The sequence below is a fragment of the Cupressus sempervirens genome, chromosome 2 (genome assembly GCF_028749045.1).
Source record: "Cupressus sempervirens isolate cs-2001-9-10 chromosome 2, ASM2874904v1, whole genome shotgun sequence".
NCBI classification, from domain to species: Eukaryota; Viridiplantae; Streptophyta; class Pinopsida; order Cupressales; family Cupressaceae; genus Cupressus; species Cupressus sempervirens.
The window spans coordinates 568,094,898-568,166,760 of NC_143119.1; the positions used below are offsets into that span (position 1 = coordinate 568,094,898).

The 71,863-nt window shown below is 47.5% G+C and overlaps 2 non-coding genes and 1 pseudogene across 2 annotated transcripts; all 3 read left to right on the plus strand.

Annotated features, from left to right (window-relative positions):
- The first annotated feature begins 19,202 nt into the window (after positions 1-19,202).
- Positions 19,203-20,887, plus strand: LOC149574612 (18S ribosomal RNA; annotated as a pseudogene).
- Positions 20,888-21,597: 710 nt separating this feature from the next.
- LOC149574613 (5.8S ribosomal RNA) lies at positions 21,598-21,751 on the plus strand. Its single transcript, XR_016361142.1, has one exon. It is a non-coding gene; the product is annotated as a 5.8S ribosomal RNA (ribosomal RNA).
- Positions 21,752-21,991: 240 nt separating this feature from the next.
- On the plus strand, positions 21,992-25,392 carry LOC149574614 (25S ribosomal RNA). Its single transcript, XR_016361020.1, has one exon. It is a non-coding gene; the product is annotated as a 25S ribosomal RNA (ribosomal RNA).
- Positions 25,393-71,863: the final 46,471 nt, after the last annotated feature.

The window sequence follows — 71,863 nt, forward strand, 5'->3', positions numbered from 1 at the left end:
AGTCGAGCCACCAAGTACTCTCACCAAGTTGACTCTTTGAGTCTGTTCATCAAGTCACCCCACCAAGTGCTCTCACCAAGTCAAATCTTTAGGTCTGTTCATAGAGTCACCCCACAAAGTCAACCCTTCAAGTGCATTCATAAAGTCACCCCACCAAGTCGACTCTTTAAGTTCGTTCATCAAGTCACGTGACTAGGTCAGCCCACCGAGTACTCTCACCAAGTCGACTCTTTAAGTTTGTTCATCAAGTCACCCGGCCAGGTTGGCCCACCAAGTCACCAAGAACTCTCACCAAGTCGACTCTCTAAGTTTGTTCATCAAGTCATCCCGCCAGGTCGGCCCACCAAGTCGAATCTTTAAGTTCGTTCATCAAGTCACCCCACCAAGTACTCTAACTTGGTCGATTCTTCAAGTGTGTTCATCAAGTCACCCGATGAAGTACTCTCACCAAGTCGACTCATTAACTATGTTCAACAAGTCACCCCACCAAGTACTCTCACTAGGTCAACTCTTTAGGTCCATTCATAAAGTCACCCCACGAAGTCGACTCTTCAAGTGCATTCATCAAGTCACCCCACCAAGTACTCTCACCAATTCAACTCTTTAAGTTTGTTCATCAAGTCACCACACCAAGTACTCTCACCAATTCAACCCTTTAGGATCGTTCATCAAGTCACCTCGCCAAGTCGACCCTTGAAGTTCGTTCATCAATTCACCCCACCAATTACTCGCACCAAGTCAACTCTTAAGTTTGTTCACAAAGTCACCCAACCAGGTCGGCCCACCAAGTTGACTCTCTAAGTCTTTTCATCAGGTCACCCCACCGAGTACTCTCACCAAGTCAACTCTTTAGGTCCGTTCAACAAGTCACCCCGCAAAGTTGACCCTTTAAGTTCGTTCATCAAGTCACCCCACCAAGTCAACTCTTTAAGTCCTTTCATCAAGTCACCCCACCAAGTCGACTCTTTAAGTCCATTCATCAAGTCACCAGAACAAGTACTCTCACCAAGTTGACTCTATAAGTCCGTTCATCAAGTCACCCCACCAGGTCGGCCCACCAAGTCAACTCTTTAAGTCTGTTCATCAGTTTACCCAGCCAAGTACTCTCACCAAGTCAACTCTTTAGGTTCGTTCATCAAGTCACCCCGCCAAGTCAACCCTTTAAGTCCGTTCATCAATTTACCCCACCAAGTACTCTCACCAAATCGACTCTTTAAGTCCTTTCATCAAGTCACCCCACCAAGTCGACTCTTCAAGTCCGTTCATCAAGTCACCAGAACAAGTACTCTAACCAAGTCGACCCTTTAAGTCCGTTCATCAAGTCGCCCCACCAAGTATTCTCACCAAGTTGACTCTTTAAGTCCTTTCATCAAGTCACCCCACCAAGTCGACTCTTTAAGTCCTTTCATCAAGTCACCCCACCAAGTCGACTCTTTAAGTCCATTCATCAAGTCACCTAAACTAGTACAAGTACTCTCACCAAGTTGACTCTTTATGTCCGTTCATCAAGTCACCCCTCCAGTTTGGCCAACCAATTACTCCCACCAAGTCGATTCTTTAAGTCCCTTCATCAGTTCACCCTGCCAAGTACTCTCACCAAGTGGACTCTTTAAGTCTGCTCATCAAGTTGAGCCACCAAGTACTCTCAGCAAGTCAACTCTTTTAGTCCGTTCACCAAGTCACCCCACCAAGTACTCTAACCAAGTCGATTCTTCAAGTGCGCTCATCAAGTTGAGCCACCAAGTACTCTCACCAAGTTGACTGTTTGAGTCTATTCATCAAGTCACCCCACCAAGTGCTCTCACCAAGTCAACTCTTTAGGTCCGTTCATAGAGGCACCCCACAAAGTTGACCCTTCAAGTGCGTTCATCAAGTCACCCCACCAAGTCAGCTCTTTAAGTTCATTCATCAAGTCACCCTGCCAGGTCAGCCCACCAAGTGGACTCTTTAAGTTAGTTCATGAAGTCACTCTGCCAAGTTGGCCCACCAAGTCAAAACTTTAAGTTCGTTCATCAAGTCACCCTGCCAGGTCAGCCCACCAAGTACTCTCACCAAGTTGACTCTTTAAGTTTGCTCACCAAGTCACCCCACTAGGTCAACCCACTGAGTACTCTCACCAAGTCGACTCTTTAGGTTTGTTCATCAAGTCACCCCACCAAGTACTCTCACCAAGTTGACTCTTTAAGTTCGTTCATCAAGTCGCTCCACCAGGTCGGCCCGCCAAGTACTCTCACCAAGTCGACCCTTTAAGTTCAGTCATCAAGTCACCTCGCCAGGTTGGCCCACCAAGTACTCTCACAAAGTTGACTCTTTAGGTTCGTTCATCTATTCAAACCGCCAGCTCGGCCCACCAAGTTCTCTCACCAAGTCGACTCTTTCAGTTCGATCATCAAGTCACCCCACCAATTCGACCCACCAAGTACTCTCACAAAGTTGACTCTCTAAGTTCGTTCATCAAGTCACCCAGCCAAGTCGGTCCACCAAGTTGACTCTTTAAGTTTGTTCATCAAGTCAAGTGACTAGGTCAGCCCATTGAGTCCTCTCACCAAGTCGACTCTTTAAGTTTGTTCATCAAGTCACCCCGCCAGGTCAGCCCACCAAGTACTCTCACCAAGTCGACTCTTTAAGTTTGTTCATCAAGTCACCCTACCAAGTCAGCCCACCAAGTTGACTCTTTAAGTTCGTTCATCAAGTCACCCTGCCAGTACGGCCCACCAAGTCGACTCTTTAGGTTCGTTCATCAAGTCACCCTGCCAGGTCAGCCCACCAAGTTGACTCTTTAGGTTCGTTCATCAAGTCACCCCACCAAGTACTGTCACCAAGTTGACTCTTTAAGTTCGCTCATCAAATCACCCCGCTATGTCTACCCACAAAGTACTCTCACCAAGTCGACTCTTTAGGTTCATTCATCAAGTCACCCCGCTAGGGTGGCCCACCAAGTGGACTCTTTAAGTTCATTCATCAAGTCACCCAGCCAGTTCAGCAAGTCACCCCGCCAAGTCGGCCCACCAAGTTGACTCTTTAAGTTCGTTCATCAAGTCGCCTCGCCAAGTACTCTAACCAAGTCAATTCTTCAAGTGCGTTCATCAAGTCACCCGACCAAGTACTCTCACCAAGTCGACTCTTTAAGTCCTTTCATCAAGTCACCCCACCAAGTCGACTCTTTAAGTCCGTTCATCAAGTCACCAAAACAAGTACAAGTACTCTCACCAAGTCGACTCTTTATGTCTGTTCATCAAGTCACCCCACCAGTTTGGCCAACCAAGTACTCCCACCAAGTCGATTCTTTAAGTCTGTTCATCAGTTCACCTCGCCAAGTACTCTCACCAAGCGGACTCTTTAAGTCTACTCATCAAGTCGAACCACCAAGTACTCTCAGCAAGTCGACTCTTTGAGTCCGTTCATCAAGTCACCCCACCAAGTACTCTAACCAAGTCGATTCTTCAAGTGCGCTCATCAAGTCACCCCACCAAGTACTCTCACCAAGTTGACTCTTTGAGTCTGTTCATCAAGTCACCCCACCAAGTGCTCTCACCAAGTCAACTCTTTAGGTCTGTTCATAGAGTCACCCCACCAAGTCGACCCTTCAAGTGTGTTCATCAAGTCACCCCAACAAGTCGACTTTTTAAGTTAATTCATCAAGTCACCCCACCAGGTTAGCCCACAAATTACTCTCACCAAGTCGACTCTTTAAGTTCGTTCATTAAGTCACCCTGATAGGTTGTCCCACCAAGTGGACTCTTTAAGTTCGTTCATCAAGTCACTCTGCCAAGTCAGCCCACAAGGTTGACTCTTTAAGTTCGTTCATCAAGTCACCTCGCCAGGTCAGCCCACCAAGTACTCTCACCAAGTTGACTCTTCAAGTTTGCTCATCAAGTCACCTCGCCAGGTCGGTCCACCAAGTTCTCTCACCAGGCCGGCCCACCAAGTACTCTCACCGGGTCGACTCTTTAGGTTTGTTAATCAAGTCACCCCACCAAGTACTCTCACAAAGTTGACTCTTTAGGTTCATTCATCAATTCACCCCGCCAGCTCGGCCCACCAAGTTCTCTCACCAAGTCGACTCTTTAAGTTTGTTCATCAATTCACCCGCCAGTTAGACCCACCAAGTACGCTCGCAAAGTCGACTCTCTAAGTTTTCTCATCGAGTCACCTTGCTAGGTCAGCCCACCAAGTACTCTCACCAAGTCACCCCGCCAGGTCGGCCCACTAGGTCGACTCTTTAAGTTCGTTCATCAAGTCACCCGGCCAAGTCGGCCCGCCAAGTACTCTCACCAAGTCGACTCTCTAGGTTCATTCATCAAGTCACCCTGCCAGGTCAGCCCACCAAGTGGACTCTTTAAGTTCGTTCATAAAGTCACCCAGCCAGGTTGGCCCACCAAGTCACCAAGTACTCTCACTAAGTTGACTCTCTAAGTTTGTTCATCAATTCACCCTGCCAAGTTGGCCCACCAAGTTGACTCTTTAAGTTCGTTCATCAAGTCACCCCACCAAGTACTCTATTCAAGTCGATTCTTCAAGTGCGTTCATCAAGTCACCCGACCAAGTACTCTCACCAAGTCAACTCTTTAACTCTATTCATCAAGTCACCCCACCAAGTACTCTCACCCGGTCAACTCTTTAGGTCCATTCATCAAATCAGCCCACCAACTCGACCCTTCAAGTGTGTTGATCAAGTCTCCCCGCCAAGTCGACCCTTTAAGTCCGTTCATCAAGTTGCCCCACCAAGTACTCTCACCAAGTCGAATCTTTAAGTCCTTTCATCAAGTCACCCCACCAGGTCGACTCTTCAAGTCCGTTCATCAAGTCACCCGAACAAGTACTCTAACCAAGTCGACTCTTTAAGTCCGTTCATCAAGTCACCCCACGAGGTTGACTGTTTAAGTCCGTTCATCAAGTCACCAAAACAAGTACAAGTACTCTCACCAAGTCGACTCTTTATGTCTGTTCATCAAGTCACCCCACCAGTTTGGCCAAACAAGTACTCCCACCAAGTCGATTCTTTAAGTTCGTTCATCAGTTCACCCCGCCAAGTACTCTCACCAAGTGGACTCTTTAAGTCTGCTCATCAAGTCGAGCCACCAAGTACTCTCACCAAGTCGACTCTTTAAGTTAGTTCATCAAGTCACCTTGCCAGGTTGGCCCACCAAGTACTCTCACCAAGTTGACTCTTTAAGTTCGTAAAATGGGTACCCGAACCATTCTACTTGAGTCATAATTCTCAAATAGGGTAGCTTCCGATATAAAATGGTCATTGAGCCATTCTAGTCTGTCTCCAAAAATTGATCAATTTAGCCCCCTGACTGATGCAATCAAATCGCCTAACCAATGCCAATCTTTGTCTCCATTGACAACCTCATGAAAAATGGGGTCTTGGATGGCTATTCGATCACATTTTTCATTGAATTGGGTTTTAAGGTACTTGTGCACTGAATGTACATTTCTGATGTAGAGTAAGGCTTGCACTAATAGCTTATATATGGGAGGTAGTGTGCTTGAAAAATGGTGGGCGAGCCAGCCTAGCCAAGACGATCTAGGCGAGCCATACTGGCCGACCCGATCTGGCCAAGCCATTCTGGCTGAGCCATGCTGGCCGAGCCGATCTGGGTGAGCCATGTTAGCCGACCCGATCTGGCCGAGCTCCAAAAATGGTGTCGTGGATGGCTGTTTGGTCACATTTTTCATTGAATTGGGTTTTAAGGTAATTGTGCACTGAATGTACATTTCTGATGCAGAGTAAGGCTTGGACTAATAGCTTATATAGGGGAGGTAGTGTGCTTGAAAAATGGTGGGCGAGCCAGCCTGGCCGAGCCGATCTAGGCAAGCCATGCTGGCCGACCCGATCTGGCCGAGCCGGTTCTGGCCGAGCCATGCTGGCCGAGCCGATCTAGGTGAGCCATTCTGGCCGACCCGATCTGGGCGAGCTGTTCTGGCCGAGCCGATCTGGGCGAGCCATGCTAGCTGACCCGATCTGGCCAAGCTCCAAAAACGGTGTCATGGATGGCTATTTGGTCACATTTTTCATTGAATTGGATTTTTAAGGGAGTTTTCCATGCTATCACAGATTTCTAATGCAAAGCGAGCCTCACACTAATAGCTTATATAGGAGAGGTTGTTGCCGCGAGCCTCTCCCATGCCCCTTCCATTGATTCAACATTGGTGTCTAGGCAGATCGGATTGTTGGGTTTTCAAACGGTGTATCCTGACGTTGAATCAATGAAAGGGGCATGAAGCGATCTCGGTGCTTTTCCTTGGCTCTCCCTTAGATCATGTTTTTTGATGACTCAATTTTGGAAAAGGTGAGGCAGCAGTTGCCAATCCATGGCATGTCTTTTTGGTGATTTTAAAACCTGATCTAAACGTGAACCCTTTTCTAGCACTCCGGCATTGCTTGGTATAATGGCAATTTGCTATGGGTGCTCGGTGCTCTAGCAATTTTTCATGGTGTACTTATCATGGCTACACGAGAGCTTTAATATTGAAAGCTCTCGGCGAAAAATGGTGGCCGAGCCATGCTGGCCGACCCGATCTGGCTTAGCCATTTTCGTCGACCCAATCTGGCTCTTCTTTCTCACTCCATCGGCACAAATTCGGGAGTCGTTCAAAATTGGTTGTCATTCCAATGTGTCATTGTGGTGATCTGGAGAGTGATGCTAAGGGCAAGAGCTTGCGTCTAGCATTTGGGGATGTTTGTGCAAGCAAGCAGTGGAGCTTCTCTTATTGGAACCTCTCCGTGGCCTTTGAATATAGACCCAGTGCTGACGATATCGATGGATACGAGCCTTGGATTCTAAATTTGTTCAGCTAACATTGGTTTTTGTGAGAGAAGGGTACGAAAGAACTTCCCGATTGCTACGCAGGAGCTCCCTAAGATCGCCTCTGTGCCAACTCGATTGGCAAAACATTGGGAATGGTTCAACAACGGTTTTCGTTCCAATGCGTCATCGGGATGTCTTAGAACGCGGCCTTTCAAGGGCAAGCTCGTGTCTAGCACTTGGATTGTGCGTCGTCACAAGTGAATGGGGAGATCTCTCTGTTAACAGTGGCATGGCAATTGCAAGAGAAAATTGACTTAGTAGTCAGAGCATTGGCGTCAGGCCATTGTGACGGCCTTGCAATTTCTCTATAATTGCAACCTATGTTTGCGTAGTAGGAGAGTTTGCATGTAAGATTGGCCTTTGTTCTTGATAGTTCCAAGTACTCTCACCAAGTCACCAAGTCACCATGCTAGCCGAGCCGATCTGGATGAGCCAATCTAGGCGAGCCATTCTGGCCAAACCAATCTGGGTGAGCCATGCTGGCTGAGCCGATCTGGGCGAGCCATGCTGGCCGAGCCGTTCTGGGCAAGCTCCAAAAATGTTGTCGTGGATGGTTGTTTGGTCACATTTTTCATTGAATTGGATTTCTAAGGGAGTTGTCCATGCTATCGAAGATTTCTAATGCAGAGTGAGCCTCGCACTAATAGCTTATATAGGAGAGGTTGTTGTCGTGAGCCTCTCCCATGCCCCTTTCATTGATTCAACATTGGTGTCTAGGCGGATCGAATTGTTGGGTTTTCAAACTGTGTATGCTGATGTTGAATCAATGAAAGGGGTATGAAGCGATCTCGGTGCTTTTCCTTGGCTCTCCTTTAGATCATGTTTTCTGATGACTCAATTTTGGAAATGGTGAGGCAGTGGTTGCCGATCCATGGCGTGTCTTTTTGGTGATTTTAAAACTTGATCTAAACATGAACCCTTGTCTAGCACTCCGGCATTGCTTGGTATAATGGCAATTTGCTATGTGAGTTGTTTGAATATAGACCCAGTGCTGACGATATCAACCCATTAGAATCAGTGCTGGTGTTCGAGAAAGACACGTTATTCAGATTTGGAATATTGGCTATTCCGATTTTCCTATGTGAGGGCTCTCTCCCTAGAGTCATTCTCTTTGCAACAAATTCTTTGGCAAAAAAAATTTTGGAATGGTTCGTCAGCAGTTTTCATTCCAATGTTGCCATTGTGGTCGTTGCTTGGGTAGCAATCTGAAGGGTGCACTGTCGTCTAGCAGTTGGGTTGTGCATCACGGGTGAAAAGGGAGCCTTTGTAATCGGAAGCTCCCCATGACCATTCGATGAGAAGAGCCATTGCTTGTGTGAGCAAGGATGAATGCAGCCTCACATTCCAAATGAAATCAATGACATCAGATCTATATAAGAGCAGAATGAAGCAACAGCGCGTTTGCTATGCGCGGCTCCCCAAAGTTTCTCATCTTTCTCACACCATCGGCACAAATTTGAGGGTTCTTCGACAGCGGTTTTGGTTCTAATGTGTCATTGCGGTGATCTGGAGAGCGATGCTAAGGGTGGGAGCTTGTGTCTAGCATTTGGGATGTTTGTACGAGTGAGCAGGGGAGCTTCTCTTATCAAAACCTCTTCGTGGTCTTTGAATATATAGACCCAGTCCCGACGATATCGGGATACGAGCCTTGGATTCTAAATTTGTTCACAGCTAACATTGGTTTTTTTGAGAGAAGGGTACGAAAGCACATCCTGATTGCTATGCGAGAGCTCCCTAAGGTCGCCTCTATGCCAACTTGATTGGCACAACATTGGGAATGGTTTGACAGCGATTGTCGTTCCAATGTGTCATCGGGGGATCTCTTGGAAAGTGGCCTTTCTTTCAAGGGCGAGCTCACGTCTAGCACTTGGATTGTGTGTCGCATCACAAGTGAATGGGGAGATCTCTTTGTGAACGGCGGCATGGTGATTGCAAGAGAAAATTGACTTAGTCAGAGCATTGGCCTCGGGCCACTATGATGGCCTTGCAATTTCTCTTTAATTGTAAACTATGTTTGCGCAGTAGCAGAGTTTGCAAGTAAGATGGGCCTTGTTCTTGAGAGTTCCAGGAGATGACCTCTGGAACTTTTGGATTGGGCCCCTTCAAGGTGAAATTCATCTAGTTGATTGGATGAGCTCGATGACCATTTTAGTCCCTTGGCTCCATGAATTCACATCTCCTAACCGCTGACAATCTTTGGCTCCTTAGACGACCTCATAAAAAATTGGGTCGTGGATGGCTGTTTGGTCAAAATTTTCAACGATTTGGATTTTTAAGGCGGATGTCGGTGTGTTTGCTAATTTCTAATGTAGAGCGAGCCTCGCACTAATAGCTTATATAGGAGAGGTTGTTTCCGTGAGCCTCTCCTGTGCCTCTCTCATTGATTCAATGCCGGTGTCAACGTGGATGGAAATGTCAGATTTTTAAACGGTGGACGCTAACATTGAATCAATTGGAGGGGCATGAAGCCCACCCTCAAGGTGCTATTCCTTGACTCTCCTTTAGATCATGTTTTCTTGTCACTCAGCTGGTGCAATTTAGGAAAAAGGTTTGGCAGTGGTTGCTAGCCCTCACCGCGTCTACTTGGTGATTTTAAAACTTGATCTAAAATGGGAGACCTCGTCTAGCACCTCCGTCCAATGTTGCTCGGGTATTGCATGAATTTTTTCTATCGGCGTGAATCCCCCAATGAATGCCTATGCTTGGACCCTCTCTTAGATCACCTTCTTCGATCACTCGACCGACACAATTACGGGAGAGACTTGGTAGTGGTTGCCATTCTACAGCGCGTCTGTTCTGTGATTTTGAAGTTGATCTTAATGGCGAGCCCTTGTCTCTAGCCATGAGGTGGGTGCTTGGCACTCTAGCAAATATATTTTGCATGCCTATCACGGCTACAATGGGATGCTTTGATAAAAAAAGCTATCAGAGACCCTCCCCAATAGAATCGGTGTTGGTGTTCGAGAAAGACATGTTTTTTGGATTTGGAATATTGGCACTAGCATCGTTTCTATTGGAGGGGCCGTGAAGCCATCCCGATTTTGCTATGCGAGTGCTCTCTCCCCAGAGTGGTTCTCTTCACAACAGCTTCTTTGGCGCAAAATTTTTGGAATGGTTCGGCAACGTTTGTCGTTCCAATGGTGTTGTTGTGGTGGTTGCCTCGGAAGCAATTTGAAGCGCGAGCCGTTGTCTAGCAGTTGGGCTACACATCACGAGTGACAAGGGAGCCTTTGTAATTAGAAGCTCCCCATGGCCATTCGATGAGAAGAGCCATTTCTTATGTGAGCAAGGATGAATGCAGCCTCAGATTCCAAATGAAATCAATGACATCGGATCTATATATAAGAGCAGAATGAAGCAGTACAACCTGTTTGCTATGCGCGGCTCCCCAAAGTTGATCATCTTTCTCACTCCATCGGCACAAATTCGGGAGTTGTTTGACAGCAGTTGTCATTCCAATGTGTCATTGAGGTGATCTGGAGAGCGATGCTAAGGGCGAGAGCTTGTGTCTAGAATTTGGGATGTTTGTGCGGGTGAGCAGGGGAGCTTCTCTTATCAGAACCTCTTTGTGGCCTTTGAATATATAGACCCAGTGCCGACGATATCGATGGATACGAGCCTTGGATTCTAAATTTGTTCACAGCTAACATTGGTTTTTGTGTGAGATGGGTACGAAAGCACATCTTTATTGCTACGCGGGAGCTCCCTAATGTCGCCTCTGAGCCAACTTGATTGGCACAACATTGGGAATGGTTCAACAACGGTTGTCATTCCAATGTGTCATCGGGGGATGTCTTGGAAAGTGGTCTTTCTTTCAAGGGTGAGCTCACGTCTAGCACTTGGATTGTGCATCACGTCACAAGTGAATGGGGAGATCTCTCTATGAATGGTGGCATGGTGATTGCAAGAGAAAATTGACTCTCCTTTAGATCATGTTTTCTTGTCACTCAGCTGGCGCAATTTCAGAAAAAGGTTTGGCAGCGGTTGCCAGCCCTCACCGCGTCTACTTGGTGATTTTAAAACTCGATCTAAAATGGGAGCCCTCGTCTAGCACCTCCCTCCGGTGTTGCTTGGCTATTGCATAAATTTATGCCATCAGCACGAATCCCCCAATGAATGCCTACGCTTGGACCCTCTCTTAGATCACCTTCTTCGATCACTCGACCGACACAACTACGGAAGAGACTTGGTAGCGGTTTCCATTCTACACAATGTTTGTTCTGTGATTTCAAAGTTGATCTAATGGCGAGCCCTTGTCGCTAGCCATGAGGTGGGTGCTTGGCGCTCTACCAAAATTTTTTGCGTGCCTATCGCGGCTACAATGGGAGAGCTGGTTGCCACGAGCCTCTCCTGTGCCCCCCTCATTGATTCAATGCCGCTGTCAGGGTGGCTGGATATGTCAGATTTTGAAATGGTGGATGTCGACGTTGAATCAATTAGAGGGGCATGAAGCCCACCCTTGAGGGTGCTATTCCTGGACTCTCCTTTAGATCATGTTTTCTTGTCCCTCAGCTGGCGCAATTTCAAAAAAAGGTTTGGCAGCGGTTGCCAACCCTCACCGCATCTACTTGGTGATTTTAAAACTTGATCTAAAATGGGAGCCCTCATCTAGCACCTTTGTCCGGTGTTGCTTGGGTATTGCATAAATTTTTTCTATCGGCGTGAATCCCCCAATGAATGCCCTACCCTTGGACCCTCTCTTAGATCACCTTCTTTGATCACTCGACTGACGCAATTACGGAAGAGACTTGGCAGTGGTTGCCATTCTATAGCATGTCTATTTTGCGATTTCAAAGTTGATCTAATGGCGAGCCCTTGTCTAGCCATGACGTGGGTGCTTGGGGTTCTAGAAATTTTTTGCGTGCCTATCGCGAAAATAGTGGGAGAGGTGGTTACCGTGAGCCTCTCCTGTGCCCCCCTCATTGATTCAATGCCGGTGTTAGGGTGGATGGATATGTTAGATTTTGAAATGGTGGACGTCGACGTTGAATCAATTAGAGGGGCATGAGGCCCACCCTCAAGGTGCTATTCCTAGACTCTCCTTTAGATCTTATTTTGTTGTCACTCAGCTGGTGTAATTTCGGAAAAAGGTTTGATAGCGGTTGCCAGCCCTCACCGTGTCTACCTGGTGATTTTAAAACCTGATCTAAAATGGGAGCCCTCCTCTAGCACCTCCATTTGGTGTTTCTTGAGTATTGCATAAATTTATTCCATCGGAGCGAATCCCCCAATGAGTGTCTACGCTTGGACCCTCTCCTAGATCACCTTCTTCGATCACTCAACCGACGCAATTACGAAAGATCCTTGGCAGCAGTTGCCATTCTACACCGCGTTTGTTCTATTATTTCAAAGTTGATCTAATGGCGAGCCCTTGTCTCTAGCCATGAGGTGGGTACTTTAGCACTCTAGCAAAATTTTTTGCGTGCCTATCATGGCTACAATGGGAGAGGTGGTTTCCGCGAACCTCTCTCGTGCCCCCCTCATTGATTCAACGCCGCTGTCAGGTTGGATGGATATGTCAGATTTTGAAATGGTGGACGCCGACGTTGAATCAATTAGAGGCGCATGAAGCCCACCCTCGAGGGTGCTATTCCTAGACTCTCCTTTAGATCATGTTTTCTTGTCACTCAGCTGGCGCAATTTTGGAAAAAGGTTTGGCAGCACTTGCCAGCCCTCACCGCGTCTACTTGGTGATTTTAAAACTTGATCTAAAATGGGAGCCCTTGTCTAGCACCTTCGTCCGGTGTTGCTCGGGTATTGCATAAATTTATGCCATCAGTGCGAATCCCCCAACAAATGCCTATGCTTAGACCCTCTCTTAGATGACCTTCTTTGATCACTCAACCGATGCAATTACAGAAGAGACTTGGCAGTGGTTGCCATTCTACACCACGTCTATTCTGGGATTTTGAAGTTGATCTAATGGAAAGCCCTTGTCTCTAGCCATGAGGTGGGTGCTTGGCGCTCTAGAAAATTTTTTTGCGTGCCTATCATGGCTACAATGGGAGAGGTGGTTGCCGCGAGCCTCTCCCATGCCCCCCTCATTGATTCAACGCCACTGTCAGGGTGGATGGATATGTCAAATTTTGAAATGGTGGACGCCGACATTGAATCAATTAGAGGGGCATGAAGCCCACCCTTGAGGGTGCTATTCTTGGACTCTCCTTTAGATCATGTTTTCTTATCACTCAACTGGTGCAATTTCAGAGAAAGGGTTGGTGTTGCATAAATTTATGCCATCAGCATGAATCCCCCAATGAATTCCTATGCTTGGACTGTCTCTTAGATCACCTTCTCCGATCACTCGATCGACGCAATTACGGAAGAGACTTGGCAGCGGTTGCCATTCTACAACGCGTTTGTTCTACGATTTTGAAGTTGATCTAATGGTGAGCCCTTTCCTATAGCCATGAGGTGGGTGCTTGGCACTCTAGCAAAATTTTTTACGTTCCTATCATGGCTACAATGGGAGAGGTGGATGCCACGAGCCTCTCCTTTGCCCTTGTCATTGATTCAACGCCGCTATCAGGGAGGATGGATATGTCAGATTCTGAAATGGTGGACGTTGACATTGAATCAATTAGAGGGGCATGAAGCCCACCCTCAAGGGTGCTATTCTTGGACTCTCCTTTAGATCATGTTTTCAATCACTCAGCTAGTGCAATTTTGGAAAAAGGTTTGGCAGCGGTTTCCAGCCCTCACCGCATCTACTTGGTGATTTTAAAACTTGATCTAAAATGGGACCCCTTGTCTAGCACCTCCATCCAGTGTTGCTTGGGTATTGCATAAATTTATGCCATCAGCACGAATCCCCCAATGAATGCCTACGCTTGGACCCTCTCTTATATCACCTTCTTTGATCACTTGACCGATGCAATTACGGAAGAGACTTGGCAGCGGTTGCCATTCTACACCGCATCTGTTCTACGATTTCAAAGTTGATCTAATGGCAAGCCCTTGTCTATAGCCATGAGGTGGGTTCTTGCCGCTCTAGAAAAAAAAGTTTTGTGCCTATCGCGGCTACAATGGGAGAGGTGGTTGCCGCGATCCTCTCTCGTGCCCCCCTCATTGATTCAAAACCGCTGTCAGGGCGGATGGATATGTCAAATTTTGAAATGGTGGACGTCGACGTTGAATCAATTAGAGGGGCATGAAGCCCACCCTCATGGGTTCTATACCTAGACTCTCCTTTAGATCATGTTTTCTTTTCAATCAGCTGGCATAATTTCAAAAAAAGGTTTGGCAGTGGTTGCCAGCCCTCACCACGTCTACTTGGTGATTTTAAAACTTGATCTAAAACAGGAGCCCTCGTCTAGCAACTCTGTCTGGTGTTGCTCGGGTATTGCATAAATTTATGCCATTGGCGCGAATCCCCCAATGAATGCCTATGCTTGGACCATCTCTTAGATCACCTTCTTTGATCACGTGACCGACGCAATTATGGAAGAGACTTGGCAGCGGTTGCCATTCTACACCGCGTCTGTTCTGCGATTTCGAAGTTGATCTAATGGCGAGCCCTTGTCTCTAGCCATGAGGTGGGTGGTTTGGTGCTCTAGCAAAATTTTTTGCATGCCTATCATGGCTACAATGGGAGAGGTGGTTGCCGTGAGCCTCTCCCGTGCCCCCCTCATTGATTCAATGTCTCTGTCAGGGCGGATGGATATGTCAGATTTTGAAATGGTGGATGCCGACGTTGAATCAATTAGAGGGGCATGAAGCCCACCCTCGAGGGTGCTATTCCTAGACTCTCCTTTAGATCATGTTTTCTTGTCACTCAGCTGGTGCAATTTTAGAAAATGGTTTGGGAGTACTTGCCAGCCCTCATCGCATCTACTAGGTGATTTTAAAACTCGATCTAGAACGGGAGCCCTCGTCTAGCAACTCTGTCTGGTGTTGCTCGGGTATTGCATAAATTTATGCCATTGGCGCGAATCCCCCAATGAATGCCTATGCTTGGACCCTCTCTTAGATCACTTTCTTTGATCACTTGACCGATGCAATTATGGAAGAGACTTGGCAGCGGTTGCCATTCTACACTGCGTCTGTTCTACGATTTTGAAGTTGATCTAATGGCGAGCCCTTGTCTCTAGCCATGAGGTGGGTGCTTGGTGCTCTAGAAAATTTTTTTGCATGCCTATCATGGCTACAATGGGAGAGGTGGTTGCCGCGAGCCTCTCCCGTGCCCCCCTCATTGATTCAATACTGCTGTCAGGGCGGATTGATATGTCAAATTTTGAAATGGTGGAAAATGACGTTGAATCAATTAGAGGGGCATGAAGCCCACCCTCGAGGGTGCTATTCCTGGACTCTCCTTTAGATCATGTTTTCTTGTCACTCAGCTGGCACAATTTCAAAGAAAGGTTTGGCAGTGCTTACCAGCCCTCACCGCGTCTACTTGGTGATTTTAAATCTCGATCTTAAACGGGAGCCCTCGTCGAGCAACTCCGTCCAATGTTGCTCCGGTATTGCATAAATTTATGCCATCGGCACAAATCCCCCAATGAATGCCTATGCTTGGACCCTCTCTTAGATCACCTTCTTTGATCACTCAACCAACGCAATTACGGAAGAGACTTGGTAGCGGTTGCCATTCTACACCGCATCTGTTCTGCGATTTCGAAGTTTATCTAATGGTGAGCCCTTGTCTATAGCCATGAGGTGGGTGCTTTGGCACTCTAGCAAAATTTTTTGCATGCCTATCATGGCTACAATGGGAGAGGTGGTTGTCGCAAGCCTCTCTTGTGCCCCTCTCATTGATTCAATGCCACTATCAGGGCAGATGGATATGTCAAATTTTGAAATGGTGGACACCGACGTTGAATTAATTAGAGGGGCATGAAGCCCACCCTCGAGGGTGCTATTCCTGGACTCTCCTTTAGATCATGTTTTCTTGTCACTCAGCTAGCTCAATTTTGCAAAAGGGTTTGGCAGCGGTTGCCAGCCCTCACCACGTCTTCTTTGTGATTTTAAAACTAGATCTAAAATGGGAGCCCTCGTCTAGCACCTCCGTCTGGTGTTGCTCGGGTATTGCATAAATTTATGCCATCGGTGCGAATCCCCCAATGAATTCCTATGCTTGGACCCTCTCTTAGATCACCTTCTTTGATCACTCGACTGATGCAATTATGGAAGAGACTTGGTAGTTGTTGCCATTCTACAGCGCGTCTGTTCTACGATTTCAAAGTTGATCTAATGGCGAGCCCTTGTCTCTAGCCATGAGGTGGGTGCTTGGTGCTCTAGCAAAATTTTTTGCATGCCTATCATGGCTACAATGGGAGGCTTTGATAACAAAAGCTCTTGGTGGCCCTCCCCAATAGAATCAGTGCTAGTGTTCAAGAAAGACACATTATTCAGATTTTGAATATTGGCACCAGCATCGTTTCTATTGGAAGGGCCGTGAAGCCATCCTGATTTTGCTATGCGAGTGCTCTCTTCCTAGAGTCGTTCTCTTTGCAACAACTTCTTTGGCAAAAAAATTTTGGCATGGTTCGGTAGCGGTTGTCATTCCAATGGTGCCATTATGGTGGTTGCCTGGGCAGAGATCTAAAGGGCGAGCCGTCGTCTAGCAGTTGGGCTACGCATCATGAGTGACAAGGGAGCCTTTGTTATCAGAAGCTCCTCATGGCCATTCGATCAGAAGAGCCATTGCTCTTGTGGGCAAGGAAGAAAGGACCCTGGATTCCAAATGAAATCAGTGACATCGGATCTGTATATAAGAGCAGAATGAAGGAGTAGTCCATTTGCTATGCGCCTCTACCCAAAGCTGCTCTTCTCTCTCACTCCATTGCCACAATTTTGGGATTTTTTCGACAGCAGTTGTCGTTCCAATGTGTCATTGCGGTGATCTGGAGAGCGATGCTAAGGATGGGAGCTTGTGTCTAGAATTTGGGATGTTTGTGCGAGCGAGCAGGGGGGGCTTCTCTTCTCGGAACCTCTCCGTGGCCTTTGTATATAGACCCAGTGTCGACAATATCGATGGATGCGAGCCCTTGGATTCCAAATTTGTTCATAGCTAACATTGGTCTTTGTGAGAGATGGGTTCAAAAGCACATCCTGATTGCTATGCAGGAGCTCCCCATGGTCGCCTCTATGCCAACTCGACCGGCACAACATTGGGAATGGTTCAACAGTGGTTGTCATTCCAATGTGTCATCGGGGGATGCCTTGGAAAGTGGCCTTTCAAGGGTGAGCTCACGTCTAGCACTTGGATTGTGCGTCGTGTCACAAGCGAATGGGGAGATCTCTCTGTGAATGGCGGCATGGTGATTGCAAGAGAAAATTGACTTAGTTAGAGCATTGGCCTCGGGCAATTGTGACGGCCTTGCAATTTCTCTTTAATTGCAACCTATGTTTGCGCAGTAGTAGAGTTTGCATGTAAGATGGGCCTTGTTCTTGAGAGTTGTAGGAGGTGACCTCCAAAACTTTTGGATTGGGCCCCTTCAAGGTGAAATTCATCCAGTTGATTAGATGAAGCTCGATGTGCTTGTATCTATTCCAACACGGTAATGATGGTCATTAATCTATGGTGGTGAGTATATCCCATTCGGTAATCGCAATGGCAGAGCTGGTGGGAAGTACTTATCACTTTGTTTTGTTGGATATACCCTATATGTAGGTGTCTGCACAGCTTGCAACACACTGCACATTTGGTGTTCGATTCTAAGATGTGCTTGTTGCTGAGTGTGCATGGAGTTGTATCTTTTAGCCAAGGGCTCCGTCTCATTGGCACGTTCTATCATTGCATTTTTATCCTGCCTGGATGGCAAGAAGGAAAGAGATGGTTGCACAGGTGCATTGCTTGACGTCCCTAATTTCATCAAGGGTCCACTCTCCACCCTAAGTTTTTGCCGATTGGTAGAGCCTTGGGATTGAGAGGGGGGCCAGTGAAAGGTTTGGTTGCTGCATAATTTATTCGCTAGTGCATTCTCGGTGCATGCTCGCCTCTTCACTATCTCATCCTACAGAAGTGCATGTCACTATCGTGACAACCTTTGTGGTCTGGGCCAGTAGAAGCATAGAGTATTATCGATAATTTTTGTTTGGATGCGGAAACTCTCCATGCCCTATCCTACCCTGTGTGATTCGAACGGCTGCGTCTCATGGGTTCTACGGGAGATAACCCTTCTTCAGCTCCCCCCTAAAGAGAGCATTTTGTGTTTGCATTGTGTGGACAAAAAGCCCAAGGCGTTTCATCTCTCTTCAGATGTGAAATTCTGGGAGGGCTTGTCAAAGTATGGTCATTTGTATGGGGTGCACCAAAAAGCGTGTAGGGGGCATATGCCTGGGAAATTGATGTCTCTGAGTGTCCTTACTCGGTCGCGTGTGCGGTGTACATCTTTGCATTATGACTCCGCTGCGAGCTTTTGTGATTTGAGCATTTTGGGGGAACGGGTTTCGTACGCGATGTTCTTCTCAGGCTCCTGTGAACCAGAGCACTCATCTTTGCAATGCTCTGACAAGTGCAGGCCCAATGTGTCTGTCTAGGGGAAGAAATCCCATGAATGCTTTTTGCCGAGATGTGGGTGCTCGCGGGTGGGTTCCCTCATGGTGTAGTTCTTCGGTATGTGCATGTGCATGAGATTGAAGCTTGTCTAACAACGCTAGTGTGAGTGTTCACCCATAGGAACTTTTTTGTACCTGCGCTAGTAGATCATGTGTCACAGGGAACAGTTAGTGAGGCTATGCTGGGAAAGGAGAAATTTGCCAGAGGTTAGACATGTCCATGTATGCGGGTGGGCTCTCATCACCTATAAATGTGTGGAGGGGGTGATATACACGATGCCCTTGAGTAGCCTTATAATTGAGGTGGTCATGTGAAGAGTGATGCCCCCTCCAATCGCATAACCAGCCATGTTTTTGACTCGCATGACCCTTCACCCTTCAGCACGGTGGTCTCCGTTGGCACTTTGGCAACCAGCTATTCGTCGTGGGAAAACATTTGTTGCGATCGAGAAGGATTTAGTCTGTGCGGGTGCACCTCAACAGGTGTGTAGGAGGCATATGCCTGGGAAATGGATGTCTCTGAGTGGCCTTACAATTGAGGTGGCTACGTGCACGGTGCATCTCGTACAGACTTGAGGCTTCTTTCCGAGTAGTGGCGACAGCGAGTTCGAGGGTAAAGGGTTCCGTACCGGATGTTCTTCCCAGGTGCTTGTGAACCAAGGCTCCCTGTTCGGCCCTCTCCCATCGATGATGGGACACTTTCCTCTTGTGTGAAATCTTTGAGCGTTGCGAGTCCTGCATGTGCTGTGAACGTCATTCTTGTTGCTTGTGTGGTGGATTATGTTTGGATACATGACGGAGCGAATGCAAATTTTGGTTTCCCATCACGGTGGCCATCCCTTGGCTGTAGCAGGTCTTGGGGGTCCCCTCATTGTTAGAAGCTACTTGGTCGATCCTGCTAGTAGTCATATGCTTGTCTCAAAGATTAAGCCATGCATGTCTAAGTATTAACTATTTCGGACTATGAAACTGCGAATGGCTCATTAAATCAGTTATAGTTTCTTTGATGGTAATTTGCTACTCGGATAACCATAGTAATTCTAGAGCTAATATGTGCACCAAATCTCAACTCTCGGAAGGGATGCATTTATTAGATAAAAGGCCAGCGCGGGCTCACCCGCTATTTCGGTGATTCATGATAACTCGACGGATCGCACGACCTTTGTGCTGGCGATGCTTCATTCAAATTTTTGCCCTATCAACTTTCGATGGTAGGATAGAGGCCTACCATGGTTGTGACAGGTGATAAAGAATTAGGGTTTTATTCCGGAGAGGGAGCCTGAGAAACGGCTACCACATCCAAGGAAGGCAGCAGGTGCGCAAATTACACAATCCTGACACGGGGAGGTAGTGACAATAAATAACAATACTGGGCTCATCGAGTCTGGTAATTGGAATGAGTACAATCTAAATCCCTTAACGAGGATCCATTGGAGGGCAAGTTTGGTGCTAGCAGCCATGGTAACTCCAGCTCCAATAGCATATATTTAAGTTGTTGTAGTTAAAAAGCTCGTAGTTGGACCTTGGGTCGTCATGGTCGGTCCGCCTTCTAGGTGTGCACTGGCCCTCACGTCCCTTCTGCCAGCGGCGTGTTCCTGGCCTTAATTGGCTGGGTCGCAGTTCCAGCACCATTACTTTGAAAAAATTAGAGTGCTCAAAGCAAGCCTATGCTCTAAATACATTAGCATGGAATAACGCAATAGGAGTCTGGTCCTGTTCCGTTGGCCTTTGGGATTGAAGTAATGATTAATAGGGACTATTGAGGGCATTCATATTTCATTGTCAGAGGTGAAATTCTTTGATTTATGGAAGATGAACCACTACGAAAGCATTTGCCAAGGATTTTTTCATTAATCAAGAAAAAAATTTGGGGGCTCGAAGATGATCAGATACCCTCCTAGTCTCAACCATAAACGATGCCGACCAGGTATCGACGGATGTTGCTCTAAGGACTTCGCCAACACCTTTTGAGAAATCAAAGTGTTTGGGTTTCAGGGGGAGTATAGTCGCAAGGCTAAAACTTAAAGGAATTGACGGAAGGGCACCACCAAGAGTGGAGCCTACGCCTTTATTTGAGTCAACACAGGGAAACTTACCAAGTCCAGACATAGTAAGGATTGATAGATTGAGAGCTCTTTCTTGATTCTATGGGTGGTGGTGCATGGATGTTCTTAGTTGGTGGAGAGATTTGTTTGGTTAATTTCGTTAATGAACGAGACCTTAGCCTACTAACTAGCTACGCAGAGGTTCCCCTTCGCGGCCAGCTCGAAAGGTTTGGGAAATCTTGCCAAATTGCATTATGATGGGGATAGACCATTGCAATTATTGATCTTCAACGAGGAATTCCTAGTATGTGCGAGTCATCAGCTCGCGTTGACTACATCCCTGCCCTTTGTACACACCGCCCGTTGCTCCTATCGATTGAATGATTCGGTGAAGTGTTTGGATTGCAGCGATGACGGCGGTTCCTGTCGGTGACGTCTCGAGAAATTCACTGAACCTTATCATTTAGAGGAAGGAGAAGTCATAACAAGGTTACCGTAGGTGAACCTGCGGTAGGATCATTGTCGGTTCGAGACCCTGAATCATGTAGAGGATAGAGCTGGCCTCCTCCCCACCCCCAAAATCTTGGTGAGGTGCAGACACTCAGCCTTGCAGCGATGTGTTGGACGGCCAAGCTACGGGTCTAGCACCATCAAGGTTGAGGGTCACATCGAATGCCCATGATCAAAAGCGTGGATTCCCCGCGGGGCGAAGAAGAGACTCGGATGCAATCTAGATTAAGATTGGTGCCTTCGAACGACGTCTGTGTCAGAGCGAGAGGTCTTTGCTCAGTTGTAGTTTAGAGGGGGTTTGGGCCTCGTCCCCCACTAAGATTTCATGATCAAATTGCATGCGCGGCGCTGTGCCAGGGATCCGTCGTTTTGACGGCGGCAAGTCGGGACTACCTGCCACAACCCCTTGTTGCCTTGCCCAGGTGTGTTGACCTGTCGCTTGGAGCATTCTGTGTTTAGGATGGGTGCACTCGCATGATTTGCAAGGCAGGGGCCCCATCTACTGACACGGCTCTCCCATGTGTTGCCTCCCAGCTTTATGAGGTGATGGGGCAGGGACACACCACAGCGTTCCTCGTCGCACCCATTGGGTGCTCAGGGTTCAGGATGTGTCAACACCCAACACACGGGTGCATCGCGCACCTAAGAAATCCAAAGAATGAAGTGCGAGCCAGTGCCTTGCATGCTTGGGTCACCGAAAGACAAAAGCAAAACAAAATCATGACTCTCGACAATGGATATCTTGGCTCTCGCCATGATGAAGAATGTAGCAAAATGCGATACTTAGTGTGAATTACAGAATCCCATGAATCATCAAGTTTTTGAACGCAAGTTGCGCCCGAGGCCTCGGCCAAGGGCATGTCTACTTGGGCGTCGCACTACAAAATTTTTCCCTCCCTAGTGAGGAGCGAAGATGGCCATCCGCGTCTACAAGTGGCACGTGGTCGGCTGAAATGAGCACGAGGTCCGTCGATCCATCGCGACGAGCGATGGCTCACAAAGGCTGGTGTTGGTTTGCGCCAATCGAATGATTCCTTGCGAGGAACTTTATTCTGGGCTCAGCGGCCCATCGTAGTGCGGGCATTGCTGCATCTCTACCACATCCCCAAGTCAGGCATGAGTACCCATTGGCATGAGTACCCATTGAGTTTAAGCATATCAATAAGCAGAGGAAAAGAAACTTACCAAGATTCCACTAGTAACGGCGAGCAAACCGGGAAGAGCTCTGCATGAAAATCGACGGCCGTGCCTGTCGAATTGTAGTCTGTAGAAGCATCCTCAGGGACAAACCAGGCCCAAGTCCCCTGGAAGGGGGCGCCAAAGAGGGTGAGAGCCCCGTCAGGCCTGGACCCTGTCGCACCACGAGGCATTGTCGACGAGTCAAGTTGTTTGGGAATGCAGCCCTAATTGGGTATTAAATTTTATCCAAGGCTAAATACGGGCAAGAGACTGATAGCGAACAAGTACCTTGAGGGAAAGATGAAAAGGACTTTGAAAAGAGAGTTAAAGAGTACTTGAAATTGCTGGGAGGGAAGCGGATGGAGGCCGACGATGTACCCCAGTCAGATGCAAAATGATGTGAGCCGGTCCGCCGCTCGGTTTGGGGGACATGCCAGCGTGGGCTGTCGCAGTGGCACAAGCACGACCTTCTGGTCGCACAAATACTTTTGTCATGGTGGTCGAGGAGCGAAGCGCACGCCTTTACGGTGGGCTCTCGGGCACTTGTGCGCTCATGGCGCTGGCCAGCGGGCTTTCCATCCGACCCATCTTGAAACACGAACCAAGGAGTCTAACATGTGTGTGAGTTGGCGGGTTGGGAAAACCCGCGAGGTGCAAGGAAGCTGACTGGCGAGATCCCCTCTCGGGGGGTGCACTGCCGACCGACCCTGATCTTCTGTGAAGGGTTCGAGTGCGAGCACACCTGTTGGGACCCGAAAGATGGTGAATTATGCTCGAGCAGGGCGAAGCCAAAGGAAACTCTGGTGGAGGCCTGCAGTGATACTGACGTTCAAATCGTTCGTCTAACTTGGGTATACAGGCGAAAGACTAATCGAACCATCTAGTAGCTGGTTTCCTCTGAAGTTTCCCTCAGGATAGTTGGAGCTCATGTGCAAGTTTTATCAGGTAAAGCAAATGATTAGAGGCATCGGGGGCATAACGCCCTCGACCTATTCTCAAACTTTAAATAGGTAAGTCGACGCGGCTGCTCTGTTGAGCCACACCACAGAATCACGAGCTCTAAGTGGGCCATTTTTGGTAAGCAGAACTTGTGATGCGAGATGAACCAAAAGCCGAGTTATGGTGCCAAATTGCACGCTAAACCAGATCCCACAAAGGGTGTTGGTTGATTAAGACAGTAAGACGGTGGTCATGGAAGTCAAAATCCACTAAGGAGTGTGTAAAAACTCACCTGCCGAATCAACTAGCCCCAAAAATGGATGGCGCTGAAGCGCGTAACCTATACTCAGTCGTCGGGGCAAGTGCCAGGCTCCAATGAGTAGGAGGACATAAGGGTTGTTGCGAAACCTTGGGCGTGAGCCTGGGTGGACCGGCCCCCGATGTAGATCTTGGTGGTAGTAGCAAATATTCAAATGAGAACTTTGAAGACTGAAGTGGGGAAAGGTTCCATGTGAACAGCACTTGGACATGGGTTAGTCGATCCTAAGAGATGGGGAAACCCTGTTTCAAGGGTGCACTTTGCGTGATCATCGAAAGGGAATTGGGTTAATATTCCTGAACTGGGACGTGGCGGCGGACGGCAATGTTAGGAAATTTGGAGACGTCAGTGGGGGCCCCAGGAAGAGTTATCTTTTCTTTTTAACAGCTTGCCCACCCTAAAATTGGTTCAACCAAAGATAGGGTCCAACAGCTGGAAGAGCACCGCATGTCCCATAGTGTCTGGTACACCTTCGGTGGCCCTTGAAAATCTAGAGGACCAAGTACCATTCACACCTGGTCGTACTCATAACCGCATCAGGTCTCCAAGGTGAATAGCCTCTGGTCAATAGAACAATGTAGATAAGGGAAGTCGGTAAAATGGATCTGTAACTTTGGGAAAAGGATTGGCTCTGAGGGCTGGGCCTAGGGGTCTGTGCCCCAAACTCATGGGCTATTGGCGGCCTGCCAGAGTTGCTCCCACGGTGAGGGCGGGCCGTCGCGTGCCGATCGGGCGGTGGACGCAGGACGCCCCCTTTGAAGGGCTTTCCCTAGGCAGCGAACAGTCGACTCAAAACTGGTACGGACAAGGGGAATCCAACTGTTTAATTAAAACAAAGCATTGCAATGGTCCCTGCAGATGCTAATGCAATGTGATTTCTACCCAGTGCTCTGAATGTCAAAGTGAAGAAATTGAACCAAGCGCGGGTAAATAGCGGGAGTAACTATGACTCTCTTAAGGTAGCCAAATGCCTCGTCATCTAATTAGTGACACGCATGAATGGATTAACAAGATTCCCACTGTCCCTATCTACTATCTAGCGAAACCACAGCCAAGGGAATGGGCTTGGCGGAATCAGTAGGGAAAGAAGACCCTGTTGAGCTTGACTCTAGTCCGACTTTGTGAAATGACTTGAGAGGTGTAGAATAAGTTGGAGCTTTTGGGCACAAGTGAAATACCACTACTTTTAATGTTATTTTACTTATTCCGTGAGATAGAGACGGGGCAATGCCCCTGTTTTTGGCCTTAAGGTGCATCTAGGCGTGCCGATCCAGGTGGAAGACATTGTCAGGTGGGGAGTTTGGCTGGGGTGGTACATCTGTTAAAAGATAACGCAGGTGTCCTAAGATGAGCTCAACGAGAACAGAAATCTCATGTGGAACAAAAGGGTAAAAGCTCATTTGATTTTTATTTTCAGTACGAATACAAACTATGAAAGCGTGGCCTATCGATCCTTTAGACTTTTAGAATTTGAAGCTAGAGGTGTCAGAAAAGTTACCACAGGGATAACTGGCTTGTGGTAGCCAAGCGTTCACAGCGACGTTGCTTTTTGATCCTTCGATGTCGACTCTTCCTATCATTGTGAAGCAGAATTCACCAAGTGTTGGATTGTTCACCCACCAATAGGGAACGTGAGCTGGGTTTAGATCATCATGAGACAGGTTAGTTTTACCCTACTAATGATCCGCGTCGCGATAGTAATTCAACTTAGTACGCGAAACCGTTGATTCACACATGTGGTCATCACGCTTGGTTGAAAAGCTAGTGGCGCGAAGCTACCATGTGTCAGATTATGACTGAATGCCTCTAAGTCAGAATCCATGCTAGATGTGGCGCATATCTCTCTCTGGCTACATCGCAACCCACAGTAGGGGTGCTCTTGCACTCCCAGGGGCTCGTGTCATTGGCCATCTCTGATCGGCACACTAGCCCGTTGGAGCAACCTTGGATATTAATTTCAAGTGGTCGGTGAGAAGAATCTTTTACAAATGACTTAAATAAGCGATGGGGTATTGTAAGTGGCAGAGTGGCCTTGCTGCCACGATCCACTGAGATTTAGCCCTCTGTCACCTCAATTCGTAAAACCTTTTTCGACTCTAAGGCGGGTGGGGTTTGTAATTTGCATGAGGGCGAGAAAATCTCCCAAGTGCCAAATTCCGGGTGGGGGTGGGGTTTGCAAGGTTTTTTCTTGCGAGCTCATAACAATCTCTTAGGTGCCAAATTCTCGGTGGGTGGGGTTTGTAATTTGTGCGAGTACGGGAAAATCTTCCAAGTGCCAAATTTTGGGCAAGTGGGGTTTGCAATTTTTTGCGAGGGCGGGAAAACTCTCCCAGGTGCCAAATTTTGAGCGTGTGGGGTTTTGTGAAAATTTCCGCGAGGGCGAAGAAATATCCCAAGTGCCGAATTCCCGGAGGGTGGGGTTTTGCAATTTCTGCCAGGGCGGAAAAATCTCCCAAGTGCCACATTCCGGGCGGGTGGGGTTTTGTGAAAATTTCCAGGAGGGCGAAAAAATCTCCCAAGTGCCAAATTCCCGGCGGGTGGGGTTTGCAATTTTTGCGAGGGCGTAAAAATCTCCCAGGTGCTAAATTCCTGGCAGGTGGGGTTTGCAATTTCCATGAGGGTGGAAAAATCTCCCGAGTGCCAAATTCCTAGCGGGAGGGAGGGGTTTTGTAGAAATTTCTACCAAGGTAGAAAAATCAACCGAGTGCCAAATTTTGAGCGACTGGGGTTTTGTAAAATTTCCACGAGGGGGGAAAAAATCTCCCGAGTCCCAAATTCTGAGCTGGTGGGGTTTGCGATTTTTGGAAGGGTGGAAAAATCTCCCAAGTGCCGAATTCCCTGCGGGTGGGGTTTTGTGATTTCCGCGAGTGCGAAAAAGTCTTCCAAGTGCAATTTCCATGTGGATCGAGTTTGCAATTTCTGTGAGGGCAGAAAAATCTTCCAAGTCCAAATTTCGGGCAGGCGGGGTTTCGTAATTTCCAAGTGCCAAATTTCGAGCGGGTGGGGTTTGTAAATTCCATGAGGGCAAAAAAATCTTCCAAGTCCAAATTTCGAGAGGGTGGGGTTTGTAAATTTTTATGAGGGTAGAAAAATCTTCCGACTGCAAATTCCAGGCGGGTCCCCAGGTTTTGTAATTTTTTCGAGGGCAGACGACTCATGTACGTGATCCAAAATCGGTCAACTTATTTTTTTGGTTAACGCCCAAAGTTTTGAACTCAAATCGAGTTGGCTACCCTGACTCGAATCACCTCTAAATTTTTTGTACAACCCATGTCACCGTGCTCGACTTGATTCTAAGTGCCCTGAGTCATGTACGTGATCCAATTTTTTCACAAGACTCATGTCACCGTGCTCGACTTGGTGCCTCGAGTCATGTATGTGATCCAAAAGTGGTTAACTTCTTCCTTCTTTGGTTAACACCCAAATATTTCAACCTGAATCGTGTCAGCAACCCCGACTCAAATCGCCTCGAGCCTTAATCGCCTGCAATTTTTTTGAACCACTCATGTCACCGTGCTTGACTTGATTCTATGCGCCCCAAGTCATGTACGTGATCCAAAAGCGATTAACTCTTTTTTTGGCTAACGGCCAAAGTTTTCGAATCAACTTAGCTACCCCGACTCGAATTGCCTCGAGCCTTAACCGCCTCCATTTTTTTTTCGCTCGACTCATGTAACCACACTCGCCTTGATTCTGAGTGGCTCGAGTCACTTACCTAATCAGAAATTGGGTAACTTTTTCTTTTTTCTTTTTATTGTCAAGTCCCAAAGTTTTGAACTCGGATAGAGTTGGATGCCCTGACTCGAGTCGTCTCCAAATTTTTTGCATGACTCATGTCACCGTGCTCGAGTTGATTCTAAGTGCCCCGAGCCGTGTACGTGATCCAAAAGCGGTTAACTTTTTCTTTTTGGTTAACACCCAAAGTTTTCAACCCGAACCACCTCGAAAACCTTGACTTGAAGTGCCTCGAGCCTTAATGGCCTCCAATGTTTTTGCACAACTCATGCCACCATCGACTTTTCGCTCGAATCATGTCACCCAGGGCACCTCAATGCTACATGACTCGAGCCCTGTGCGCGATCCAAAATCGGGTAACATTTTTTTTGAACTCCCAGAATTTCATTCTTTTTTGCCTTATGGGGCCTATCATGATCTCTTTTTATAAAGAAAATTCTCAAATTGGATCATTTCAGCTACCCTACCTCGAATCTGGCTAGCTAGACGCCTCGAGTCGGCTCGACAATACGTGAACTGAAACTTGGGCATGATCCAAAAGTGGGTAACTTGTTTTTTTTTTTTTGTAATGCCCAAAATTTAGCGCTTTTCGCTATACAGGGCCTTCCATGATTTTTTTTTCCCCTAGTCGACCTACTCTTGCGACCCAGTCGAGTTGCCCGAGGCTAGGGCGACGGAGTCGGGTGACCCAAGTTGGGTCGACCCAGGCATGCGATCCTGGCTAGGGATAGCAAGTCGATTCTATAAGTTTGCTTGCCAATTTTGCTAGCCAGGTTGGCTAACCAAGTCATCTGACCATGTGGTCTTTTCCAAATCAAGAATTGACTCTTTAAGTCCGCTCACAGCTTGTCTAGCCGACTCACCAAGATGACTTACCATCTTGCCTCACCAGGTTGCGCCACCAGGTCGCCTCTTCTTTAAGTCTGCTCACCATGTTGGCTCCCTAAGTCAGCTCACCGAGTCGACTATTCAGGTTGCCTCACCAAGTTGACCCCTTAAGTTTTCTCACTAAGTCAGCTCCCTAAGTTAGCTCACCAAGTCGAATCACCTAGTTGTTTTACCACATTGCCCCAGCAAGTGTGCTCGCCAAGTTGCCCCACCGAGTTGCTTCTCTAAGCCCACTCACCATCTCAGCTCACCAAGTCAGTTTTTCAAGTACGTTGCCAAGTCAACTCTTTAAGTTTGCTCACCAGGTCAGCCTACCCAAGTTGCCTCTTTAAGTTCGCTCGCCAGGTCGGCCTGCCCGAGTCGCATCAGCAAGCTAACTCGCTGAGTCACCTTACAAAGTTGACTCTTTAAGTGCTCTCACCAAGTCAGCTCACCAAGTTGACTCACCATCTCGCCTCGATAAGTTGGCTTGCTGAGTTACCCCACCAAGTCTTCACCTCTTTAAGCTCGCTCACCATGTCAGCTCGTCAGGTCGGCTCACCAAGTCGACTAATCAAGTAGGCCCACCAAGTCACCTCAAGGATAGCTCCTCACCATGAGTTGCCTCACCATGTTGACTCAATGAGTCGCCTCACCATGTTGACTCTTTGAGCCCGCTCGCCAGGTTGCCTCACCAAGTCGACTTGAGTAAGTTGCCAAGTTGACTCTTTAAGTTTGCTTGCCAGGTCGACTCGCCAAGTCAGCTCACCATGTCATCTCAACGAACCAACTCGCCGAGTTGCCTCACCATGTTGGCTCTCTAATTCAACTCGCCAAGTTGCCCCACCAACTCACGCCGTTAGGCCCACTCACCACCTCGCCCCGTTAGGCCCACTCTCACCAAGTTGACTCTTTAAGTTTTCTCATCAAGTCGAGCCACCAAGTACTCTCACCAAGTCGACTCTTTGAGTCTGTTCATCAAGTTGCCCCACCAAGTACTCTCACCAAGTCGACTCTTTAAGTCCTTTCATCAAGTCACCCCACCAAGTACTCTCACCAAGTCAACTCTTTAGGTCCGTTCATAGAGTCACCCCACCAATTCGACCCTTCAAGTGCGTTCATCAAGTCACCCCACCAAGTTAACTCTTTAAGTTCATTCATCAAGTCACCCCGCCAGGTCAGCCCACAAATTACTCTCACCAAGTCGAGTCTTTAAGTTCGTTCATCAAGTCACCCCGCCAGGTCGGCCCACCAAGTGAACTCTTTAAGTTTGTTCATGAAGTCACTGTGCCAAGTCAGCCCACAAGGTCGACTCTTTAAGTTCGTTCATCAAGTTAGCCTGCCAGGTCACCCCACCAAGTACACTCACCAAGTTGACTCTTTAAGTTTGCTCATCAAGTCACCTCGCCAGGTCGGCCCACCAAGTACTCTCACCAGGTCGACTCTTTAGGTTTGTTCATCAAGTCACCCCACCAAGTACTCTCACAAAGTTGACGCTCTAAGTTCGTTAATCAAGTCACTCCGCCAGGTCGGCCCACCAAGTTGACCCTTTAAGTTCGATCATCAAGTCACCCCGCCAGGTCAGCCCACCAAGTACTCTCACAAAGTCGACTCTTTAGGTTCATTCATCAATTCACCCCACCAGCTCGGCCCACCAAGTTCACCCATCAAGTCGAATCTTTAAGTTTGTTCATCAAGTTACCCCGCTAGTTCGACCCACCAAGTACTCTCACAAAGTCAACTCTCTAAGTTCGTTCATCAAGTCACCCTGCCAGGTCAACCCACCAAGTACTCTCACCAAGTCACCCCACCAGGTCGGCCCACCAAGTCAACTCTTTAAGTCTGTTCATCAGTTCACCCTGCCAAGTACTCTCACCAAGTTTACTCTTTAAGTCTGCTCATCAAGTCAAGCCACCAAGTACTCTCACCAAGTAGACTCTTTGAGTCCGTTCATCAAGTCGCCCCACCAAGTACTCTAACCATGTCGATTCTTCAAGTGCATTCATCAAGTCGCCGCACCAAGTACTCTCACCAAGTTGGCTCTTTAATTCCTTTCATACAGTCACCCCACCAAGTACTCTCACCAAGTCAACTCTTTAGGTCCATTCATAGAGTCACCCCACCAAGTCGACCCTTCGAGTGCGTTCATCAAGTCACCCCACCAAGTTGACTCTTTAAGTTCATTCATCAAGTCACCCCACTAGGTCAAACCACAAATTACTCTCACCAAGTCGACTCTTTAAGTTCGTTCATCAAGTCACCCCGCCAGGTCGGCCCACCAAGTGGACTCTCTAAGTTCGTTCATGAAGTCACTCTGCCAATTCGGCCCACCAAGTTGACTCTTTAAGTTTGTTCATCAAGTCACCCCGCCAGGTTAGCCCACCAACTACTCTCACCAAGTCGACTCTTTAAGTTTGCTCACAAAGGCACCCCGCCAGGTGAGTCCACCAAATACTCTCACTAGGTTGACTCTTTAGGTTTGTTCTTTAGGTCACCCCACCAAGTACTCTCACCAAGTTGACTCTTTAAGTTCATTCATCAAGTCGCTCCGCCAGGTCGGCCCACCAAGTACTCTCACCAAGTTGACCCTTTAAGTTCGATCATCAAGTCACCCCGCCAGGTCGATGCACCAAGTTCTCTCACCAGGTCGACTCTTTAAGTTCGTTCATCAAGTCACCCTGCCAGTTCAACCCACCAAGTACTCTCAAAAAGTTGACTCTCTAAGTTCATTCATCAGGTCACCCTACCAGGTTAGCCCACCAAGTACTCTAACCAAGTCACCCTGCTAGTTTGACCCACCAAGTCGACTCTTTAAGTTCGTTCATCAAGTCACGTGACCAGGTCAACCCACTGAGTACTCTCACCAAGTCGACTCTTTAAGTTTTTTCATCAAGTCACCCGACCAGGTCGGCCCACCAAGCCACTAAGTACTCTCACCAAGTTGACTCTCTAAGTTCGTTCATCAAGTCACCCTGCCAGGTCAGCCCACCAAGTCAAATCTTTAATTTTTTTCATCAAGTCACCCCACCAAGTACTCTAACCAAGTCGATTCTTCAAGTGCATTCATCAAGTCACCCGACCAAGTACTCTCACCAAGTCAACTCTTTAACTATGTTCATCAAGTCACCCCACCAAGTACTCTCACCAATTCGACTCTTTAATTCTGTTCATCAAGTCACCACACCACGTACTCTCACCAAGTCAACTCTTTAGGACCGTTCATCAAGTCACCTTGCCAAGTCAACCCTTGAAGTCCGTTCATCAAGTCACCCCACCAAGTCGACTCGTTAAGTCAGTTCACGAAGTCACCCAACCAGGTCGGCCCACCAAGTACTCTCACCAAGTCGACTCTCTAAGTCTGTTCATCAGGTCACCCCACTGAGTACTCTCGCCAAGTCAACTCTTTAGGTCCGTTCATCGAGTCACCCTGCAAAGTTGACCCTTTAAGTTTGTTCATCAAGTCACCCCACCAAGTCAACTCTTTAAGTCCTTTCATCAAGTCACCCCACCAAGCCGACTCTTTAAGTCCGTTCATGAAGTCACCAGAACAACTACTCTCACCAAGTCAACTCTATAAGTCCGTTCATCAAGTCACCCCACCAAGTCGACCCACCAAGCACTCCCACCAAGTCAACTCTTTAAGTTCGTTCATCAGTTCACCTCGCCAAGTACTCTCACCAAGTCAACTCTTTAGGTCCGTTCATCAAGTCACCCTGCCAAGTCGACCCTTTAAGTCCGTTCATCAAGTCACCCCACCAAGTACTCTCACCAAGTCGACTCTTTAAGTCCTTTCATCAAGTCACCCCACCAAGTTGACTCCTCAAGTCCGTTCATCAAGTCACTAGAACAAGTACTCCAACCAAGTTGACTCTTTAAGTTCATCCATAAAGTCACCCCACTAGGTCGGCCCACCAAGTTGACTCTTTAAGTTTGTTTATCAGTTCACCCAGCCAAGTACTCTCACCAAGTTGACTCTTTAAGTTTTCTCATCAAGTCGAGCCACCAAGTACTCTCACCAAGTAGACTCTTTGAGTCCGTTCATCAAGTCGCCCCACCAAGTACTCTAACCAAGTCAATTCTTCAAGTGCGTTCATCAAGTCGCCCCACCAAATACTCTCACCAAGTTGACTCTTTAAGTCCTTTCATCAAGTCACCCCATTAAGTACTCTCACCATGTCAACTCTTTAGGTCCATTCATCGAGTCACCCCACCAAGTCGACCCTTCAAGTGCATTCATCAAGTCACCCCACCAAGTCGACTCTTTAAGTTCATTCATCAAGTCACCCTGCCAGGTCAGCCCACAAATTACTCTCACCAAGTCGACTCTTTAAGTTCGTTCATCAAGTCACCCTACCAGGTCGGCCCACCAAGTGGACTCTTTAAGTTCATTCATGAAGTCACTCTGCCAAGTTGGCCCACCAAGTCGACTCTTTAAGTTTGTTCATCAAGTCACCCCGCAAGGTCATCCCACCAACTACTCTCACCAAGTCGACTCTTTAAGTTTGCTCACCAAGTCACCCCGCCAGGTCGACCCACCAAGTACTCTCACCAGGTTGACTCTTTAGGTTTGTTCATTAGGTCACCCCACCAAGTACTCTCACCAAGTCGACTCTTTAAGTTTGTTCATCAAGTCGCTCCGCCAAGTCGGCCCACCAAGTACTCTCACCAAGTCGACCCTTTAAGTTCGGTCATCAAGTCACCCTGCCAGGTCGGCCTAGCAAGTACTCTCACAAAGTCAGCTCTTTAGGTTCATTCATCAATTAACCCTGCCAGCTTGGCCCACCATGTTCTCTCACGAGGTCAACTCTTTAAGTTCGTTCATCAAGTCACCCCGCCAGTTCAACCCACCAACTACTCTCACCAAGTCGACTCTTTAAGTTTGCTCACCAAGACACCCCGCCAGGTCGGCCCACCAAGTACTCTCAACAGGTTGACTCTTTAGGTTTGTTCATTAGGTCACCCCACCAAGTACTCTCACCAAGTTGACTCTTTAAGTTCATTCATCAGGTCGCTCCGCCAGGTCGGCCCACCAAGTACTCTCACCAAGTCGACCCTTTAAGTTCAGTTATCAAGTCACCCGGCCAGGTCGGCCCACCAAGTACTCTCACAAAGTCAACTCTTTAGGTTTGTTCATCAATTCACCCCGCCAGCTCGGCCCACCAAGTTCTCTCACCAGGTCGACTCTTTAAGTTCATTCATCAAGTCACCTCGCCAGTTCTACCCACCAAGTACTCTCATAAAGTTGACTCTCTAAGTTCGTTTATCAAGTCACCCTGCCAGGTTAGCCCACCAAGTACTCTCACCAAGTCACCCCGCTAGTTCGACCCACCAAGTTGACTCTTTAAGTTCGTTCATCAAGTCACCCGGCCAAGTCGGCCCACCAAGTTGACTCTTTAAGTTTGTTCATCAAGTCACGAGACTAGGTCAGCCCACCGAGTACTCTCAATAAGTCGACTCTTTAAGTTTGTTCATCAAGTCACCCGCCAGGTCGGCCCACCAAGTCACCAAGTACTCTCACAAAGTCGACTCTCTAAGTTTGTTCATCAAGTCACCTCACTAGGTTGGCCCACCAAGTCGAATCTTTAAGTTCGTTCATCAAGTCACCCCACCAAGTACTCTCACCAGGTCAACTCTTTAGGTCCTTTCATAAAGTCACCCCACCAAGTTGACTCTTCAAGTGCGTTCATCAAGTCAACCCACCAAGTACTCTCACTAATTCGACTCTTTAAGTCTGTTCATCAAGACACCACACCAACTACTCTCACCAAGTCAACTCTTTAGGATCGTTCATCAAGTCACCTCGCCAAGTTGACGCTTGAAGTTCGTTCGTCAAGTCACCCCACCAAGTACTCCCACCAAGTTGACTCTTTAAGTCCATTCATGAAGTCACCCAACCAGGTCGGCCCACCAAGTCGACTCTCTAAGTCTGTTCATTAGGTCACCCCACCGAGTACTCTCACCAAGTCAATTCTTTAGGTCCGTTCATCAAGTTACCCCGTAAAGTCGACCCTTTAAGTTAGTTCATCAAGTCACCCCACCAAGTAGACTCTTTAAGTCCTTTCATCAAGTCTCCCCACCAAGCTGACTCTTTAAGTCCGTTCATCAAGTCACCAGAACAAGTACTCTCACCAAGTTGACTCTATAAGTCTGTTCATCAATTCACCCCACCAGGTCGGCCCACCAAGTCGACTCTTTAAGTCTGTTTATCAGTTCACCCCGCCAAGTACTCTCACCAAGTCAACTCTTTAGGTCTGTTCATCAAGTCAACCTGCCAAGTCGACCCTTTAAGTCCGTTCATCAAGTCGCCCCACCAAGTACTCTCACCAAGTCGACTCTTTAAGTCCTTTCATCAAGTCACCCCACCAAGTCGACTCTTCAAGTCCGTTCATCAAGTCACTAGAACAAGTACTCTTACCAAGTCGACCCTTTAAGTCCGTTCATCAAGTCACCCCAAAAAGTACTCTCACCAAGTCAACTCTTTAAGTCCTTTCATCAAGTCACCCCACCAAGTCAACTCTTTAAGTCCTTTCATCAAGTCACCCCACCAAGTCGACTCTTTAAGTCCGTTCATCAAGTCACCTGAACTTGTACAAGTACTCTCACCAAGTCGACTCTTTATGTCCATTCATCAAGTCACCCCTCTAGTTCGGCCAACCAAGTACTCCCACAAAGTCGATTCTTTAAGTCCGTTCATCAGTTCAATCTACCAAGTACTCTTACCAAGTGGACTCTTTAAGTTTGCTCATCAATTCGAGCCACCAAGTACTCTCAGCAAGTCGACTCTTTGAGTGTGTTCATCAAGTCACCCCACCAAGTACTCTGACCAAGTTGATTCTTCAAGTGCGCTCATCAACTCGAGCCACCAAGTACTCTCACCAAGTTGACACTTTGAGTCTATTCATCAAGTCACCCCACCAAGTGCTCTCACAAAGTCAACTCTTTAGGTCCATTCATAGAGTCACCCCACAAAGTCGACCGTTCAAGTGCGTTCATCATGTCACCCCACCAAGTCGACTCTTTAAGTTCATTCATCAAGTCACCCTGCCAGGTTGGCCCACCAAGTGGACTCTTTAAGTTCTTTGATGAAGTCACTCTGCCAAGTCGGGCCACCAAGTCAAAGCTTTAAGTTCATTCATCAAGTCACCCCGCCAGGTCAGCCCACCAAGTACTCTCACCAAGTCGACTCTTTAAGTTTTCTCACCAAGTCACCCCGCCAGGTCGGCCCATTGAGTACTTTCACCAAGTTGACTCTTTAGGTTTGTTCATCAAGTCACCCCACCAAGTACTCTCACCAAGTTGACTCTTTAAGTTCGTTCATCAAGTCACTCCGCCAGGTTGGCCCGCCAAGTACTCTCACCAAGTCGACCCTTTAAGTTCGGTCATCAAGTCACCCCGCCAGGTCGGCCCACCAAGTACTCTCACAATTTTGACTCTTTAGGTTCATTCATCAATTCACCCTGCCAGCTCGGCTCACCAAGTTCTCTCACCAAGTCGACTCTTTAATTTGGTTCATCAAGTCACCCTGCCAGTTCGACCCACCAAGTACTCTCACAAATTTGACTCTCTAAGTTTGTTCGTCAAGTCACCCTATCGGGTCAGCCCACCGAGTACTCTCACCAAGTCACCTCGCTAGTTCAACCCACCAAGTCAACCCTTTAAGTTTGTTCATCAAGTCACCTAGCCAAGTCGGCTCACCAAGTTGACTCATTAAGTTCGTTCATCAAGTCACATGACTAGGTCAGCCCACTGCGTACTCTCACCAAGTTGACTCTTTAAGTTTGTTCATCAAGTCACCCTGCCAGGTCGGCCCACCAAGTCGACTCTTTAGGTTCGTTCATCAAGTCACCCCACCAAGTACTCTCACCAAGTTGAATCTTTAAGTTCACTCATAAAATCACCCTGCTATGTCTGCCCACCAAGTACTCTCACCAAGTCGACTCTTTCAGTTCATTCATCAAGTCACCCCACCAGGTCAGCCAACCAAGTGGACTCTTTAAGCTCGTTCATCAAGTCACTAGGCCAAGTTGGCCCACCAAGTCACCAAGTACTCTCACCAAGTTGACTCTCTAAGTTCGTTCATCAAGTCACCCCGCCAGGTCGGCCCACCAAGTTGACTCTTTAAGTTCGTTCATCATGTCGCCCCACCAAGTACTCTAACCAAGTCGATTCTTCAAGTGCGTTCATCAAGTCACCCAACCAAGTACTCTCACCAAGTTGACTCTTTAAGTACTTTCATCAAGTCACCCCACCAAGTCGACTGTTTAAGTCCATTCATCAAGTCACCTGAACTGGTACAAGTACTCTCACCAAGTCATCTATTTATGTCCGTTCTTCAAGTCACCCCTCCAGTTCGGCCAACCAAGTACTCCCACCAAGTCGATTCTTTAAGTCCGTTCATCAGTTCACCCTGCCAAGTACCCCAGCAAGTGGACTCTTTAAGTTTGCTCATCAAGTCTGTTCATCAAGTCACCCCACCAAGTACTCTGACCAAGTCGATTCTTCAAGTGCGCTCATCAAGTCGAGCCACCAAGTACTCTCACCAAGTTGACTCTTTGAGTCTATTCATCAAGTCACCCCACCAAGTGCTCTCACCAAGTCAACTCTTTAGGTCCATTCATAGAGTCACCCCACAAAGTTGACCCTTCAAGTGTGTTCATCAAGTCACCCCACCAAGTCGACTCTTTAAGTTCATTCATCAAGTCACCCCGCTAGGTCAGCCCACCAAGTGGACTCTTTAAGTTCGTTCATGAAGTCACTCTGCCAAGTCGGCCCACCAAGTCACCCCGCCAGGTCGGCCTACCGAGTACTCTAACCAAGTCAACTCTTTAGGTTTGTTCATCAAGTCACCCCACCAAGTACTCTCACCAAGTTGACTCTTTAAGTTTTTTCATCAAGTCGCTCCACCAGATCAGCCCGCCAAGTACTCTCACCAAGTCAACCCTTTAAGTTCGGTCATCAAGTCACCTCGCCAGGTCGGCCTGCCAAGTACTCTCACAAAGTCGACTCTTTAAGTTTCTTCATCAAGTCACCTGGCCAGGTCGGCCCACCAAGTCACCAAGTACTCTCACCAAGTCGACTTTCTAAGTTTGTTCATCAAGTCACCCTGCCAGGTCGGCCCACCAAGTCAAATCTTTAAGTTCATTCATCAAGTCACCCAGCCAAGTACTCTAACCAAGTCAATTCTTCAAGTGCATTCATCAAGTCACCCGACCAAGTACTCTCACCAAGTGGACTCTTTAACTATGTTCATCAAGTCACCCCACCAAGTACTCTCACCAATTCGACTCTTTAACTCTGTTCATCAAGTCACCACACCAAGTACTCTCACCAAGTCAACTCTTTAGGATCCTTCATCAAGTCACCTTGCCAAGTCGACCCTTGAAGTCTGTTCATCAAGTCACCCCACCAAGTCGACTCTTTAAGTCAGTTCACGAGGTCACCCAACTAGGTCGGCCCACCAAGTACTCTCACCAAGTCGACTCTCTAAGTTTGTTCATCAGGTCACCCCACCGAGTACTCTCACCAAGTCAACTCTTTAGGTCCGTTCATCGAGTCACCCGACAAAGTCAACTTTTTAAGTTCATTCATTAAGTCACCCCACCAAGTTGACTCTTTAAGTCCTTTCGTCAAGTCACCCCACCAAGCTGACTCTTTAAGTCCGTTCATCAAGTCACCAGAACAACTACTCTCACCAAGTCAACTCTATAAGTCCGTTCATCAAGTCACCCCACCAGGTCGACCCACCAAGTACTCCCACCAAGTTGACTCTTTAAGTTTGTTCATAAGTTCACCTCAACAAGTACTCTCACCAAGTCAACTTTTTAGGTCCGTTCATCAAGTCACCTCGCCAAGTTGACCCTTTAAGTTCGTTCATCAAGTCACCCCACCAAGTACTCTCACCAAGTCGACTCTTTAATTCCTTTCATCAAGTCACCCCACCAAGTTGACTCTTCAAGTCCGTTCATCAAGTCACTAGAACAAGTACTCTAACCAAGTTGACTCCTTAAGTCCGTCCATAAAGTCACCCCACCAGGTCAGCCCACCAAGATGACTCTTTAAGTCTATTCATAAGTTCACCCCACCAAGTACTCTCACCAAGTTGACTCTTTAAGTCTGCTCATCAAGTCGAGCCACCAAGTACTCTCACCAAGTAGACTCTTTGAGTCCGTTCATCAAGTCGCCCCACCAAGTACTCTAACCAAGTTGATTCTTCAAGTGCGTTCATCAAGTCGCCCCACCAAGTACTCTCACCAAGTTGACTCTTTAAGTCCTTTCATCAAGTCACCCCACCAAGTACTCTCACCAAGTCAACTCTTTAGGTCTGTTCATAGAGTCACCCCACCAAGTCGACCCTTCAAGTTTGTTCATCAAGTCACCCCACCAAGTTGACTCTTTAAGTTCATTTATCAAGTCACCCCGCCAGGTAAGCCCACAAATTACTCTCACCAAGTCGACTCTTTAAGTTTATCCATCAAGTCACCCTACCAGGTCGGCCCACCAAATGGACTCTTTAAGTTCGTTCATGAAGTCATTCTACCAAGTCGGCCCACCAAATCGACTCTTTAAGTTCGTTCATCAAGTCACCCCGCCAGGACAGCCCACCAACCTCTCTCACCAAGTCGACTCTTTAAGTTTGCTCACCAAGTCACCCCGCTAGGTCGGCCCACCAAGTACTCTCACCAGGTTGACTCTTTAGGTTTGTTCATCAGGTCACCCCACCAAGTACTCTCACCAAGTCAACTCTTTAAGTTCGTTCATCAAGTCGCTCCGCCAGGTCGGCCCACCAAGTACTCTCACCAAGTTGACCCTTCAAGTTCGGCCATCAAGTCACCCTGCCAAGTCGGCCCACCAAGTACTCTCACAAAGTTGACTCTTTAGGTTCATTCATCAATTCATGCCGCCAGCTTGGCCCACCAAGTTCTATCACCAGTTCGACTCTTTAAGTTCATTCATCAAGTCACCCTGCCAATTCGACCCACCGAGTACTCTCACAAAGTCGACTCTCTAAGTTCGTTCATCAAGTCACCCTGCCAGGTTAGCCCACCAAGTACTCTCACCAAGTCACCCTACTAGTTTGACCCACCAAGTTGACTCTTTAGGTTCGTTCATCAAGTCATGTGACTAGGTCAGCCCACCGAGTACTCTCACCAAGTCGACTCTTTAAGTTTGTTCATCAAGTCACCTGGCTAGGTCGGCCCACCAAGCCACCAAGTACTCTCAGCATGTCGACTCTCTAAGTTTGTTCATCAAGTCACCCCACCAGGTCGACCCACCAAGTCGAATCTTTAAGTTCATTCATCAAGTCACCCCACCAAGTACTCTAACCAAGTTGATTCTTCAAGTGCGTTCATCAAGTCACCCGACCAAGTATTCTCACCAAGTTGACTCTTTAACTATGTTCATCAAGTCACCCCACCAAGTACTCTCACCAATTTGACTCTTTAAGTTTGTTCATCAAGTCACCACACCAAGTACTCTCACCAAGTCAACTCTTTAGGACCGTTCATCAAGTCACCTTGCCAAGGCAACCCTTGAAGTCCATTCATCAAGTCACCCCACCAAGTTTACTCTTTAAGTCAGTTCACAAAGTCACCCAAACAGGTCGGCCCACCAAGTACTCTCACCAAATCGACTCTCTAAGTCTATTCATCAGGTCACCCCACTGAGTACTCTCACCAAGTCAACTCTTTAGGTCCGTTCATCGAGTCACCCCACCAAGCCGACTCTTTAAGTCCACTCATCAAGTCACCAGAACAACTACTCTCACCAAGTCGACTCTATAAGTCTGTTCATCAGGTCACCCCACTAGGTTGACCCACCAAGTACTCCCACCAAGTCGACTCTTTAAGTCCATTCATCAGTTCACCTCGCCAAGTACTCTTACCAAGTCAACTCTTTAGGTCCGTTCATCAAGTCACCCCGCCAAGTCGACCCTTTAAGTCCATTCATCAAGTTGCCCCACCAAGTACTCTCACCAAGTCGACTCTTTAAGTCCTTTCATCAAGTCACCCCACCAAGTCGACTCTTCAAGTCTGTTCATCAAGTCACTAGAACAAGTACTCTAACCAAGTCAACTCTTTAAGTCCGTCAATAAAGTCACCCATGTAGGTCGGCCCACTAAGTCGACTCTTTAAGTCTGTTCATCAGTTCGCCCCGCCAAGTAGTCTAACCAAGTTGACTCTTTAAGTCTGCTCATCAAGTCGAGCCACCAAGTACTCTCACCAAGTAGACTCTTTGAGTCCGTTCATCAAGTCGCCCCACCAAGTACTCTAACCAAGTCGATTCTTCAAGTGCGTTCATCAAGTCACCCCACCAAGTACTCTCACCTAGTCTACTCTTTAAGTCCTTTCATCAAGTCACCCCACCAAGTACTCTAACCAAGTCAACTCTTTAGGTTCGTTCATAGAGTCACCCAACCAAGTTGACCCTTCAAGTGCATTCATCAAGTCACCCCAACAAGTCGACTCTTTAAGGTCATTCATCAAGTCACCCCACCAGGTCAGCCCACAAATTACTCTCACCAAGTCGACTCTTTAAGTTCGTTCATCAAGTCACCCCGCCAGGTTGGCCAACCAAGTGGACTCTTTAAGTTCATTCATGAAGTCACTCTGCCATGTCAGCCCACCAAGTCAACTCTTTAAGCTCGTTCATCAAGTCACCCCGCTAGGTCATCCCACTAACTACTCTCACCAAGTCGACTCTTTAAGTTTGCTCACCAAGTCACCACGCCAGGTCGGCCCACCAAGTACTCTCACTAGGTCGACTCTTTAGGTTTGTTCATCAGGTCACCCCACCAAGTACTCTCACCAAGTTGACTCTTTAAGTTCGTTCATCAAGTTGCTTCGCCAGGTCGGCCCACCAAGTACTCTCACCAAGTCGACCCTTTAAGTTCGATCATCAAGTCACGCCGCCAGGTCGGCCCACCAAGTACTCTCACAAAGTCAAGTCTTTAGGTTCATTCATCAATTCACCCCACCAACTCAGCCCACCAAGTTCTCTCACCAAGTCGACTCTTTAAGTTTTTTCATCAAGTCACCCCGCTAGTTTGACCCACCAAGTACTCTCACAAAGTCAACTCTCTAAGTTCGCTCATTAAGTCACCCTGCCAGGTTAGCCCACCAAGTACTCTCACCAAGTCACCCCACTAGTTCGACCCAGCTAGGTTACTCTTTAAGTTCGTTCACCAAGTCACCCAGCCAAGTCGGCCCACCAAGTTGACTCTTTAAGTTTGTTCATCAAGTCACATGACTAGGTCAGCCCACTGAGTACTCTTACCAAGTCGACTCTTTAAGATTGTTCATCAAGTCACCCGGCTAGGTCAGCCAACCAAGTCACCAAGTACTCTCACCAAGTTGACTCTCTAAGTTCGTTCATCAAGTCACCTCTTTAAGTTCATTCATCAAGTCACCCCAACAAGTCAACTCTTTAAGTTCATTCATCAAGTTGCCCCACCAAGTACTCTAACCAAGTTGATTCTTCGAGTGCGTTCATCAAGTCACCCGACCAAGTACTCTCACCAAGTCGACTCTTTAAGTCCTTTCATCAAGTCACCCCACCAAGTCGACTCTTTAAGTCCGTTCATCAAGTCACCTGAACTAGTACAAGTACTCTCACCAAGTCGACTCTTTATGTCCGTTCATCAAGTCACCCCTCTAGTGCGGCCAACCAAGTACTCCCACCAAGTCGATTCTTTAAGTCCGTTCATCAATTCGCCCCACCAAGTATTCTCACCAAGTGGACTCTTTAAGTTAGCTCATCAAGTTGAGCCACCAAGTAATCTCAGCAAGTTGACTCTTTGAGTCCGTTCATCAAGTCACCCCACCAAGTACTCTGACCAAGTCGATTCTTCAAGTGCGCTCATCAAGTCGAGCCACCAAGTACTCTCACCAAGTCGACTCTTTGAGTCTGTTCATCAAGTCTCCCCACCAAGTGCTCTCACCAAGTCAACTCTTTAGGTTTGCTCATAGAGTCACCCCACAAAGTCAACCCTTCAAGTGCGTTCATCAAGTCACCCCACCAAGTCGACTCTTTAAGTTTGTTCATCAAGTCACCCTACCAGGTCGGCCCACCAAGTGGACTCTTTAAGTTCATTCATGAAGTCACTCTGCCAAGTCGGCCCACCAAGTCGAAATTTTAAGTTCCTTCATCAAGTCACCCCGCCAGGTCAACCCACAAATTACTCTCACCAAGTCGACTCTTTAAGTTTGTCCATCAAGTCACCCTACCAGGTCGGCCCACCAAGTGGACTCTTTAATTTCGTTCATGAAGTCATTCTACCAAGTCAGCCCACCAAGTCGACTCTTTAAGTTCGTTCATCAAGTCACCCTGCCAGGACAGCCCACCAACTACTCTCACCAAGTCGACTCTTTAAGTTTTCTCACCAAGTCACCCTTCCAGGTCGGCCCACCAAGTACTCTCACCAGGTTGACTCTTTAGGTTTGTTCATTAGGTCACCCCACCAAGTACTCTCACCAAGTCGACTCTTTAAGTTCGTTCATCAAGTCGCTCCGCCAGGTCGGCCCACCAAGTACTCTCACCAAGTTGACCCTTTAAGTTCGGCCATCAAGTCACCCCGCCAGGTCGGCCCACCAAGTACTCTCACAAAGTTGACTCTTTAGGTTCGTTCATCAATTCACCCCGCCAGCTTGGCCCACCAAGTTCTATCACCAGGTCGACTCTTTAAGTTCATTCATCAAGTCACCCTGCCAATTCGACCCACCAAGTACTCTCACAAAGTCGACTCTCTAAGTTCGTTCATCAAGTCACCCTGCCAGGTTAGCCCACCAAGTACTCTCACCAAGTCACCCTACTAGTTTGACCCACCAAGTCGACTCTTTAGGTTCGTTCATCAAGTCATGTGACCAGGTCAGCCCACCGAGTACTCTCACCAAGTTGACTCTTTAAGTTTGTTCATCAAGTCACCCGGCTAGGTCGGCCCACCAAGCCACCAAGTACTCTCAGCATGTCGACTCTCTAAGTTCGTTCATCAAGTCACCCCACCAGGTCGACCCACCAAGTCGAATCTTTAAGTTCATTCATCAAGTCACCCCACCAAGTACTCTAAATAAGTTGATTCTTCAAGTGCGTTCATCAAGTCACCTGACCAAGTATTCTCACCAAGTTGACTCTTTAACTATGTTCATCAAGTCACCCCACCAAGTACTCTCACCAATTCGACTCTTTAAGTTTGTTCATCAAGTCACCACACCAAGTACTCTCACCAAGTCAACTCTTTAGGACCGTTCATCAAGTCACCTTGCCAAGGCAACCCTTGAAGTCTGTTCATCAAGTCACCCCACCAAGTCGACTCTTTAAGTCAGTTCACAAAGTCACCCAAATAGGTCGGCCCACCAAGTACTCTCACCAAATCGACTTTCTAAGTCTGTTCATCAGGTCACCCCACTGAGTACTCTCACCAAGTCAACTCTTTAGGTCCGTTGATCGAGTCACCCCACCAAGCCGACTCTTTAAGTCCATTCATCAAGTCACCAGAACAACTACTCTCACCAAGTCGACTCTATAAGTCCATTCATCAGGTCACCCCACCAGGTTGACCCACCAAGTACTCCCACCAAGTTGACTCTTTAAGTCCATTCATCAGTTCACCTCGCCAAGTACTCTCACCAGGTCAACTCTTTAGGTCCGTTCATCAAGTCACCCCGCCAAGTCGACCCTTTAAGTCCGTTCATCAAGTTGCCCCACCAAGTACTCTCACCAAGTTGACTCTTTAAGTCCTTTCATCAAGTCACCCCACCAAGTCGACTCTTCAAGTCTATTCATCAAGTCACTAGAACAAGTACTCTAACCAAGTCAACTCTTTAAGTCCATCCATAAAGTCACCCCAGGAGGTCGGCCCACTAAGTCGACTCTTTATGTCTGTTCATCAGTTCACCCTGCCAAGTAGTCTGACCAAGTTGACTCTTTAAGTCTGCTCATCAATTTGAGCCACCAAGTACTCTCACCAAGTAGACTCTTTGAGTCCGTTCATCAAGTCGCCCCACCAAGTACTCTAACCAAGTCGATTCTTCAAGTGCGTTCATCAAGTCACCCCACCAAGTACTCTCACCAAGTCTACTCTTTAATTCCTTTTATCAAGTCACCCCACCAAGTACTCTAACTAAGTCAACTCTTTAGGTTCGTTCATAGAGTCACCCAACCAAGTTGACCCTTCAAGTGCATTCATCAAGTCACCCCAACAAGTCGACTCTTTAAGGTCATTCATCAAGTCACCCCGCCAGGTCAGCCCACAAATTACTCTCACCAAGTCGACTCTTTAAGTTCGTTCATCAAGTCACCCCGCCAGGTCGGCCAACCAAGTGGACTTTTTAAGTTCATTCATGAAGTCACTCTGCCAAGTCAGCCCACCAAGTCGACTCTTTAAGCTCGTTCATCAAGTCACCCCGCTAGGTCATCCCACTAACTACTCTCACCAAGTCGACTCTTTAAGTTTGCTCACCAAGTCACCCCGCTAGGTCGGCCCACCAAGTACTCTCACTAGGTCGACTCTTTAGGTTTGTTCATCAGGTCACCCCGCCAAGTACTCTCACCAAGTTGACTCTTTAAGTTCGTTCATCAAGTCGCTCCGCCAGGTCGGCCCACCAAGTACTCTCACCAAGTCGACCCTTTAAGTTCGGTCATCAAGTCACGCCGCCAGGTCGGCCCACCAAGTACTCTCACAAAGTCGAGTCTTTAGGTTCATTCATCAATTCAGCCCGCCAACTCGGCCCACCAAGTTCTCTCACCAAGTCGACTCTTTAAGTTTGTTCATCAAGTCACCCCGCCAGTTTGACCCACCAAGTACTCTCACAAAGTCAACTCTCTAAGTTCGCTCATTAAGTCACCCTGCCAAGTTAGCCCACCAAGTACTCTCACCAAGTCACCCCACTAGTTCGACCCACCTAGGTTACTCTTTAAGTTCGTTCACCAAGTCACCCAGCCAAGTCGGCCCACCAAGTTGACTCTTTAAGTTTGTTCATCAAGTCACATGACTAGGTTAGCCCACTAAGTACTCTTACCAAGTCGACTCTTTAAGATTGTTCATCAAGTCACCCGGCTAGGTCAGCCAACCAAGTCACCAAGTACTCTCACCAAGTTGACTCTCTAAGTTCGTTCATCAAGTCACCTCTTTAAGTTCATTCATCAAGTCGCCCCACCAAGTCAACTCTTTAAGTTCATTCATCAAGTCGCCCCACCAAGTACTCTAACCAAGTTGATTCTTCAAGTGCGTTCATCAAGTCACCTGACCAAGTACTCTCACCAAGTCGACTCTTTAAGTCCTTTCATCAAGTCACCCCACCAAGTCGACTCTTTAAGTCTGTTCATCAAGTCACCTGAACTAGTACAAGTACTCTCACCAAGTCGACTCTTTATGTCCATTCATCAAGTCACCCCTCCAGTGCGGCCAACCAAGTACTCCCACCAAGTCGATTCTTTAAGTCCATTCATCAGTTCGCCCCACCAAGTATTCTCACCAAGTGGACTCTTTAAGTCAGCTCATCAAGTTGAGCCACCAAGTACTCTCAGCAAGTCGACTCTTTGAGTCCGTTCATCAAGTCACCCCACCAATTACTCTGACCAAGTCGATTCTTCAAGTGCGCTCATCAAGTCGAGCCACCAAGTACTCTCACCAAGTCGACTCTTTGAGTCTGTTCATCAAGTCTCCCCACCAAGTGCTCTCACCAAGTCAACTCTTTAGGTTTGCTCATAGAGTCACCCCACAAAGTCAACCCTTCAAGTGCGTTCATCAAGTCACCCCACCAAGTCGACTCTTTAAGTTTGTTCATCAAGTCACCCTGCCAGGTCGGCCCACCAAGTGGACTCTTTAAGTTCGTTCATGAAGTCACTTTGCCAAGTCGGCCCACCAAGTCAAAATTTTAAGTTCGTTCATCAAGTCACCCCGCCAGGTCAGCCCACCAAGTACTCTCACCAAGTCGACTCTTTAAGTTTTCTCACCAAGTCACCCCGCCAGGTCAACCCACCGAGTACTCTCACCAAGTTGACTCTTTAGATTTGTTCATCAAGTCACCCCACCAAGTACTCTCACCAAGTCAACTCTTTAAGTTCATTCATCAAGTCGCTCTGCTAGGTCGGCCTGCCAAGTACTCTCACCAAGTCAACCCTTTAAGTCCGGTCATCAAGTCACCCCGCTAGGTCGGCCCACCAAGTACTCTCACAAAGTCGACTCTTTAGGTTCATTCATCAATTCACGCCGCCAGCTCGGCCCACCAAGATTTCTCACCAAGTCGACTCTTTAATTTGGTTCATCAAGTCACCCCGCCAATTCGACCCACCAAGTACTCTCACAAAGTTGACTCTCTAAGTTCGTTCGTCAAGTCACCCTGCCGGGTCAGCCCACCCAGTACTCTCACCAAGTCACCCCACTAGTTCAACCCACCAAGTCGACTCTTTATGTTTGTTCATCAAGTCACCCTACCAAGTCGGCTCACCAAGTCGACTCATTAAGTTTGTTCATCAAGTCATGTGACTAGGTCAGCCCACCGAGTACTCTCACCAAGTCGACTCTTTAAGTTTGTTCATCAAGTCACCCAGCCAAGTCGGCCCACCAAGTCGACTCTTTAAGTTCGTTCATCAAGTCACCCCACCAAGTACTCTCACCAAGTTGACTCTTTAAGTTCACTCATCAAATCACCCTGCTATGTCTGCCCACCAAGTACTCTCACCAAGTCGACTATTTAGGTTCGTTCATCAAGTCACCCTGCCAGGTTGGTCCACCAAGTGGACTCTTTAAGTTCGTTCATCAAGTCACCAGGCCAGGTTGACCTACCAAGTCACCAAGTACTCTCACCAAGTCGACTCTCTAAGTTCGTTCATCAAGTCACCCCTCTAGGTCAGCCCACCAAGTCGACTCTTTAAGTTCGTTCATCAAGTTGCCCCACCAAGTACTCTAACCAAGTCAATTCTTCAAGTGCGTTCATCAAGTCACCCGACCAAGTACTCTCACCAAGTTGACTCTTTAAGTCCTTTCATCAAGTCACCCCACCAAGTCGACTCTTTATGTCCGTTCATCAAGTCACCCCTCCAGTTCGGCCAACCAAGTACTCCCACCAAGTTAATTCTTTAAGTCTGTTCATCAGTTCACCCTGTCAAGTACCCCACCAAGTGGACTCTTTAAGTCTGCTCATCAAGTCCGTTCATCAAGTCACCCCACCAAGTACTCTGACCAAGTTGATTCTTCAAGTGTGCTCATCAAGTCGAGCCACCAATTACTCTCACAAAGTCGACTCTTTGAGTCTATTCATCAAGTCACCCCACCAAGTGCTCTCACCAAGTCAACTCTTTAGGTTCGTTCATAGAGTCACCCCACAAAGTCAACCCTTCAAGTGCGTTCATCAAGTCACTCCACCAAGTCAACTCTTTAAGTTCGTTCATCAAGTCACCCCGCCAGGTCGGCGCACCAAGTGGACTCTTTAAGTTCATTCATGAAGTCACTCTGCCAAGTCAGCCCACCAGGTTGACTCTTTAAGTTCGTTCACCAAGTCACCCCGCTAGGTCAGCCCACCAAGTACTCTCACCAAGTTGACTCTTTAAGTTTGATCACCAAGTCACCCCGCTAGGTCGGCCTACCATGTACTCTCACCAAGTCAAATCTTTAGGTTTGTTCATCAAGTCACCCCACCAAGTACTCTCACCATGTTGAATCTTTAAGTTTGTTCATCAAGTCACTCCACCAGGTCGGCCCACCATGTACTCTCACCAAGTCGACCCTTTAAGTTCGGTCATCAAGTCACCTCGCCAGGTCGGTGCACCAAGTACTCTCACAAAGTTGACTCTTTAGGTTCATTCATCAATTCAAACCGCCAGCTCGGCCCACCAAGTTCTCTCACCAAGTCGACTCTTTCAGTTCGATCATCAAGTCACCCCACTAGTTTTACCCACCAAGTACTCTCACAAGGTCGACTATCTAAGTTCATTCATCAAGTTATCCTGCCGGGTCAGCCCACCAAGTACCCTCACCAAGTCACCCCGCTAGTTTGACCCACCAAGTTGACTCTTTAGGTTCGTTCATCAAGTCATCCAGCCAAGTCGGTCCACCAAGTTGACTCTTTAAGTTCGTTCATCAAGTCACATGACTAGGTCAGCCCATCGAGTCCTCTCACCAAGTCGACTCTTTAAGTTTGTTCATCAAGTCACCCCGCCATGTCGGCCCACCAAGTACTCTCACCAGGTCGACTCTTTAAGTTTGTTCATCAAGTCACCCTACGAGGTTGGCCCACCAAGTTGACTCTTTAAGTTCGTTCATCAAGTCACCCTGCTAGTACCGCCCACCAAGTCGACTCTTTAGGTTTGTTCATCAAGTCACGCTGCCAGGTCGGCCCACCAAGTCGACTCTTTAGGTTCGTTCATCAATTCACCCCACCAAGTACTCTCACCAAGTCGACTCTTTAAGTTCGCTTATCAAATCACCCCGCTATGTCTGCCCACCAAGTACTCTCACCAAGTTGACTCTTTAGGTTCATTCATCAAGTCAGTCCACCAGGTCGACCCACCAAGTGGACTCTTTAAGTTCATTCATCAAGTCACCTGGCCAGGTCAGCAAGTCACCCCGCCAGGTCAGCCCACCAAGTCAACTCTTTAAGTTCATTCAAAAAGTCACCCCACCAAGTACTCTAACCAAGTCGATTCTTCAAGTGTGTTTATCAAGTCAGCCGACCAAGTACTCGCACCAAGTCGACTCTTTATGTCCTTTCATAAAGTCACCCCACCAAGTTGACTCTTTAAGTCCATTCATCAAGTTACCAGAACAAGTACAAGTACCCTAACCAAGTTGACTTTTTATGTCCATTCATCAAGTCACCCCAGTAGTTCGGCCAACCAAATACTCCCACCAAGTCGATTCTTTAAGTCCATTCATTAGTTCACCCCACCAAGTACACTCACCAAGTGGACTCTTTAAGTCTGCTCATCAAGTCGAGCCACCAAGTACTCTCAGCAAGTTGACTCTTTGAGTCCGTTCATCAAGTCACCCCACCAAGTACTCTAAGCAAGTTGATTCTTCAAGTGCGCTCATCAAGTCACCCCACCAAGTACTCTCACCAAGTCGACTCTTTGAGTCTGTTCATCAAGTCACCCCACCAAGTGCTCTCAACAAGTCAACTCTTTAGGTCCGTTCATAGAGTCACCCCACCAAGTCGACCCTTCAAGTGCGTTCATCAAGTCACCCCACCAAGTTGACTCTTTAAGTTAATTCATCAAGTCACCCTGCCAGGTTAGCCCACAAATTACTCTCACCAAGTCAACTCTTTAAGTTCGTTCATCAATTCACCCCACCATCTCGGCCCACCAAGTTCTCTCACCAATTTGACTCTTTAAGTTCGTTCATCAAGTCACCCTGCCAGTTCAACCCACCAAGCACTCCCGCAAAGTCGACTCTCTAAGTTCTTTCATCGAGTCACCCTGCCAAGTCAGCCCACCAAGTACTCTCACCAAGTCATCCCACTAGTTCGACCCACAGAGTGGACTCTTTAAGTTTGTTCATCAAGTCACCTAGCCAAGTCGGCCCACCAAGTCAACTCTTTAAGTTCGTTCATCAAGTCACGTGATCAGGGCAGCCCACCGAGTACTCTCACCAAGTCGACTCTTTAAGTTAGTTCATCAAGTCACCTTTCCAGGTTGGCCCACCAAGAACTCTCACCAAGTCGACTCTTTAAGTTTGTTCATCAAGTCACCCTGCCAGGTCGGCCCACCAAGTCGACTCTTTAAGTTCATAAAATGGGTACCCGAGGCATTCTACTTGAGTCATAATTTTCAAATTGGGTAGCTTCCAATATAAAATGGTCGTCAAGCCATTCTAGTCAGTCTCCAAAAATTGATCAATTTACCCCCCTGACTGATGCAATCAAATCACCTAACCAATGCCAATCTTTGTCTCTGTTGACAACCTCATGAAAAATGAGGTCGTGGATGGCTATTCAGTCACATTTTTCATTGAATTGGGTTTTAAGGTACTTGTGCACTGAATGTACATTTCTGATGTAGAGTAAGGCTTGCACTAATAGCTTATATAGGGGAGGTAGTGTGCTTGAAAAATGGTGGGCGAGCCAGCCTGGCCGAGCCAATCTGGGCGAGCCATGCTGGCCGAGCCGATCTGGCCGAGCCATGCTGGCCGAGCCGATCTGGGCGAGCCATGCTGGCCGACCCGATCTGGCCGAGCTCCAAAAATGGTGTTGTAGATGGCTGTTTGGTCACATTTTTCATTGAATTGGGTTTTATGGTACTTGTGCACTGAATGTACATTTCTGATGTAGAGTAAGGCTTGCACTATAGCTTATATAGGGGAGGTAGTGTGCTTGAAAAATGGTGGGCGAGCTAGCCTGGCCGTGCCGATCTGGGCGAGCCATGCTAGCCAACCCGATCTAGCTGAGCCATTCTAGCCGAGCCATGCTGGCCAAGCCAATCTGGCCGAGCTGATCTGGGCGAGCCATGCTGGCTGACTTGATTTGGTCGAGCTCCAAAAATGGTGTCGTGGATGGCTGTTTGGTCACATTTTTCATTGAATTGGATTTTTAAGGGAGTTGTCCGTGCTATCGCAAATTTCTAATGCAGAGTGAGCCTCACACTAATAGCTTATATAGGAGAGGTTGTTGCCGCGAGCCTCTCCTATGCCCCTTTCATTGATTCAATATTGGTGTCTAGGCGGATCGGATTGTTTGGTTTTCAAACGGTGTATCCTAATGTTGAATCAATGAAAGGGGCATGAAGCGATCTCGATGCTTTTCCTCGGCTCCCCTTTAGATCATGTTTTCTGATGACTCAATTTTGGAAAAGGTGAGGCAGCAGTTGCCGATCCATTGCGTGTCTTTTTGGTGATTTTAAAACTTGATCTAAACGTGAACCCTTGTCTAGCACTCCGGCGTTGCTTGGTATAATGGCAATTTGCTATGGGTGCTCGGCGCTCTAGCAATTTGTCATGGTGTACTTATCATGGCTACATGGGAGCTTTAATATCAAAAGCTCTTGGCAAAAAATGGTGGCCAAGCCATGCTGGCCGGCTCGATCTGGGTGAGCCATGCTGGCTGACCCGATCTGGCTTAGCCATTTTCGTCGACCCGATCTGGCTCTTCTTTCTCACTCCATCGGCACAAAGTTGGGAGTTGTTCGACAGTGGTTGTCTTTCCAATGTGTCATTGCGGTGATCTAGAGAGTGATGCTAAGGGTGGGAGCTTGCGTCTAGCATTTGGGGATGTTTGTGCAAGCGAGCGGTGGAGCTTCTCTTATCGAAACCTCTTCGTGGCCTTTGAATATAGACCTAGTGCCGACGATATCGATGGATACAAGTCTTGGATTCTAAATTTGTTTAGCTAACATTGGTTTTTGTGAGAGAAGGGTACGAAAGCACTTCTCGATTGCTATGCGGGAGCTCCCTAGGATTGCCTCTATGCCAACTCGATCGGCACAACATTGGGAATGGTTCGACAGTGGTTGTCATTCCAATGTGTCATCGGGATGTCTTGGAACACAGCCTTTCAACGGCGAGCTCGTATCTAGCACTTGGATTGTGCGTCATCACAAGTGAATGGGGAGATCTCTCTGTGAATGGTGGCATGGCGATTGCAAGAGAAAATTGACTTAGTAGTCGAAGCATTGGCCTCGGGCCATTGTGACGGCCTTGCAATTTCTCTATAATTGTAACCTATGTTTGCGCAGTAGCAGAGTTTGCATGTAAGATTGGCCTTTGTTCTTGACAGTTCCAAGTTCTCTCACCAAGTCACCAAGCTAGCTGACCTAATCTAGCCGAGCCGATCTGGGCGAGCCATTCTGGCCGAGCCAATCTGGGTGAGCCATGCTGGCCGAGTCGATCTGGGCAAGCCATGCTGGCCGAGCTGTTCTGGGCGAGCTCCAAAAACGGTGTCGTGGATGGCTGTTTGGTCACATTTTTCATTGAATTGGATTTTTAAGGGAGTTGTCCATGCTATCGCAGATTTCTAATGTAGAGCGAGCCTCGCACTAATAGCTTATATAGGAGAGGTTGTTGCCGCAAGCCTCTCCCATGCCCCTTTCATTGATTCAACATTGGTGTCTAGGCGGATCGGATTGTTGGGTTTTCAAATTGTGTATGCTGATGTTGAATCAATGAAAGGGGCATGAACAATCTCGGTGCTTTTCGTGGGCTCTCCTTTAGATCATGTTTTTCGATGACTCAATTTTGGAAAAGGTGAGGCAGCGGTTGCCGATCCATGGCGTGTCTTTTTGGTGATTTTAAAACTTGATCTAAAAGTGAACCCTTGTCTAGCACTTCGGCGTTGCTTGGTATAATGGTAATTTGCTATGGGTGCTCGGCGCTTTAGCAATTTGTCATGGTGTACTTATCGCGGCTACATGGGAGCTTTAATATCGAAAGCTCTCAGCGAAAAATGGTGGCCGAGCCATGCTGGCCGACCCGATCTGGCTTAGCCGTTTTCGTCGACCCGATTTGGCTCTTCTTTCTCACTCCATCGGTTCAAATTTGGGAGTTGTTCGATAGCAGTTGTCGTTCCAATGTGTCATTGCAGTGATTTGGAGAGCGATGCTAAGGGCGAGAGCTTGCATCTAGCATTTGGGGATGTTTGTGCAAGCGAGCAGTGGAGCTTCTCTTATCGAAACGTCTCCGTGGCCTTTGAATATAGACCCAGTGCCGACAATATCGATGGATACGAGCCTTGGATTCTAAATTTGTTCAGCTAAGATTGGTTTTTGTGAGAGAAGGGTATGAAAGCACTTCCTGATTGCTACACGGGAGCTCCCTAAGATTGCCTCTGTGCCAACTCGATCGGCACAACATTGGGAATGGTTCGACAGTGGTTGTCCTTCCAATGTGTCATCAGGATGTCTTGGAATGCGGCCTTTCAAGGGCGAGCTCACGTCTAGCACTTGGATTGTGCATCATCATAAGTGAATGGGGAGATCTCTCTGTGAACGACGGCATGGTGATTGCAAGAGAGAATTGACTTAGTAGTCAGAGCATTGGCCTTGGGCCATTGTGACGGCCTTGCAATTTCTCTATAATTGCAACCTATGTTTGTGCAGTAGCAGAGTTTGCATGTAAGATTGGCCTTTGTTCTTGACGGTTCCAAGTACTCTCACCAAGTCACCAAGTCACCATGTTGGCCGACCCGATCTGGGCGAGCCATGCTGGCCGAACCATTTTGGGCGAGCCATGCTGGCCGAGCCATTCTGGGCGAGCTCCAAAATCGGTGTTATGGATGGCTGTTTGGTCACATTTTTCATTGAATTGGATTTTTAAGGGATTTGTCCATGCTATCATAGATTTCTAATGCAGAGCGAGCCTCGCACTAATAGCTTATATAAGAGAGGTTGTTTCCGCGAGCCTCTCCCATGCCCCTTTCATTGATTCGACATTGGTGTCTAGGCGGATCGGATTGTTGGGTTTTCAAATGGTGTATGCTGATGTTGAATCAATGAAAGGGGCATGAAGCGATCTCAGTGCTTTTCCTCAGCTCTCCTTTAGATCATGTTTTCCGATGACTCAATTTTGGAAAAGGTGAGGTAGTGGTTGCCGATCCATGGCGTGTCTTTTTCGTGATTTTAAAACTTGATCTAAACTTGAGCCCTTGTCTAGCACTCTGGCGTTGCTTGGTATAATGGCAATTTGCTATGGGTACTCGGCGCTCTAGCAATTTTTCATGGTGTACTTATCGCGGCTACATGGGAGCTTTAATATCAAAAGCTCTCGGCAAAAAATTGTGGTTGAGCCATGCTAGCTGACCCGATCTGGCTTAGCTATTTTCGTCAACCCGATCTGGCTCTTGTTTGTCACTCCATCGGCACAAATTCAGGAGTTTTTTGACAGTGGTTCTCATTCCAATGTGTCATTGCGGTGATCTGGAGAGCGATGCTAAGGGTGGGAGCTTGCGTCTAGCATTTGGGGATGTTTGTGCAAGCGAGCAGTGGAGCTTCTCTTATCGGAACCTCTTCGTGGCCTTTGAATATAGACCCAGTGCCGACGATATTGACCCATTAGAACAGGTGACAAGGGAGCCTCTGTAATCGAAAGCTCCCCGTGACCATTCGATGAGAAGAGCAATTGCTTGTGTGAGCAAGGATGAATGCAACCTTAGATTCCAAACGAAATCAACGACATCGGATCTATATATAAGAGCAGAATGAAGGAGTAGCCCATGTTCTATGCGTGGCTCCCCAAATTTTCTCATCTTTCTCACTCCATCGGCACAAATTCGAGGGTTTTTCAACAGCGGTTGTCATTCCAATGTGTCATTGCGGCGATCTGGAGAGCGATGCTAAGGGCGGGAGCTTGTGTCTAGCATTTGGGATGTTTGTGCAAGCGAGCAGGGGAGCTTCTCTTATTGTAACCTCTCCGTGGCCTTTGACTATATAGACCCAGTGCCGACGATATCGATGGATACGAGCCTTGGATTCTAAATTTGTTCACAGCTAACATTGGTTTTTGTGAGAGATGGGTACGAAAGCACATCCTGATTACTATGTGGGAGCTCCCTAAGGTCGCCTCTGTGCGACCTCGATTGGCACAACATTGGGAATGGTTCAACAGCGGTTGTCATTCCAATGTGTCATCGAGGGATGTCTTCGAAAGTGGCCTTTCTTTCAAGGGTGAGCTCGCGTCTAGCACTTGGATTGTGCATCGCATCACAACTGAATGGGGAGATCTCTCTATGAACGATGGCATGGTGATTGCAAGAGAAAATTGACTTAGTCAGAGCATTGGCCTCGGGCCACTATGATGGCCTTACAATTTCTCTTTAATTGCAACCTATGTTTGCGCAGTAGCAGAGTTTGCAAGTAAGATGGGCCTTGTTCTTGAGAGTTACAGGAGATGACCTCCAGAACTTTTGGATTGGGCCCCTTCAAGGTGAAATTCATCCAGTTGATTGGATGAGCTCGATGACCATTTCAGTCCCTTGGCTCCATGAATTCACATCTCCTAACCGATGACAATCTTTGGTTCCTTAGACAACCTCATAAAAAATTGGGTCGTGGATGGCTGTTTGGTTAGAATTTTAAACGATTTGGATTTTTAAGGCGGATGTCGGTGTGTTCACTAATTTCTAATGCAGAGCGAGCCTTGCACTAATAGCTTATAAAGGAGAGGTTGTTGCCACGAGCCTCTCTCGTGCCACTCTCATTGATTCAACGCCGATGTCAAGGCAGATGGAAATGTCAGATTTTGAAATGGTGGACGCCGAAGTTGAATCAATTGGAGGGGCATGAAGCCCACCCTCGAGGTGCTATTCCTCGACTCTCCTTTAGATCATGTTTTCTTGTCACTCAACTGGCACAATTTTGGAAAAAGGTTTGGCAGCGGTTGCCAGCCCTCACTGTGTCTACTTGGTGATTTTAAAACTTGATCTAAAATGGGAGCCCTCATCTAGCACCTCCGTTCGGTGTTGCTTGGGTATTTCATGAATTTTTTCTATTGGTGTGAATCCCCCAATGAATGCCTACGCTTGGACCCTCTCTTAGATCACCTTCTTCAATCACTCAACCGATGCAATTACGGAAGAGACTTGGCAGCGGTTGCCGTTCTATAGCACGTCTGTTCTACGATTTCGAAGTTGATCTTAATGGTGAGCCCTTGTCTCTAGCCATGAGGTGGGTGCTTGGCACTCTAGCAAATAGTTTTTGTGTGCCTATCGCGGCTACAATGGGATGCTATGATAACAAAAGCTCTCGGCGACCCTCCCCAATAGAATCAGTGCTGGTGTTCGAGAAAGACACGTTATTCGAATTTGGAATATTGGCACCAGCATCATTTCTATTGGAAGGGTCGTGAAGCCATCCTTATTTTGCTATGCGAGTGCTCTCTCCCCAGAGTGGTTCTCTTCACAACAACTTCTTTGGTGCAAAATTTTTGGAATGGTTCGACAGTGGTTGTTGTTCCAATGGTGCCGTTGTGGTGGTTGCCTGGGCAGTGATTTGAAGGGCGAGCCATCGTTTAGCAGTTGGGCTGCACATCACGAGTGACAAGGGAGCCTTTGTAATCGGAATCTCCCTATGGCCATTCTATGAGAAGAGCCATTGCTTGTGTGAGTAAGAACAAATGCAGCCTCAGATTCCAAACAAAATAAGAGCAGAATGAAGCAGCACATCCCGTTTGCTATGCGCGGCTCCCCAAAGTGTCTCTTCTTTCTCACTCCATCAGCACAAATTTGGGAGTTGTTCGACAGTGGTTGTCATTCCAATGTGTCATTGCGGTGATCTGGAGAGCGATGCTAAGGTTGGGAGCTTGTGTCTAGCATTTGGGATGTTTGTGTGAGCGAGCAGGGGAGCTTCTCTTATCGAAACCTCTCCGTGGCCTGTGAATATATAGACCCAGTGCCGACGATATCAATGGATACGAGCCTTGGATTCTAAATTTGTTCACAGCTAATATTCATTTTTGTGAGAGATGGTTATGAAAGAACATCCTGATTGCTATGCAGGAGCTCCCTAAGGTTGCCTCTGTGCCAACTCGATCGGCACAACATTGGGAATGGTTTGATAGTGGTTGTCATTCCAATGTGTCATCGAGGGATGTCTTAGAAAGTGGTCTTTCATTCAAGGGCGAGCTCATGTCTAGCACTTGGATTGTGCGTCGTGTCACAAGTGAATGGGGAGATCTCTTTGTGAATGGCGACATGGTGATTGCAAGAGAAAATTGACTTAGTCAGAGCATTGGCCTCGGGCCACTATGATGGCCTTGCAATTTCTCTTTAATTTCAACCTATGTTTGCACAGTAGCAGAGTTTGGAAGTAAGATGGGCCTTGTTCTTGAGAGTTCTAGGAGATGACCTCTGGAACTTTTGGATAGGGCCCCTTTAAGGTGAATTCATCCAGTTGATCGGATGAGCTCGATGACCATTTAAGTCCCTTGGCTCCATGAATTAACATCTCCTAACCAATGATAATCTTTGGCTCCTTAGACAACCTCATAAAAAATTGGGTCGTGGATGGCTGTTTGGTCAGAATTTTCAACGATTTGGATTTTTTAAGGCGGATGTTGGTGTGTTTGCTAATTTCTAATGCAGAGCGAGCCGTGCACTAATAGCTTATATAGGACAGCTTGTTTCTGCCAGCCTCTCCCATGCCCCTCTCATTGATTCAACGCCAGTGTCAAGGCAGATGGAAATGTCAGATTTTGAAATGGTGGACACTGACGTTGAATCAATTGGAGGGGCATGAAGCCCATCCTCGAGGTGCTATTCCTTGACTCTCCTTTAGATCATGTTTTCTTGTCACTCAGCTAGTGCAATTTTGAAAAAAGGTTTGGCAGTGGTTGCCAGCCCTCACCGCGTCTACTTGGTGATTTTAAAACTCGATCTAAAATGGGAGCCCTCGTCTAGCACCTCCGTCTGGTGTTGCTTGAATATTGCATAAATATATTCTGTCGGCGTGAATCCCCCAACAAATTCCTACGCTTGGACCCTCTCTTAGATCACCTTCTTCAATCACTTGACCGATGCAACTACGAAAGAGACTTGGCAGCGGTTGCCATTCTACACCGTGTCTGTTCTGCGATTTTGAAGTTGATCTAACGGCGAGCCCTTGTCTCTAGCCATGAGGTGGGTGCTTGGCACTGTAGCAAAATTTTTTGCATGCCTATCACAGCTACAATGGGAGGCTTTGATAACAAAAGCTCTCGGCGACCCTCCCCAATAGAATCGGTGCTGGTATTCGAGAAAGACACGTTATTCGGATTTGGAATATTGGCACCAGCATCGTTTCTATTGGAAGGGCCGTGAAGCCATCCCGATTTTGCTATGTGAGTGCTCTCTCCCCAGAGTGGTTCTCTTCACAACAACTTGTTTGGAACAAATTTTTTGGAATGGTTCAGCAGAGGTTGTCATTCCAATGGTGCTGTTGTGGTGGTTTCCTGGGCAGCGATCTCTAGGGCGAGCCATTGTCTAGCAGTTGGCCTGCACATCACAAGTGACAAGGGAGCCTTTGTAATCAGAAGCTCCCCGTGGCCATTCAATGAGAAGAGCCATTTCTTGTGTGAGCAAGGACGAATGAAGCCTCAGATTCCAAATGAAATCAATGACATCAGATCTAGATATAAGAGCAGAATGAAGCAGCACAGCCTGTTTTCTATGCAGGGCTCCCCAAAGTTGCTCTTCTTTCTCACTCCATCAGCACAAATTTGAGAGTTATTCGACAGTGGTTGTCATTCCAATGTGTCATTGCGGTGATCTAGAGAGCGATGCTAAGGGCAGGAGCTTGTGACTAGCATTTGGGATGTTTGTGCGGGTGATCAGGGGAGCTTCTCTTATCGAAACCTCTCTGTGGCCTTTGAATATATAGACCCAGTGCCAACGATATCGATGGATACGAGCCTTGGATTCTAAATTTGTTCACAGCTAACATTTGTTTTTGTGAGAGATGGGTATGAAAGCGCATCCTGATTGCTACACAAGAGCTCCCTAAGGTCACCTCTGTGCCAACTCGATCAGCACAACAATTGGAATGGTTCGACAGCGGTTGTCATTCCAATGTGTCATCGGGGGATGTCTTGGAAAGTGGTCTTTCTTTCAAGGGCAAGCTCGCGTCTAGCACTTGGATTGTGCATCGCGTTACAAGTGAATGGGGAGATCACTCTATGAATGGCGGCATGGTGATTGCAAGAGAAAATTGACTTAGTCGGAGCATTGGCCTCGGGCCACTGTGATGGCCTGACAATTTCTCTTTAATTGCAACCTATGTTTGCGTAGTAGCAGAGTTTGCAAGTAAGATGGGCCTTGTTCTTGAGAGTTCCAGGAGATGACATTCAGAACTTTTGGATTGGGCCCCTTCAAGGTGAAATTCATCCAGTTGATCGGATGAGCTCGATGACCATTTCAGTCCCTTGGCTCCATGAATTCACATCTCCTAACCGATGACAATCTTTGGCTCCTTATATGACCTCATAAAAAATTGGGTCATGGATGGCTGTTTGGTCAAAATTTTCAACGATTTGGATTTTTAAGGTGGATGTCAGTGTGTTTGTTAATTTCTAATGCAGAGCGAGATTCACACTAATAGCTTATATAGGAGAGGTTGTTTCCGCGAGCCTCTCCCGTGCCCCTCTCATTGATTCAATGCCGGTGTCAAGGTGAATGGAAATGTCAGATTTTGAAATGGTGGACACTGATGTTGAATCAATTGGAGGGGCATGAAGCCCACCCTCGAGGTGCTATTCCTTGACTCTCCTTTAGATCATGTTTTCTTAACACTCAACCGATGTAATTTCGAAAAAAGGTTTGGTAGCGATTGCCAGCCCTCACCACATCTACTTGGTGATTTTAAAACTCGATCTAAAATGGGAGCCCTCATCTAGCACCACCGTCTGGTGTTGCTTGGGTATTGCATAAATTTATGCCATCGGCGTGAATCCCCCAAAAAATGCCTACGCTTGGACCCTCTCTTAGATCACCTTCTTCGATCACTCGACCGACCCAACTACGGAAGAGACTTGGCAGCGGTTGCAATTCTACACCACGTCTGTTCTGTGATTTCGAAGTTGATCTAATGGCGAGCCCTTGTCACTAGCCATGAGGTGGGTGCTTGGCGCTCTAGCAAAATTTTTTGCATGCCTATCGTGGCTACAATGGGAGAGGTGGTTTCCACGAGCCTCTCCCATGCCCCCCTCATTGATTCAACGCCGCTGTCAGGGCGGATGGATATGTCAGATTTTGAAACGGTGGACACCGACGTTGAATCAATTAGAGGGGCATAAAGCCCAACCTTGAGGGTGCTATTCCTGGACTCTCCTTTAGATCTTGTTTTCTTGTCACTCAGCTGGCACAATTTCGGAAAAAGGTTTGGCAGCGGTTGCCAGCCCTCACCACGTATACTTGGTGATTTTAAGACTTGATCTAAAATGGGAGCCCTCGTCTAGCACCTCCGTCTGGTGTTGCTCAGGTATTGCATAAATTTTTGCCATCGAAGTGAATCCCCCAACGAATGCCTATGCTTGGACCCTCTCTTAGATCACCTTATTCGATCACTCGACCGACGCAATTCCGAAAGAGACTTGGCAGCGGTTGCCATTCTACACCGCATCTTTTCTGCGATTTTGAACTTGATCTAATGGCGAGCCATTGTCTATAGCCATGAGGTGGGTGCTTGGCGCTCTAGCAAAAATAAATTTGCATGCCTATCGTGGCTACAATGGGAGAGGTGGTTGCCGCGAGCCTCTCTCATGCCCCCCTTATTGATTCAATGCCACTGTCAGGGCGGATGGATATGTCAGATTTTGGAACGGTGGACGCCGACGTTGAATCAATTAGAGGGGCATGAAGCCCACCCTCGAGGGTGCTATTCCTAGACTCTCCTTTAGATCATGTTTTCTTGTCCCTCAGCTTGCACAATTTTTGAAAAAGGTTTGGCAGCAATTGCCAACCCTAACCACGTCTACTTGGTGATTTTAAAACTTGATCTAAAATGGGAGCCCTCGTCTAGCACCTTCGTCCGGTGTTGCTCAGGTATTGCATAAATTTTTCCTATCGGCACAAATTCCCCCAACGAATGCCCTACCCTTGGACCCTCTCTTAGATCACCTTCTTCAATCAGTCGACCGACACAATTACAGAAGAGACTTGGTAGCGGTTGCCATTCTATAGCGCGTCTGTTCCACGATTTTGAAGTTGATCTAATGGTGAGCCCTTGTCTAGCCATGACATTGGTGCTTGGGACTCTAGCAATTTTTTGCATGCCTATCGCGGCAACAATGGGAGAGGTGGTTGCCGCAAGCCTCTCCCATGCCCCCCTCATTGATTTAATGCCGGTGTCAAGGCGGATGGATATGTCAGATTTTGAAATGGTGGACGCTGACGTTGTATCAATTAGAAGGGCATGAGGCCCACCCTCAAGGTGCTATTCCTGGACTCTCCTTTAGATCTTGCTTTTTTGTCACTTAGCTAGCGCAATTTCAAAAAAAGGTTTGGCAGCGGATGCCAGCCCTCACTGCGTCTACCTGGTGATTTTAAAACTTGATCTAAAATGAGAGCCCTTGTCTAGCACCTCCGTCCGGTGTTGCTCGGGTATTGCATAAATTTTTGCTATCAGTGAAAATCACCCAACGAATCCCTAGCCTTGGACTCTCTCTTAGATCACCTTCTTTGATCACTCGACCGACACAATTACGGAAGAGGCTTGGCAGCGGTTGCCATTCCATAGCGCGTCTGTTCAGCGATTTTGAAGTTGATCTAATCGCGAGCCCTTGTCTAGACATGAGGTGGGTGCTTGGGGCTCTAGCAATTTTTTGTGTGCCTATGTCGGCTACAATGGGAGCTTTGATAACAAAAGCTCTTGGTGACCCTCCCCAATAGAATCAGTGCTGGTGTTCGCGAAAGACACATTATTCGAATTTGGAATATTGGCACCAGCATCATTTTTATTGGGAGGGTCATGAAGCCATCCCGATTTTGCTATGCGAGGGCTCTCTCCCAAGAGTCGTTCTCTATGCAACAACTTCTTTGGCACAAAATTTTTAGAATGGTTCGGCAGCGGTTGTCGTTCCAATGGTGCCATTGTGGTGGTTGCATGGGTAGCGATCTGAAGGGTGAGCCATCGTCTAGCAGTTGGGCTGCGCATCACGAGTGACAAGGGAGCCTATATTATCGTAAGCTCCCCGTGGCCATTCGATTAGAAGAGCCATTGCTTTTGTGAGCAAGGACGAATGCAGCCTCAAATTCCAAACAAAATCAATGACGTCGAATCTATATAAGATCGAAATGAAGCAGCAGCAGCCCGTTTGCTATGCGTGGCTCCCCAAATTTTCTCTTCTTTCTCACTCCATTGCCACAATTTCGGGAGTTGTTTGATAGTGGTTGTTGTTCCAATGTGTCATTGTGGTGATCTGGAGAGTGATGCTAAGGGTTGGAGCTTGTGTCTAGAATTTGGGATCTTTGTGCGAGCGAGCGGGGGAGCTTCTCTTATCGGAACCTCTCCGTGGCCTTTGTATATAGACCCAGTGGCAATGATATCGATGGATGCGAGCCCTTGGATTCCAAATTTGTTCATAGCTAACATTATTTTTTGTGAGAGATGGGTAGGAAAGCACATCCCGATTGCTACGCGGGAGCTCCCTAAGGTCGCCTCTGTGCCAACTCGATCGGCACAACATTGGGAATGGTTCGACAGCGGTTGTCATTCCAATGTGTCATCAGGGGATGTCTTGGAAAGTGGTCTTTCTTTCAAGGGTGAGCTCACGTCTAGCACTTGGATTGTGCGTCACATCACAAGTGAATGGGGAGATCTCTCTATGAATGGCGACATGGTGATTGCAAGAGAAAATTGACTTAGTCGGAGCCATTGGCCTCGGGCCATTGTGACGGCCTTGCAATTTCTCTTTAATTGCAACCTATGTTTGCATAGTAGTAGAGTTTGCATGTAAAGATGGGCCTTGTTCCTAAGAGTTCCAGGAGATGACCTTCAGAACTTTTGGATTGGGCCCCTCTCGTTGATTCAACACCGGTGTCAAGGTGGATGGATATGCCAGATTTTGAAATGGTGGACGCCGACATTGAATCAATTAGAGGGGCATGAAGCCCACCCTTGATGTGCTATTCCTGGACTCTCCTTTAGATCATGTTTTCCCGTCACTCAGCTGGCACAATTTTGGAAAAAGGTTTGGCAGCAGTTGCCAGCCCTCACCGCATCTACTTGGTGATTTTAAAACTTGATCTAAAACGGGAGCCCTCATCTAGCACCTCCGTCTGGTGTTTCTCGGGTATTGCATAAATTAATACCATTGGCGCAAATCCCCCAATGAATGCCTATGCTTGGACCCTCTCTTAGATCACCTTCTTAGCTCACTCGACCGACATAACTACGAAAGAGACTTGGCAGTGGTTGCCATTCTACACCGCGTCTATTCTGCGATTTCAAAGTTGATCTAATGGCAAGCCCTTGTCTCTAGCCATGAGGTGGGTGCTTGGGGCTCTAGCAAATTTTTTTGCATGCCTATCATGGCTACAATGGGAGAGGTTATTGCTGCGAGCCTCTCCCATGCCCCCCTCATTGATTCAATGTCGCTGTCAGGGCTGATGGATATGTCAGATTTTGAAATGGTGGATGCTGACGTTGAATCAATTAGAGGGGCATGAAGCCCACCCTCGAGGGTGCTATTCGTGGACTCTCCTTTAGATCATGTTTTCTTGTCACTCAGCTGGTGCAATTTCAGAAAAAGGTTTGGCAATGGTTGCTAGCCCTCACCGCATCTACTTGGTGATTTTAAAACTCAATCTAAAATGGGAGCCCTCATCTAGCACCTCCGTCCGGTGTTGCTCGGGTATTGCATAAATTTATGCCATCGGCACAAATCGCCCAACGAATTCCTAACACTTGGACCCTCTCTTAGATCACCTTCTTCAAACACTCAACCGACACAATTATGGAAGAGACTTGGTAGCGGTTGCCATTCTACACCGCGTCTGTTCTGTGATTTTGAAGTTGATCTAATCGCGAGCCCTTGTCTCTAGCCATGAGGTGGGTGCTTAGCGCTCTAGCAAAATTTTTTGCATGCCTATCATGGCTATAATGGGAGAGGTGGTTACCGCGAGCCTCTCCTGTGCCCCCCTCATTGATTCAATTCCGCTGTCAGGGTAGATGGATATGTCAGATTCTGAAACGGTGGACGCCGACGTTGAATCAATTAGAGGGGCATAAAGCCCACCCTCGAGGGTACTATTCTTGGAATCTCCTTTAGATCATGTTTTCTTGTCACTCGACTGGACCAATTTCAAAAAAAGGTTTGGCAGCGGTTGCCAGCCCTCACCGCATCTACTTGGTGATTTTAAAACTCGATCTAAAATGGGAGCCCTCGTCTAGCACCTCTGTCCGGTGTTGCTCAGGTATTGCATAAATTTATGCCATCAATGCAAATCCCCCAATGAATGCCTATGCTTGGACCCTCTCTTAGATCACCTTCTTTGATCACTCGACTGATGCAATTACGGAAGAGACTTGGTAGCGATTGCCATTCTACACCACGTCTGTTCTGCGATTTTGAAGTTGATCTAATGGCGAGCCCTTGTCTCTAGCCATGAGGTGGGTGCTTGGTGCTCTAGCAAAAATTTTTGCTTGCCTATCGCGGCTACAATGGGAGAGGTGGTTGCCGCGAGCCTCTCCCGTGCCCCCCTCATTGATTCAACGCTGCTGTCAGGGCGAATGGATATGTCAGATTTTGAAATGGTGGACACCGATGTTGAATCAATTAGAGGGGCATGAAGCCCACCCTCATGGGTGCTATACCTAGACTCTCCTTTAGATCATGTTTTCTTGTCACTCAGTTGGCACAATTTTAGAAAAAGGTTTGGCAGCTGTTGCAAGCCCTCACCGCGTCTACTTGGTGATTTTAAAACTTGATCTAAAATGGGAGCCCTCATCTAGCACCTCCGTCCAGTGTTGCTCGGTTATTTGCATAAATTTATGCCATTGGCGTGAATCCCCCAATGAATGCCTATGATTGGACCCTCTCTTAGATCACCTTCTTTGATCACTCGACCGACGCAATTACGGAAGAGACTTGGCAGTGGTTGCCATTCTACACCACGTCTGTTCTGCAATTTTGAAGTTGATGTAATGGCGAGCCCTTGTCTCTAGCCATGAGGTGGGTGCTTTGGCACTCTAGCAAATTTTTTTGTGTTCCTATCATGGCTACAATGGGAGAGGTGGTTGCCACGAGCCTCTCCCGTGCCCCCCTCATTGATTCAACGCCGCTGTCAGGGTGGATGGATATGTCAAATTTTGAAACGGTGGAGGGCGACGTTGAATCAATTAGAGGGGCATGAAGCCCACCCTCGAGGGTGCTATTCCTGGACTCTCCTTTAGATCATGTTTTCTTGTCACTCAGCTAGCGCAATTTCGGAAAAAGGTTTGGCAGCGCTTGCCAGCCCTCACCGCGTCTACTTGGTGATTTTAAAAATTGATCTAAAATGGGAGCCCACGTCTAGCACCTTCATCCGATGTTGCTTGGGTATTGCATAAATTTATGCCATTGGCATGAATCCCCCAACGAATGCCTATGCTTGGACCCTCTCTTAGATCACCTTCTTCGTTCACTCCATCGACGCAATTATGGAAGAGACTTCGCAGCGGTTGCCATTCTACACCGCGTCTTTTCTATGATTTTGAAGTTGATCTAATGGCGAGCCCTTGTCTATAGCCATGAGGTGGGTGCTTGGTGCTCTAGAAAATTTTTTTGCATGCCTATCGCGGCTACAATAGGAGAGGTGGTTTCTGCGAGCCTCTCCCGTGCCCCCCTCATTGATTCAACGCCGTTGTCAGGGCGGATGGATATGTCAAATTTTGAAATGGTGGACGCCGACGTTGAATCAATTAGAGGGGCATGAAGCCCACCCTCGAGGTGCTATTCTTGGACTCTCCTTTAGATCATGTTTTCTTCTCACTTGGCTGGCACAATTTTGGAAAAAGGTTTGGCAACAGTTGCCAGCCCTCACCGCATCTACTTGGTGATTTTCAAACTCAATCTAAAATAGGAGCCCTCGTCTAGCACCTCCGTCCGGTGTTGCTCGGGTCTTGCATAAATTTATGCCATCGGCGCGAATCCCCCAACAAATGCCTACACTTGGACCCTCTCTTAGATCACCTTCTTCGATCACTTGACTGATGCAATTACAGAAGAGACTTGGCAGCAGTTGCCATTCTACACCGTGTCTGTTCTGCAATTTCGAAGTTGATCTAATGGCGAGCCCTTGTCTATAGCCATGAGGTGGGTGCTTGGAACTCTAGCAAATTTTTTTGCATGCCTATCATGGCTACAATGGGAGAGGTGGTTGTTGCGAACCTCTCCTGTGCCCCCCTCATTGATCCAACACCACTGTCAAGGCAGATGGATATGTCAGATTTTGAAATGGTGGACGTCGACGTTGAATCAATTAGAGGGGCATGAAGACCACTGTCGAGGGTGCTATTCTTGGACTCTCCTTTAGATCATGTTTTCTTGTCACTCGGCTGGCGCAATTTCAGAAAAAGTTTTGGCAGCGGTTGCCAGCCCTCACCACGTCTACTTGGTGATTTTAAAACTCGATCTAAAATGGGAGCCCTCGTCTAGCACCTCTGTCCGGTGTTGCTTAGGTATTGCATAAATTTATGCAATCGGCATGAATCCCCCATTGAATGCCTATGCTTGCACGCTCTCTTAGATCACCTTCTTTGATCACTTGATCGACGCAATTACGGAAGAGACTTGGCAGCAGTTGCCATTCTACACTGCGTCTGTTCTATGATTTCAAAGTTGATCTAATGGCGAGCCCTTGTCTCTAGCCATGAGGTGGGTTCTTGGCGCTCTAGAAATTTTTTTTGCATGCCTATCGTAGCTACAATGGGAGAGGTGGTTGCCGCGAGCCTCTCTCATGCCCCCCTCATTGATTCAACATCACTGTTAGGGCGGATGGATATGTCAAATTTTGAAATGGTGGACGCCGATGTTGAATCAATTAGAGGGGCATGAAGCCCACCCTCATGGGTGCTATACCTGGACTTTCCTTTAGATCATGTTTTCTTGTCACTCAGCTGGCGCAATTTCGGAAAAAGATTTGGCAGTGGTTGCCAGCCCTCACCGCATCTACTTGGTGATTTTAAACTCGATCTAAAACAGGAGCCCTCATCTACCACCTCCGTTCGGTGTTGCTCGTGTATTGCATAAATTTATGCCATCAGCACGAATCCCCCAATGAATGCCTACGCTTGGACCGTCTCTTAGATCACCTTCTTCAAGCACTCGACCGACACAATTATGGAAGAGAGTTGGCAGCGGTTGCCATTCTACACCAGGTCTGTTCTGCAATTTTGAAGTTGATCTAATGGCGAGCCCTTATCTCTAGCCATGAGGTGGGTGCTTTGGCGCTCTAGCAAAATTTTTTGTGTGCCTATCGCGGCTACAATGGGAGAGGTGGTTGCCGCGAGCCTCTCCCATGCCCCCCTCATTTATTCAACACCACTGTCAGGGTGGATGGATATGTCAGATTTTGAAACAGTGGACGTCGATGTTGAATCAATTAGAGGGGCATGAAGCCCACCCTCAAGTCACGTTGCCAAGTCGACCCTTGAAGTTTGTTCATCAAGTCATCACACCAAGTCAACTCTTTAAGTCTGTTCACAAAGTCACCCAACCAGGTCGGCCCACCAAGTACTCTCACCAAGTCGACTCTCTAATTCTGTTCATCAGGTCACCCCACCGAGTACTCTCACCAAGCCAACTCTTTAGGTCTGTTCATCAAGTCACCCAATAAAGTCGACCCTTTAAGTTCATTCATCAAGTCACCCCACCAAGTTGACTCTTTAAGTCCTTTCATCAAGTCACCCCACCAAGCCGACTCTTTAAGTTCGTTCATCAAGTCACCAGAACAACTACTCTCACCAAGTTGACTCTATAAGTCTGTTCATCAAGTCACCCCACCAGGTCAACCCACCATGTACTCCCACCAAGTTGAATCTTTAAGTCTGTTCATCAGTTCACCTCACCAAGTACTCTCACCAATTCAACTCTTTAGGTCCATTCATCAAGTCACCCTGCCAAGTCGACCCTTTAAGTCCGTTCATCAAGTCGCCACACCAAGTACTCTCACCAAGTCAACTCTTTAAGTTCTTTCATCAAGTCACCCCACCAAGTTGACTCTTCAAGTCCATTCATCAAGTCACTAGAACAAGTACTCTAACCAAGTTGACTCTTTAAGTCCGTCCATAAAGTCACCCCACCAAGTCGGCCCACCAAGTCGACTCTTTAAGTCTGTTCATCAGTTCACCCCGCCAAGTACTCTCACCAAGTTGACTCTTTAAGTTTTCTCATCAAGTCGAGCCACCAAGTACTCTCACCAAGTAGACTCTTTGAGTCCATTCATCAAGTTGCCCCACCAGGTACTCTAACCAAGTCGATTCATCAAGTGCATTCATCAAGTCGCCCCACCAAATACTCTCACCAAGTCGACTCTTTAAGTCCTTTCATCAAGTCACCCCACCAAGTAATCAAACCAAGTCAACTCTTTAGGTCCGTTCATACAGTCACCCCACAAAGTTGACCCTTCAAGTGCGTTCATCAAGTCACCCCACCAAGTCGACTCTTTAAGTTCATTCATCAAGTCACCCCGCTAGTTCAGCCCACAAATTACTCTCACCAAGTTGACTCTTTAAGTTTGTTCATCAAGTCACCTCGCTAGGTCGGCCCACCAAGTGGACTCTTTAAGTCCGTCCATAAAGTCACCCCACCAAGTCGGCCCACCAAGTCGACTCTTTAAGTCTGTTCATCAGTTCACCCCGCCAAGTACTCTCACCAAGTTGACTCTTTAAGTTTTCTCATCAAGTCGAGCCACCAAGTACTCTCACCAAGTAGACTCTTTGAGTCCATTCATCAAGTCGCCCCACCAGGTACTCTAACCAAGTCGATTCATCAAGTGCGTTCATCAAGTCGCCCCACCAAATACTCTCACCAAGTCGACTCTTTAAGTCCTTTCATCAAGTCACCCCACCAAGTAATCAGACCAAGTCAACTCTTTAGGTCCGTTCATACAGTCACCCCACAAAGTTGACCCTTCAAGTGCGTTCATCAAGTCACCCCACCAAGTCGACTCTTTAAGTTCATTCATCAAGTCACCCCGCTACGTCAGCCCACAAATTACTCTCACCAAGTCGACTCTTTAAGTTTGTTCATCAAGTCACCTCGCTAGGTCGGCCCACCAAGTGGACTCTTTAAGTTTGTTCATGAAGTCACTCTGCCAAGTCGGCCCACCAAGTTGACTCTTTAAGTTCGTTCATCAACTCACCCCGCCAGGTCAGCCCACCAACTACTCTCACCAAGTCGAATCTTTAAGTTTTGTCACCAAGTCACTGCGCCAGGTCGGCCCACCAAGTACTCTCACTAGGTCGACTCTTTAGGTTTGTTCATTAGGTCACCCCACCAAGTACTCTCACCAAGTCAACTCTTTAAGTTTGCTCATCAAATCACTCCACCAAGTCGGCCCACCAAGTACTCTCACCAAGTTGACCATTTAAGTTCGGTCATCAAGTCACCCCGCCAGGTCGGCCCATGAGGTACTCTCACAAAGTCGACTCTTTAGGTTCGTTCATCAATTCACCCCGCCAGCTCGGCCCACCATGTTCTCTCACCAAGTCAACTCTTTAAGTTCGTTCATCAAGTCACCCTGCTAGTTTGACCCACCAAGTACTCTCACAAAGTCGACTCTCTAATTTCATTCATCAAGTCACCCTACCAAGTTAGCCCACCAAGTACTCTCACCAAGTCACCCCGCTAGTTCGACCCACCAAGTTGACTCTTTTAGTTCATTCATCAAGTCACCCAGCCAAGTCGGCCCACCAAGTCGACTCTTTAAGTTCGTTCATCAAGTCACGTGACTAGGTCAGCCCACTGAGTACTCTCACCAAGTCGACACTTTAACTATGTTCATCAAGTCACCCCACCAAGTACTCTCACTAGGTCAACTCTTTAGGTCTGTTCATAAAGTCACCCCACCAAGTTGACTCTTCAAGTGCATTCATCAAGTCACCCCACCAAGTACTCTCACCAATTCGAGTCTTTAAGTTTGTTCATCAAGTCACCACACCAAGTACTCTCACCAAGTCAACTCTTTAGGATTGTTCATCAAGTCACCTCGCCAAGTTGACCCTTGAAGTTCGTTTGTCAAGTCACCCCACCAAGTACTCCCACCAAGTCGACTCTTTAAATCTGTTCACAAAGTCACCCAACTAGGTCGGCCCACCAAGTCGACTCTTTAAGTCTATTCATCAGGTCACCCCACCGAGTACTCTCACCAAGTCAACTCTTTAGGTCCGTTCATCAAGTCACCCCGCAAAGTTGACCCTTTAAGTTCGTTCATCAAGTCACCCCACCAAGTCGACTCTTTAAGTCCTTTCATCAAGTCACCCCACCAAGCCGACTCTTTAAGTCTGTTCATCAAGTCACCAGAACAAGTACTCTCACCAAGTCAACTCTATAAGTCTGTTCATCAAGTCACCCCACCAGGTCGGCCCACCAAGTAAACTCTTTAAGTCTGTTCATCAGTTCACCTTGCCAAGTACTCTCACCAAGTCAACTCTTTAGGTCTGTTCATCAAGTCACCCCGCCAAGTCGACCCTTTAAGTCCATTCATCAAGTCGCCCCACCAAGTACTCTCACCAAGTTGACTCTTTAAGTCCTTTCATCAAGTCACCCCACCAAGTCGACTCTTCAAGTCCATTCATCAAGTCACCAGAACAAGTACTCTAACCAAGTCGACCCTTTAAGTTCGTTCATCAAGTCGCCCCACCAAGTACTCTCACCAAGTCGACTCTTTAAGTCCTTTCATCAAGTCACCACACCAAGTCGACTCTTTAAGTCCTTTCATCAAGTCACCCCACCAAGTCGAATCTTTAAATCCATTCATCAAGTCAGATGAACTAGTACAAGTACTCTCACCAAGTCGACTCTTTATGTCTGTTCATCAAGTCACCCCTCTAGTTCGGCCAACCAAGTACTCCCACCAAGTTGATTCTTTAAGTCCGTTCATCAGTTCACCCCGCCAAGTACTCTCACCAAGTGGACTCTTTAAGTCTGCTGATCAAGTCAAGCCACCAAGTACTCTCAGCAAGTCAACTCTTTGAGTCCGTTCATCAAGTCACCCCACCAAGTACTCTGACCAAGTCGATTCTTCAAGTGCGCTCATCAAGTCGAGCCACCAAGTACTCTCACCAAGTCGACTCTTTGAGTCTATTCATCAAGTCACCCCACCAAGTGCTCTCACCAAGTCAACTCTTTAGGTCCGTTCATAGAGTCACCCCACAAAGTCGACCGTTCAAGTGTGTTCATCAAGTCACCCCACCAAGTCAACTCTTTAAGTTCGTTCATCAAGTCACCCCGCTAGGTCGGCCCACCAAGTGGACTCTTTAAGTTCGTTCATGAAGTCACTATGCCAAGTCAGCCCACCAAGTCAAAACTTTAAGTTCGTTCATCAAGTCACCCCAACAAGTCAGCCCGCCAAGTACTCTCATCAAGTTGACTCTTTAAGTTTGTTGATCAAGTCACCTCGCCAGGTCGGCCCACCAAGTCGACTCTTTAGGTTTGTTCATCAAGTCACCCCACCAAGTTGACTCTTTAAGTTCGCTCATCAAATCACCCCGCTATGTCTGCCCACCAAGTACTCTCACCAAGTCGACTCTTTAGGTTCATTCATCAAGTCACCTCGCCAGGTCAGCCCACCAAGTGGAATCTTTAAGTTCGTTCATCAAGTCACCAGGCCAGGTCGGCCCACCAAGTCACCAAGTACTCTCATGAAGTTGACTCTCTAAGTTCGTTCATCAAGTCACCCCACCAGGTTGGCCCACCAAGTCAACTCTTTAAGTTTGTTCATCAAGTCACCCCACCAACTACTCTAACCAAGTCGATTCTTCAAGTGCGTTCATCAAGTCACCTGACCAAGTACACTCACCAAGTTGACTCTTTAAGTCCTTTCATCAATTCACCCCACCAAGTTGTCTCTTTAAGTCCGTTCATCAAGTCACCTAAACTAGTACAAGTACTCTCACCAAGTCAACTCTTTATGTCCGTTCATCAAGTCACCCCTCCAGTTCAGCCAACCAAGAACTCCCACCAAGTCGATTCTTTAAGTCCATTCATCAGTTCACCATGCCAAGTACCCCACCAAGTGGACTCTTTAAGTCTGCTCATCAAGTCTGTTCATCAAGTCACCCCACCAAGTACTCTAACCAAGTCGATTCTTCAAGTGCGCTCATCAACTCGAGCCACCAAGTACTCTCACCAAGTCAACTCTTTGAGTCTGTTCGTCAAGTCACCCCACCAAGTGCTCTCACCAAGTCAACTCTTTAAGTTCGTTCATCAAGTCACCCCACCAGGTCAGCCCACCAAGTACTCTCACCAAGTTGACTCTTTAGGTTTGATCACCAAGTCACCTCGCCAGGTCAACCTACCGAGTACTCTCACCAAGTCAACTCTTTAGGTTTGTTCATCAAGTCACCCCACCAAGTAC